The sequence below is a fragment of the Sabethes cyaneus genome, chromosome 2, assembly GCF_943734655.1.
Source record: "Sabethes cyaneus chromosome 2, idSabCyanKW18_F2, whole genome shotgun sequence".
Lineage (NCBI taxonomy): Eukaryota > Metazoa > Arthropoda > Insecta > Diptera > Culicidae > Sabethes > Sabethes cyaneus.
In genome coordinates this window covers 103,080,272-103,149,699 of record NC_071354.1, presented here as the reverse complement: position 1 = coordinate 103,149,699, position 69,428 = coordinate 103,080,272, and the positions used below count along the sequence as shown (strand labels likewise).

General features: G+C 40.8%; 6 protein-coding genes across 6 annotated transcripts; 3 read left to right on the top strand and 3 right to left on the bottom strand.

The window, feature by feature from the left end:
- Nucleotides 1-23,734: 23,734 nt before the first annotated feature.
- LOC128737618 (ribonuclease P protein subunit p29) lies at nucleotides 23,735-24,911 on the bottom strand. Its single transcript, XM_053832294.1, has 4 exons — nucleotides 24,797-24,911; nucleotides 24,418-24,730; nucleotides 24,210-24,355; nucleotides 23,735-24,157 (listed from the first exon to the last, which is right to left on the bottom strand). Exons 1-4 carry the CDS (start codon nucleotides 24,816-24,818, stop codon nucleotides 24,021-24,023), a joined length of 618 nt encoding a protein of 205 aa, XP_053688269.1. The 5' UTR covers nucleotides 24,819-24,911; the 3' UTR covers nucleotides 23,735-24,020.
- Nucleotides 24,912-27,923: 3,012 nt separating this feature from the next.
- LOC128737157 (39S ribosomal protein L18, mitochondrial) lies at nucleotides 27,924-28,935 on the bottom strand. Its single transcript, XM_053831728.1, has 3 exons — nucleotides 28,698-28,935; nucleotides 28,483-28,633; nucleotides 27,924-28,185 (listed from the first exon to the last, which is right to left on the bottom strand). Exons 1-3 carry the CDS (start codon nucleotides 28,862-28,864, stop codon nucleotides 27,988-27,990), a joined length of 516 nt encoding a protein of 171 aa, XP_053687703.1. The 5' UTR covers nucleotides 28,865-28,935; the 3' UTR covers nucleotides 27,924-27,987.
- Nucleotides 28,936-29,288: 353 nt separating this feature from the next.
- LOC128738708 (probable arginine--tRNA ligase, cytoplasmic) lies at nucleotides 29,289-31,884 on the top strand. Its single transcript, XM_053834033.1, has 5 exons — nucleotides 29,289-29,398; nucleotides 29,473-29,610; nucleotides 29,664-31,064; nucleotides 31,119-31,425; nucleotides 31,637-31,884. The coding sequence occupies exons 1-5, from the start codon at nucleotides 29,354-29,356 to the stop codon at nucleotides 31,744-31,746; spliced, it is 2,001 nt and encodes a 666-aa protein (XP_053690008.1). The 5' UTR covers nucleotides 29,289-29,353; the 3' UTR covers nucleotides 31,747-31,884.
- Nucleotides 31,885-31,903: 19 nt separating this feature from the next.
- LOC128738709 (transmembrane emp24 domain-containing protein 2) lies at nucleotides 31,904-33,288 on the bottom strand. The gene is made up of 4 exons (XM_053834034.1): nucleotides 33,093-33,288; nucleotides 32,841-33,022; nucleotides 32,630-32,782; nucleotides 31,904-32,574 (listed from the first exon to the last, which is right to left on the bottom strand). The coding sequence occupies exons 1-4, from the start codon at nucleotides 33,226-33,228 to the stop codon at nucleotides 32,425-32,427; spliced, it is 621 nt and encodes a 206-aa protein (XP_053690009.1). The 5' UTR covers nucleotides 33,229-33,288; the 3' UTR covers nucleotides 31,904-32,424.
- A 7,164-nt stretch (nucleotides 33,289-40,452) lies between these two features.
- LOC128734009 (histone-lysine N-methyltransferase PR-Set7) lies at nucleotides 40,453-52,024 on the top strand. Its single transcript, XM_053827961.1, has 5 exons — nucleotides 40,453-40,834; nucleotides 42,043-42,961; nucleotides 43,026-43,407; nucleotides 43,473-43,663; nucleotides 43,719-52,024. The coding sequence occupies exons 1-5, from the start codon at nucleotides 40,825-40,827 to the stop codon at nucleotides 43,927-43,929; spliced, it is 1,713 nt and encodes a 570-aa protein (XP_053683936.1). The 5' UTR covers nucleotides 40,453-40,824; the 3' UTR covers nucleotides 43,930-52,024.
- A 12,314-nt stretch (nucleotides 52,025-64,338) lies between these two features.
- Nucleotides 64,339-65,533, top strand: LOC128737016 (turripeptide Pal9.2-like). Its single transcript, XM_053831558.1, has 3 exons — nucleotides 64,339-64,472; nucleotides 64,539-64,724; nucleotides 64,790-65,533. Exons 1-3 carry the CDS (start codon nucleotides 64,445-64,447, stop codon nucleotides 64,846-64,848), a joined length of 273 nt encoding a protein of 90 aa, XP_053687533.1. The 5' UTR covers nucleotides 64,339-64,444; the 3' UTR covers nucleotides 64,849-65,533.
- The last annotated feature ends 3,895 nt before the right edge of the window (nucleotides 65,534-69,428 follow it).

The window sequence follows — 69,428 nt, the reverse complement described above, 5'->3', positions numbered from 1 at the left end:
CAGTGTTAGAATGAAAATGATTTACCTTCAACGGTACCTTGCGGCACTCGGATTGTACGAAACAGTTCATTCTTCACGCATAGCTCATCATCTACAAAAATCTCATTCCACGCAAAAAAAAACTATGCTGCTAAGGACAGGTCCACCGCATTGGTCGTGTTTCGCCAAACAGAACAAGGTATGGCACAGAATCCAAACGACACGGACTCGTTGTGAAAAATGTGCTTGGCTTCCAGCAGAAATGTTTGCTAAATAAATATTCACCCCTACAATATATATGCGCTATATTAAGGGTGTTTAAAAGTGGGTGGCTCGAGTAAATATGGCAGCCAACACCAAAGCTCGACACGTAGGGTGCCGCGTTGCTATAGCGACACCATCATCGGTTGGTCCTGAGCCGAAGCAAGAGAGATTGGTCGTTGCGACTGCCGTAGAACGTTCTTTTTCCGTCTTCGTCGTTGTCGTTGTTGTTGTCGTCGTTGTCAGTAGCACTCTTTTCCTCCCTGCTTTCAATTACTACCATACCAACTATGACAACTAATCATCATCATACTTATTCAGCCCTATAGCATAGATTCGCGTTAGTGTCGTATTAGGAAAAAATGTCGCACCAGTATTTGTGGCACCTGGATTTATTTTTTTCAAAAATTAGCTATAAGAGAGATTCTATCGCTAAAATGTTTAAACATTTATTTTTTACCATTATAGCGCTATAGGTGTTTATGAGTTACAACAATATTGCGGCTTTTAGGCCAGGGCCTCGATCAACTAATGATTGCAGTCGATAGAATTTCTATAAGTCAAATATTTAACCATTTATCCTCAAGAATAGCTGATCCCAAAACATCTAAACGACAATGTCATTTGAGAAACTAACAATTGTTATTTAAATGTTTTTCACTGCCTTCTAATTTCATTCCGATCACAAACATATGTTGACTAGTTCTTGTTTAAGGATCACGATTAAAATTATACTCAACTGGTATAAATGGCACATACTTATCTTTTTGTACATGATTATTTTTTTTGTTAGATTATAGTCACTTTAACCAGCTTGGGTCATTCGTGACTTCTGTGGGGTTAGGATTTGAACCCGGGTCCTCGACGTGAGAGGCGTGAATTCTAACCACTACGCCGGGACTGACCCCACATGATTATTTATTGTTTTTACCTGCATGGATAAAAAAGTTTATAAAACTTAGAAGCAATGTCGAAATTTCTTCCGCTACCCCAAACAGCTTCCGCTGCCATCAGGATTTTAATCGACTTATTGGAATAAGTTCGAAGGTTTCATACATTTTACTCAATTTTTTATAAAAGTCATTCTCGTGACTTTAAAAAAGCGATGTAGTCGCGAACTAACTCAAATTTAAATAGTCTGAATGATCAAAAATAAAATATCCGAGCATCGTATTTGCAGTATTAAGCAACCGTGCCAAATCTGGACCGGATCGACGCAATAGTTATTGAGAAGCGATTAGAGCCGGTTTTGACAACGATGGTTTCCTAGAAAAACGTTGTTTAAAGTTTCTTCTATATTCTCCGCTAGATGGACGGAAATTTAATAAACCTGAAGCTTGCTGAAACATTTTTGCTTCGAGAAAATGAAAAGAAAAAAAGTGCAAGTCGCCTGTCCTTTAGCTAGATTTAGCTTATCAATTAGCTTCGATGTCTTTCGATGCTCGAAAATCCGTTTACATTTTCCTAGTTCATAAGAAGAAGGATCCCTGCTTTATGTGCATTATCCAAACTGCACTGATGAGCATTTCATACTTTTTATGGATGTTTCAAATTTCATCCAGTGATGGTACCTCAGATTTGACACGATTGATGCGACGATCTATTGGCGTCATATGCTACTAGTTTTGTTGATCTCTGACATTTAAGACTCAAAAGAGTTGGAACTGTCGAAGGGCAATGGACCGACATCAAGAAAGCATTCATCATGACCTGCGATGAAACCTTTGGCAGTGTGCACAGCGGGTGGAAGGAGTGGATTGCGGATGAAACTTGGAGGAAGATCGACGAGCGGAGAGAGGTGAAAGCCGGCATTAAGCAAGCGCGAATCAGACCGGCTAAGACAGCTGCCCGTCAACGGTATCACTATGCTTTGTATTATTATTACATTCATTATTACTGTAGCGTGGGTAGAGAGTAATGGTACACATCTTAATTAAAAGTTGCTTGAGTTGCTCCCTTACCCAATTTTCCGCTCTTTCCCCTTCACGTCCTATTCCACTCTATTTAGATTTGGATTATTAACCCCTTTCACCGTTGTGGAAATTTTTTAAAAAAATTTTTTTCCAACTGATATTTTTCCTAGATTGCTGAGTATATTTTCTTACATCTTCAAAAAAAAAATTTTTGTTTTGCAATGCTTGGTTCAAGAATTCATACCCAATGACTTAACTAACCAACCTTCATACTAATACTAGCTTCCTTATGATGCTTCGTCGCTTCGACGGCAGTTTTCAGTAGGTACATGAACCTCTTTGCTGCTTTTGACAAGCTGAATCATCAAATTGCCGTCGCCAAACTGGTCAAACTCTGTATTAGTGGTACGCAACTCCAGTGGTTCAAATCGTACCTGCAGAATCATGTCTTCAATGAGTAAATCGACGGGTTATTTTCGCCAACTTTAACTTCAACAAACACAATTGATTAAAAAGTCTATGCATGTATTCATCATGTCGTTTGGTTATGTAGTAGAATAAAATGGAAAATTTCTTCTTTAACTCGTATTCGAGATCCTGTTAAGCTGCTAGACTACTGGCCAGATACCTCTTCACCGGTTGACTGGTCGATTTGATATCCCTGCCCAAAGCGCGAAACGGTCTTCCTCTTTAGCTTCTGTTGCTTTTTACGATCGCGCAGCACCGTCAGGCGGCAGGAACCAGGCTTCCGTTTAACGCTCTCGCCTTTCTTCAGAAGGAAGAAGAGGTTCTAAATACCGAAACGGCCATATGATATCCAACTACTTTACTCTGGAGTGTAGCTGGCACTACGAACGAAGCACCGAGTGCAGTTGTCTGACTGTTTTAACCATGGCTACTGCAATGCAACTGATAACGCTGTCAGTTTTTCTCCAAACATCTAATTTGTCTAATCTGGATAATCTATCTTCATATCGGATGTGTTGACACCTCGAATTAACCACCCTTGGATTGCACAAAACCGCGACATCTTAGTTCGCCCTCGTTACGTTCGGAGCATTTTTGTTCTACATGCTCCGTACCAAATCACTAACTACAGCACCTTCAGCACTATAGCTGGCTCACAATGCAATTTCAACTGTTTCGTGTCCTGCTTTGACACTGACGTAAGCCGCAAGGTGCGTAACCCAGGTTTAAAACATTAACCGATAGTTGAAACTGATCAACCCGACCATGAAATCGGTTGATTTTTCAACAAGTATATAAATTCTGAAAAATGATGGAAAATGTTTGCTCAAAGTATGCACCGCTGATTTCCCTTTTTTCATCTTCTGGGTAACACGTGGATGCCACCCACGAATCATTTAATGATCAATATTACCGCTTTCCTCTCGTTATCCCAAAACTATATCCTCTCTTCCATCTGAAATTACATTGCCCAAGCAGCACTTGCCACATCTTACATGTTGCTATTAAATCTTCTTTAAAGTCACAGTATTGAAATACATAACAAATAAGCAACTTTATGTTATTACTCCATTAGATTCAGGTTATCCAACACTCATCCTGGATGCTACCAATACAAAGCAAAGCCTAGGTGCTACATCTATAGAAACTTGACCTTCTGTTTTTATACGACAGACTTCGCAGCCAGCTGTTAGAGTGCAAGACAATTGCAGGGCCAGTTGCTACGATCCTATTAACTCTAACAGCCTCTCCCAGTCGGGGTTCGAACATACGACGACTGGCTTATTAGGCCACCATCATAGCTCGAAGCCAACTTGAAGACTAACCAATATATTAGTGTAAATCTAGTAACATGGAACTTATTGATAAACAATAATGTCACATAATGTTGCATCATGTTGATTCAGGCATATCTATACCTATAAAAAAGGATTTCTGTCTGTCTGTCTGTCTGTCTGTCTGTCTGTCTGTCTGTCTGTCTGTCTGTCTGTCTGTCTGTCTGTCTGTCTGTCTGTCTGTCTGTCTGTCTGTCTGTCTGTCTGTCTGTCTGTCTGTCTGTCTGTCTGTCTGTCTGTCTGTCTGTCTGTCTGTCTGTCTGTCTGTCTGTCTGTCTGTCTGTCTGTCTGTCTGTCTGTCTGTCTGTCTGTCTGTCTGTCTGTCTGTCTGTCTGTCTGTCTGTCTGTCTGTCTGTCTGTCTGTCTGTCTGTCTGTCTGTCTGTCTGTCTGTCTGTCTGTCTGTCTGTCTGTCTGTCTGTCTGTCTGTCTGTCTGTCTGTCTGTCTGTCTGTCTGTCTGTCTGTCTGTCTGTCTGTCTGTCTGTCTGTCTGTCTGTCTGTCTGTCTGTCTGTCTGTCTGTCTGTCTGTCTGTCTGTCTGTCTGTCTGTCTGTCTGTCTGTCTGTCTGTCTGTCTGTCTGTCTGTCTGTCTGTCTGTCTGTCTGTCTGTCTGTCTGTCTGTCTGTCTGTCTGTCTGTCTGTCTGTCTGTCTGTCTGTCTGTCTGTCTGTCTGTCTGTCTGTCTGTCTGTCTGTCTGTCTGTCTGTCTGTCTGTCTGTCTGTCTGTCTGTCTGTCTGTCTGTCTGTCTGTCTGTCTGTCTGTCTGTCTGTCTGTCTGTCTGTCTGTCTGTCTGTCTGTCTGTCTGTCTGTCTGTCTGTCTGTCTGTCTGTCTGTCTGTCTGTCTGTCTGTCTGTCTGTCTGTCTGTCTGTCTGTCTGTCTGTCTGTCTGTCTGTCTGTCTGTCTGTCTGTCTGTCTGTCTGTCTGTCTGTCTGTCTGTCTGTCTGTCTGTCTGTCTGTCTGTCTGTCTGTCTGTCTGTCTGTCTGTCTGTCTGTCTGTCTGTCTGTCTGTCTGTCTGTCTGTCTGTCTGTCTGTCTGTCTGTCTGTCTGTCTGTCTGTCTGTCTGTCTGTCTGTCTGTCTGTCTGTCTGTCTGTCTGTCTGTCTGTCTGTCTGTCTGTCTGTCTGTCTGTCTGTCTGTCTGTCTGTCTGTCTGTCTGTCTGTCTGTCTGTCTGTCTGTCTGTCTGTCTGTCTGTCTGTCTGTCTGTCTGTCTGTCTGTCTGTCTGTCTGTCTGTCTGTCTGTCTGTCTGTCTGTCTGTCTGTCTGTCTGTCTGTCTGTCTGTCTGTCTGTCTGTCTGTCTGTCTGTCTGTCTGTCTGTCTGTCTGTCTGTCTGTCTGTCTGTCTGTCTGTCTGTCTGTCTGTCTGTCTGTCTGTCTGTCTGTCTGTCTGTCTGTCTGTCTGTCTGTCTGTCTGTCTGTCTGTCTGTCTGTCTGTCTGTCTGTCTGTCTGTCTGTCTGTCTGTCTGTCTGTCTGTCTGTCTGTCTGTCTGTCTGTCTGTCTGTCTGTCTGTCTGTCTGTCTGTCTGTCTGTCTGTCTGTCTGTCTGTCTGTCTGTCTGTCTGTCTGTCTGTCTGTCTGTCTGTCTGTCTGTCTGTCTGTCTGTCTGTCTGTCTGTCTGTCTGTCTGTCTGTCTGTCTGTCTGTCTGTCTGTCTGTCTGTCTGTCTGTCTGTCTGTCTGTCTGTCTGTCTGTCTGTCTGTCTGTCTGTCTGTCTGTCTGTCTGTCTGTCTGTCTGTCTGTCTGTCTGTCTGTCTGTCTGTCTGTCTGTCTGTCTGTCTGTCTGTCTGTCTGTCTGTCTGTCTGTCTGTCTGTCTGTCTGTCTGTCTGTCTGTCTGTCTGTCTGTCTGTCTGTCTGTCTGTCTGTCTGTCTGTCTGTCTGTCTGTCTGTCTGTCTGTCTGTCTGTCTGTCTGTCTGTCTGTCTGTCTGTCTGTCTGTCTGTCTGTCTGTCTGTCTGTCTGTCTGTCTGTCTGTCTGTCTGTCTGTCTGTCTGTCTGTCTGTCTGTCTGTCTGTCTGTCTGTCTGTCTGTCTGTCTGTCTGTCTGTCTGTCTGTCTGTCTGTCTGTCTGTCTGTCTGTCTGTCTGTCTGTCTGTCTGTCTGTCTGTCTGTCTGTCTGTCTGTCTGTCTGTCTGTCTGTCTGTCTGTCTGTCTGTCTGTCTGTCTGTCTGTCTGTCTGTCTGTCTGTCTGTCTGTCTGTCTGTCTGTCTGTCTGTCTGTCTGTCTGTCTGTCTGTCTGTCTGTCTGTCTGTCTGTCTGTCTGTCTGTCTGTCTGTCTGTCTGTCTGTCTGTCTGTCTGTCTGTCTGTCTGTCTGTCTGTCTGTCTGTCTGTCTGTCTGTCTGTCTGTCTGTCTGTCTGTCTGTCTGTCTGTCTGTCTGTCTGTCTGTCTGTCTGTCTGTCTGTCTGTCTGTCTGTCTGTCTGTCTGTCTGTCTGTCTGTCTGTCTGTCTGTCTGTCTGTCTGTCTGTCTGTCTGTCTGTCTGTCTGTCTGTCTGTCTGTCTGTCTGTCTGTCTGTCTGTCTGTCTGTCTGTCTGTCTGTCTGTCTGTCTGTCTGTCTGTCTGTCTGTCTGTCTGTCTGTCTGTCTGTCTGTCTGTCTGTCTGTCTGTCTGTCTGTCTGTCTGTCTGTCTGTCTGTCTGTCTGTCTGTCTGTCTGTCTGTCTGTCTGTCTGTCTGTCTGTCTGTCTGTCTGTCTGTCTGTCTGTCTGTCTGTCTGTCTGTCTGTCTGTCTGTCTGTCTGTCTGTCTGTCTGTCTGTCTGTCTGTCTGTCTGTCTGTCTGTCTGTCTGTCTGTCTGTCTGTCTGTCTGTCTGTCTGTCTGTCTGTCTGTCTGTCTGTCTGTCTGTCTGTCTGTCTGTCTGTCTGTCTGTCTGTCTGTCTGTCTGTCTGTCTGTCTGTCTGTCTGTCTGTCTGTCTGTCTGTCTGTCTGTCTGTCTGTCTGTCTGTCTGTCTGTCTGTCTGTCTGTCTGTCTGTCTGTCTGTCTGTCTGTCTGTCTGTCTGTCTGTCTGTCTGTCTGTCTGTCTGTCTGTCTGTCTGTCTGTCTGTCTGTCTGTCTGTCTGTCTGTCTGTCTGTCTGTCTGTCTGTCTGTCTGTCTGTCTGTCTGTCTGTCTGTCTGTCTGTCTGTCTGTCTGTCTGTCTGTCTGTCTGTCTGTCTGTCTGTCTGTCTGTCTGTCTGTCTGTCTGTCTGTCTGTCTGTCTGTCTGTCTGTCTGTCTGTCTGTCTGTCTGTCTGTCTGTCTGTCTGTCTGTCTGTCTGTCTGTCTGTCTGTCTGTCTGTCTGTCTGTCTGTCTGTCTGTCTGTCTGTCTGTCTGTCTGTCTGTCTGTCTGTCTGTCTGTCTGTCTGTCTGTCTGTCTGTCTGTCTGTCTGTCTGTCTGTCTGTCTGTCTGTCTGTCTGTCTGTCTGTCTGTCTGTCTGTCTGTCTGTCTGTCTGTCTGTCTGTCTGTCTGTCTGTCTGTCTGTCTGTCTGTCTGTCTGTCTGTCTGTCTGTCTGTCTGTCTGTCTGTCTGTCTGTCTGTCTGTCTGTCTGTCTGTCTGTCTGTCTGTCTGTCTGTCTGTCTGTCTGTCTGTCTGTCTGTCTGTCTGTCTGTCTGTCTGTCTGTCTGTCTGTCTGTCTGTCTGTCTGTCTGTCTGTCTGTCTGTCTGTCTGTCTGTCTGTCTGTCTGTCTGTCTGTCTGTCTGTCTGTCTGTCTGTCTGTCTGTCTGTCTGTCTGTCTGTCTGTCTGTCTGTCTGTCTGTCTGTCTGTCTGTCTGTCTGTCTGTCTGTCTGTCTGTCTGTCTGTCTGTCTGTCTGTCTGTCTGTCTGTCTGTCTGTCTGTCTGTCTGTCTGTCTGTCTGTCTGTCTGTCTGTCTGTCTGTCTGTCTGTCTGTCTGTCTGTCTGTCTGTCTGTCTGTCTGTCTGTCTGTCTGTCTGTCTGTCTGTCTGTCTGTCTGTCTGTCTGTCTGTCTGTCTGTCTGTCTGTCTGTCTGTCTGTCTGTCTGTCTGTCTGTCTGTCTGTCTGTCTGTCTGTCTGTCTGTCTGTCTGTCTGTCTGTCTGTCTGTCTGTCTGTCTGTCTGTCTGTCTGTCTGTCTGTCTGTCTGTCTGTCTGTCTGTCTGTCTGTCTGTCTGTCTGTCTGTCTGTCTGTCTGTCTGTCTGTCTGTCTGTCTGTCTGTCTGTCTGTCTGTCTGTCTGTCTGTCTGTCTGTCTGTCTGTCTGTCTGTCTGTCTGTCTGTCTGTCTGTCTGTCTGTCTGTCTGTCTGTCTGTCTGTCTGTCTGTCTGTCTGTCTGTCTGTCTGTCTGTCTGTCTGTCTGTCTGTCTGTCTGTCTGTCTGTCTGTCTGTCTGTCTGTCTGTCTGTCTGTCTGTCTGTCTGTCTGTCTGTCTGTCTGTCTGTCTGTCTGTCTGTCTGTCTGTCTGTCTGTCTGTCTGTCTGTCTGTCTGTCTGTCTGTCTGTCTGTCTGTCTGTCTGTCTGTCTGTCTGTCTGTCTGTCTGTCTGTCTGTCTGTCTGTCTGTCTGTCTGTCTGTCTGTCTGTCTGTCTGTCTGTCTGTCTGTCTGTCTGTCTGTCTGTCTGTCTGTCTGTCTGTCTGTCTGTCTGTCTGTCTGTCTGTCTGTCTGTCTGTCTGTCTGTCTGTCTGTCTGTCTGTCTGTCTGTCTGTCTGTCTGTCTGTCTGTCTGTCTGTCTGTCTGTCTGTCTGTCTGTCTGTCTGTCTGTCTGTCTGTCTGTCTGTCTGTCTGTCTGTCTGTCTGTCTGTCTGTCTGTCTGTCTGTCTGTCTGTCTGTCTGTCTGTCTGTCTGTCTGTCTGTCTGTCTGTCTGTCTGTCTGTCTGTCTGTCTGTCTGTCTGTCTGTCTGTCTGTCTGTCTGTCTGTCTGTCTGTCTGTCTGTCTGTCTGTCTGTCTGTCTGTCTGTCTGTCTGTCTGTCTGTCTGTCTGTCTGTCTGTCTGTCTGTCTGTCTGTCTGTCTGTCTGTCTGTCTGTCTGTCTGTCTGTCTGTCTGTCTGTCTGTCTGTCTGTCTGTCTGTCTGTCTGTCTGTCTGTCTGTCTGTCTGTCTGTCTGTCTGTCTGTCTGTCTGTCTGTCTGTCTGTCTGTCTGTCTGTCTGTCTGTCTGTCTGTCTGTCTGTCTGTCTGTCTGTCTGTCTGTCTGTCTGTCTGTCTGTCTGTCTGTCTGTCTGTCTGTCTGTCTGTCTGTCTGTCTGTCTGTCTGTCTGTCTGTCTGTCTGTCTGTCTGTCTGTCTGTCTGTCTGTCTGTCTGTCTGTCTGTCTGTCTGTCTGTCTGTCTGTCTGTCTGTCTGTCTGTCTGTCTGTCTGTCTGTCTGTCTGTCTGTCTGTCTGTCTGTCTGTCTGTCTGTCTGTCTGTCTGTCTGTCTGTCTGTCTGTCTGTCTGTCTGTCTGTCTGTCTGTCTGTCTGTCTGTCTGTCTGTCTGTCTGTCTGTCTGTCTGTCTGTCTGTCTGTCTGTCTGTCTGTCTGTCTGTCTGTCTGTCTGTCTGTCTGTCTGTCTGTCTGTCTGTCTGTCTGTCTGTCTGTCTGTCTGTCTGTCTGTCTGTCTGTCTGTCTGTCTGTCTGTCTGTCTGTCTGTCTGTCTGTCTGTCTGTCTGTCTGTCTGTCTGTCTGTCTGTCTGTCTGTCTGTCTGTCTGTCTGTCTGTCTGTCTGTCTGTCTGTCTGTCTGTCTGTCTGTCTGTCTGTCTGTCTGTCTGTCTGTCTGTCTGTCTGTCTGTCTGTCTGTCTGTCTGTCTGTCTGTCTGTCTGTCTGTCTGTCTGTCTGTCTGTCTGTCTGTCTGTCTGTCTGTCTGTCTGTCTGTCTGTCTGTCTGTCTGTCTGTCTGTCTGTCTGTCTGTCTGTCTGTCTGTCTGTCTGTCTGTCTGTCTGTCTGTCTGTCTGTCTGTCTGTCTGTCTGTCTGTCTGTCTGTCTGTCTGTCTGTCTGTCTGTCTGTCTGTCTGTCTGTCTGTCTGTCTGTCTGTCTGTCTGTCTGTCTGTCTGTCTGTCTGTCTGTCTGTCTGTCTGTCTGTCTGTCTGTCTGTCTGTCTGTCTGTCTGTCTGTCTGTCTGTCTGTCTGTCTGTCTGTCTGTCTGTCTGTCTGTCTGTCTGTCTGTCTGTCTGTCTGTCTGTCTGTCTGTCTGTCTGTCTGTCTGTCTGTCTGTCTGTCTGTCTGTCTGTCTGTCTGTCTGTCTGTCTGTCTGTCTGTCTGTCTGTCTGTCTGTCTGTCTGTCTGTCTGTCTGTCTGTCTGTCTGTCTGTCTGTCTGTCTGTCTGTCTGTCTGTCTGTCTGTCTGTCTGTCTGTCTGTCTGTCTGTCTGTCTGTCTGTCTGTCTGTCTGTCTGTCTGTCTGTCTGTCTGTCTGTCTGTCTGTCTGTCTGTCTGTCTGTCTGTCTGTCTGTCTGTCTGTCTGTCTGTCTGTCTGTCTGTCTGTCTGTCTGTCTGTCTGTCTGTCTGTCTGTCTGTCTGTCTGTCTGTCTGTCTGTCTGTCTGTCTGTCTGTCTGTCTGTCTGTCTGTCTGTCTGTCTGTCTGTCTGTCTGTCTGTCTGTCTGTCTGTCTGTCTGTCTGTCTGTCTGTCTGTCTGTCTGTCTGTCTGTCTGTCTGTCTGTCTGTCTGTCTGTCTGTCTGTCTGTCTGTCTGTCTGTCTGTCTGTCTGTCTGTCTGTCTGTCTGTCTGTCTGTCTGTCTGTCTGTCTGTCTGTCTGTCTGTCTGTCTGTCTGTCTGTCTGTCTGTCTGTCTGTCTGTCTGTCTGTCTGTCTGTCTGTCTGTCTGTCTGTCTGTCTGTCTGTCTGTCTGTCTGTCTGTCTGTCTGTCTGTCTGTCTGTCTGTCTGTCTGTCTGTCTGTCTGTCTGTCTGTCTGTCTGTCTGTCTGTCTGTCTGTCTGTCTGTCTGTCTGTCTGTCTGTCTGTCTGTCTGTCTGTCTGTCTGTCTGTCTGTCTGTCTGTCTGTCTGTCTGTCTGTCTGTCTGTCTGTCTGTCTGTCTGTCTGTCTGTCTGTCTGTCTGTCTGTCTGTCTGTCTGTCTGTCTGTCTGTCTGTCTGTCTGTCTGTCTGTCTGTCTGTCTGTCTGTCTGTCTGTCTGTCTGTCTGTCTGTCTGTCTGTCTGTCTGTCTGTCTGTCTGTCTGTCTGTCTGTCTGTCTGTCTGTCTGTCTGTCTGTCTGTCTGTCTGTCTGTCTGTCTGTCTGTCTGTCTGTCTGTCTGTCTGTCTGTCTGTCTGTCTGTCTGTCTGTCTGTCTGTCTGTCTGTCTGTCTGTCTGTCTGTCTGTCTGTCTGTCTGTCTGTCTGTCTGTCTGTCTGTCTGTCTGTCTGTCTGTCTGTCTGTCTGTCTGTCTGTCTGTCTGTCTGTCTGTCTGTCTGTCTGTCTGTCTGTCTGTCTGTCTGTCTGTCTGTCTGTCTGTCTGTCTGTCTGTCTGTCTGTCTGTCTGTCTGTCTGTCTGTCTGTCTGTCTGTCTGTCTGTCTGTCTGTCTGTCTGTCTGTCTGTCTGTCTGTCTGTCTGTCTGTCTGTCTGTCTGTCTGTCTGTCTGTCTGTCTGTCTGTCTGTCTGTCTGTCTGTCTGTCTGTCTGTCTGTCTGTCTGTCTGTCTGTCTGTCTGTCTGTCTGTCTGTCTGTCTGTCTGTCTGTCTGTCTGTCTGTCTGTCTGTCTGTCTGTCTGTCTGTCTGTCTGTCTGTCTGTCTGTCTGTCTGTCTGTCTGTCTGTCTGTCTGTCTGTCTGTCTGTCTGTCTGTCTGTCTGTCTGTCTGTCTGTCTGTCTGTCTGTCTGTCTGTCTGTCTGTCTGTCTGTCTGTCTGTCTGTCTGTCTGTCTGTCTGTCTGTCTGTCTGTCTGTCTGTCTGTCTGTCTGTCTGTCTGTCTGTCTGTCTGTCTGTCTGTCTGTCTGTCTGTCTGTCTGTCTGTCTGTCTGTCTGTCTGTCTGTCTGTCTGTCTGTCTGTCTGTCTGTCTGTCTGTCTGTCTGTCTGTCTGTCTGTCTGTCTGTCTGTCTGTCTGTCTGTCTGTCTGTCTGTCTGTCTGTCTGTCTGTCTGTCTGTCTGTCTGTCTGTCTGTCTGTCTGTCTGTCTGTCTGTCTGTCTGTCTGTCTGTCTGTCTGTCTGTCTGTCTGTCTGTCTGTCTGTCTGTCTGTCTGTCTGTCTGTCTGTCTGTCTGTCTGTCTGTCTGTCTGTCTGTCTGTCTGTCTGTCTGTCTGTCTGTCTGTCTGTCTGTCTGTCTGTCTGTCTGTCTGTCTGTCTGTCTGTCTGTCTGTCTGTCTGTCTGTCTGTCTGTCTGTCTGTCTGTCTGTCTGTCTGTCTGTCTGTCTGTCTGTCTGTCTGTCTGTCTGTCTGTCTGTCTGTCTGTCTGTCTGTCTGTCTGTCTGTCTGTCTGTCTGTCTGTCTGTCTGTCTGTCTGTCTGTCTGTCTGTCTGTCTGTCTGTCTGTCTGTCTGTCTGTCTGTCTGTCTGTCTGTCTGTCTGTCTGTCTGTCTGTCTGTCTGTCTGTCTGTCTGTCTGTCTGTCTGTCTGTCTGTCTGTCTGTCTGTCTGTCTGTCTGTCTGTCTGTCTGTCTGTCTGTCTGTCTGTCTGTCTGTCTGTCTGTCTGTCTGTCTGTCTGTCTGTCTGTCTGTCTGTCTGTCTGTCTGTCTGTCTGTCTGTCTGTCTGTCTGTCTGTCTGTCTGTCTGTCTGTCTGTCTGTCTGTCTGTCTGTCTGTCTGTCTGTCTGTCTGTCTGTCTGTCTGTCTGTCTGTCTGTCTGTCTGTCTGTCTGTCTGTCTGTCTGTCTGTCTGTCTGTCTGTCTGTCTGTCTGTCTGTCTGTCTGTCTGTCTGTCTGTCTGTCTGTCTGTCTGTCTGTCTGTCTGTCTGTCTGTCTGTCTGTCTGTCTGTCTGTCTGTCTGTCTGTCTGTCTGTCTGTCTGTCTGTCTGTCTGTCTGTCTGTCTGTCTGTCTGTCTGTCTGTCTGTCTGTCTGTCTGTCTGTCTGTCTGTCTGTCTGTCTGTCTGTCTGTCTGTCTGTCTGTCTGTCTGTCTGTCTGTCTGTCTGTCTGTCTGTCTGTCTGTCTGTCTGTCTGTCTGTCTGTCTGTCTGTCTGTCTGTCTGTCTGTCTGTCTGTCTGTCTGTCTGTCTGTCTGTCTGTCTGTCTGTCTGTCTGTCTGTCTGTCTGTCTGTCTGTCTGTCTGTCTGTCTGTCTGTCTGTCTGTCTGTCTGTCTGTCTGTCTGTCTGTCTGTCTGTCTGTCTGTCTGTCTGTCTGTCTGTCTGTCTGTCTGTCTGTCTGTCTGTCTGTCTGTCTGTCTGTCTGTCTGTCTGTCTGTCTGTCTGTCTGTCTGTCTGTCTGTCTGTCTGTCTGTCTGTCTGTCTGTCTGTCTGTCTGTCTGTCTGTCTGTCTGTCTGTCTGTCTGTCTGTCTGTCTGTCTGTCTGTCTGTCTGTCTGTCTGTCTGTCTGTCTGTCTGTCTGTCTGTCTGTCTGTCTGTCTGTCTGTCTGTCTGTCTGTCTGTCTGTCTGTCTGTCTGTCTGTCTGTCTGTCTGTCTGTCTGTCTGTCTGTCTGTCTGTCTGTCTGTCTGTCTGTCTGTCTGTCTGTCTGTCTGTCTGTCTGTCTGTCTGTCTGTCTGTCTGTCTGTCTGTCTGTCTGTCTGTCTGTCTGTCTGTCTGTCTGTCTGTCTGTCTGTCTGTCTGTCTGTCTGTCTGTCTGTCTGTCTGTCTGTCTGTCTGTCTGTCTGTCTGTCTGTCTGTCTGTCTGTCTGTCTGTCTGTCTGTCTGTCTGTCTGTCTGTCTGTCTGTCTGTCTGTCTGTCTGTCTGTCTGTCTGTCTGTCTGTCTGTCTGTCTGTCTGTCTGTCTGTCTGTCTGTCTGTCTGTCTGTCTGTCTGTCTGTCTGTCTGTCTGTCTGTCTGTCTGTCTGTCTGTCTGTCTGTCTGTCTGTCTGTCTGTCTGTCTGTCTGTCTGTCTGTCTGTCTGTCTGTCTGTCTGTCTGTCTGTCTGTCTGTCTGTCTGTCTGTCTGTCTGTCTGTCTGTCTGTCTGTCTGTCTGTCTGTCTGTCTGTCTGTCTGTCTGTCTGTCTGTCTGTCTGTCTGTCTGTCTGTCTGTCTGTCTGTCTGTCTGTCTGTCTGTCTGTCTGTCTGTCTGTCTGTCTGTCTGTCTGTCTGTCTGTCTGTCTGTCTGTCTGTCTGTCTGTCTGTCTGTCTGTCTGTCTGTCTGTCTGTCTGTCTGTCTGTCTGTCTGTCTGTCTGTCTGTCTGTCTGTCTGTCTGTCTGTCTGTCTGTCTGTCTGTCTGTCTGTCTGTCTGTCTGTCTGTCTGTCTGTCTGTCTGTCTGTCTGTCTGTCTGTCTGTCTGTCTGTCTGTCTGTCTGTCTGTCTGTCTGTCTGTCTGTCTGTCTGTCTGTCTGTCTGTCTGTCTGTCTGTCTGTCTGTCTGTCTGTCTGTCCCTATGTTCCTTATAGAATCGAAAACTACTGAACCGATCGGCCTGGAAATTTGCATGTAGTGGTTTTTGGGGCCAGGGAAGGTTCTCTTGATGGCAAAAGACCCCTCCCCCCACTAAAAGGGGGGGCTCCCATACGAATCTATGCCTATACAAATGAATTTCTGTCTGCTCTATGTTTCTTATAGAATCGAAAACTACTGAACCGATCGGCATGAAAATTTTCATATAGGGGTTTTTGGGGCCAGAGAAGGTTCTTATGATGGTTAGAGACCCCTCCCCCCACTAAGAGGGGGGGCTCCCATACAAATGAAACACAAATTTCTGCATAACTCGAGAACTAATCAAGCAAATGGAACAAAATTTTACATGTGGGTGTTTTTGGAGACAAGAATTTTTTCTATGGTGAATTGAGACCCCTTCCCTCTTTAGGAGGGGAATAATGACCCCTCTCCCTTTTAACAGGGGGGGTTCCATACAAATAAAATACAAATTTCCTCATAACTCGAGAAGTAATCAAGCAAATGGAACCAAATTTGGCATATGGGGGGTTTTGAAGGCAGGATTTTTTTTAATGATGGTTTGAGACATCTCATCCCTGTGGTAGGGTAGGGGGATAAGGACTCTCAGACAAATAAAACATAAATTTTTGCGTAACTCAAAAACTAGGGTAAATTAACCATTAGTGGACCAGTTAGTGCTTGAGTAGTTTTCTTCCACGAATTATTTTAAACTGGTAACGCTAAACACGCAACCGATGGCACTTACAAAACGAGTAACTTTCGATTAAGCCAAAAAAATATCAATTTATGTTGCAAATCTCTATATTTTACACATTTTATAAAACCGATTGGAATGTCCGTTTTCCTTTTATGGACCATATGGTTTACAATAGGATAGCGACCGGGTCCATTACAAGAATTCTAGTGTATTTTGCATGAAGAGGGTCCACTAATGGCGACATTTCGCATTGTTAACCATAACATGGACCCTAGCTTGTTCAAAATGTCGTTTTTAAGGTAATAATCATTAAGTTCAGCTAAAATCTTATAAACTGAATCGTGTGTATTGTTTAGTTCTTTGTGTTTCATGTTATATACACTCGGATATAAGAAGCACAAGCTAATAAACGCCGAAACTGTACCCGAGGTCCATTATAGGTAAAGGGTCCACTATAGGTTAACTTACCCTAATCGAAATCGAGAAATTTTAGACTCTTTCATAAAATATTAATCAATAACAAGACCACCAAAGCTATCAATAGTAACGTTAGATAATTCAGCGCGAGACGGCCACAGACCGCGAGGGTGGCCAGCGGTCTGCCGTCGGAAGCGCCGGCCACTACGGGGGGCAGCCCCCCGTAGAAATCACCTCTATCTAGGTTTATTTATTTTCCTAGATCTACTGACCTCTATTACTTTCCTTCAGTTGGATCACCCCTGCGAAATAGTACTTTCTACGAAAAGATTTTCCGTGAAATGGTACATCCCGCGTAAGGTTTTTCGCGAGATGGTATTCTGCGAAACTCTATATTACGCGTTATGGTCAACCGAGAATTGGTGTTCCGCGAAATGGTTTGTAATGATGGCGAATATTTAAATGCTATCCGCTTTGTTTTATCAGGCTATGGGGGGAGTTGTTTTCTACTTTACTGTGAGGAAAATTTGTATATTAAAACACCCCAGAAACTTGCAAAACTCGAGATTGTGACAAAGTTCATCCGAGATTCACGATTTATGTACAACACAGTTTAATTTGTGGCAATACGAAGTTTGTCGGGTCAGCTAGTGAAAAATAAATTTCCTCAAAACTCGAAAACAAATCAAGCAAATGGAACCAAATTTGGCATGTGGGGGTTTTGGATGAATGAATTTATTTTATGATGGTTTGAGACCCCTCACCTCTGTGGTATAAGGATAAGGGCTCTCAAACAAATAAAACAGAAAATTTATCGTAGTGCCATATTTTCTGCTATGTAACAAGCGGTAAGCTGTGAAAGTAAACTAGTGAAACCTTCTCGGAGCAAGAGACAATGAATCAACATCGCTAACTTTCGTGCCTGTTGCCATTCATGTCAAAAGAGAAGGACGAATGGCACGTCATATTTGCGATGAACGTGCTTTGGCTTCAATGTTATTTTTGTAACCAATGGCCCTTTGAAAGGCCACCAACGAGTTGAAGTAAGATTATTGAAACATGTCAAGCTACGCAAGCATAATCATATTTAATACAATAATCTGTGGGCTGGTCATTCATTGCTATTTTAACCTTTATGATGCACACAAGTTATTTTTAAAAGAAATTTCTTTGTCTCAATGGTTGCAGGCGTTGTACTTATGAACCACCGTCCACATATTTTCAAAGCCACCATTGCATTCAATTAAGAATTGAATCTGAATAATTCGCTTTTCATTTTAAACATTCACTTAAACAATGGCACTCACAGTTTCTTATAAACATACATATGCCAGAAATGCAGTATACATTAGTCTTTGATCTAATGATCTGAGCTAGTCCTACGTCACCCTCTCGTACAACCCTTAAGGCTGTATATCTTGTAGTTTTTTTTTTTGAAGATGCAAGAAAGTTTTCACAGTAATCTAGAAAAAATATCAGTTGGAAAAGGTTTTTTACTAAATCTCCCATAACGTTGAAAACTAAAGAAATTTTTTGTATAACGGTAGTCTTTTACAACCAACAAAAGGGGCCGGTAGCAGAAAGTGATAAAACAAAGATTTGTTTGTTTGTTTGTTTGTTTATTAGAGACACTTTCGGTGCATTCGTGTCTGTTAAAAGGTTTTATCATCTATCGGTTTGTATAGTCCTGTTTCCTTGAGGTAATTCACTATTTTCCTTTTATTTTCGTTATCGTTATCAAGTGCTTGCTGGAGGCTAATAGAATTCACTTCATGTTTGTGTCTCGCATTTTCGTATTTGTCGGACGTCGACCATTGTTCTACAGGTTTCACAGATTGGCAGGTTTTCTTTTTCCAACAGATGGGTATGAGTTAGTCGCGTATGGCCTATTCGCAGTCTGGTTAACATGCGCTGTTCTGCGACGTTATCTCGATCAATCCAACGACTGTCATTACAGCAAAGTCGTTCAAGAATGGTATGCAGAGAAAGGGATCCAGTTTGTTCCCAAATTTTCAGACCTTAACCCAATTGCCCCCAGTTCCACCATATTGAGAAATACTGGGCAATCATGAAGACGAGACTCAAGATAAAGGGAAAAGTTGTCAAATAGCGAATTTGTTTATTCCGGATTGGAACCGGATGAATTTTTGTGTTCATTTGCTCCTATCTGACAGACAAAATTCATCTAGTTCCAACCCGGATTGAATAAACAAATTGGGTATTTTAATTTCTCCAGAAAAGTGGATTTTTTCACATTATCTGATAGCCCGTCGTTTTCTGAATCTAACAGTTCTTTTTTTATTTCAACTAAGTCAATATTTAATGAAAAAATTAATAAAAATCAAAAATAGAATGATTTGCTGTTTGACAGATATCAACCAAGCTGATTGCTTGAAATGATGTCAGAAATTCTCTCCCTCTCTTCTATCTTTCTGATAGAGCTCTTCATTTTGACCGAGCTTTTGACAGCTCCCATATGAAACCTGTATCGTCCGATGACCATAGTTTATCTATTCACTGTGTTGTCTGAGGTGAGCTGAGAAGAAAAGTGGTTTATTTTTCAGCTATCGTCTTTTCCCAAATTTTTTTTTTAAATTGAAAAAATGGTATTTTTATTACTTTCACTCATCAAATTTGAAAAAGTCTTCACGTGACGATACAGTGACATCATATGTTACCATAATATGTAAAAATTTATATACCGCTAAAATACCCAATTCGCTAAAAGAGATGAAGAGATCAATCAGATGAAGACTTGGTGGAATAAGATAGCCAAAACGATGGACGAAGAAAGTGTGCACCGCCTATTGAGCCACATTACAGGAAAAGTTCTAGAATTCCTTCGAAACCGTGACGAATAATTTTATCCGTATTTTTTCTTAAAAGTATGAAGAAAATGCTACATTTATGTAAGAAAAGATCTTGAACTCAATCATAAATAACTGAAATACACGCAATTGTTTTTGTTCCAATACTATCTGAAGCAAGCTTTAATATCGGAACAGAGTGGGTCAAGACCCACGCTTAGTTGGTAACGATGCTGGTCTACCAAGCCAGTCGTCGTATGTTCGAATCTCGAGTAGGCGGTTGCTGCTAGATAGAATCAGCAGGATTATTGCACTAGCTCCATAACTGTCCTGTATTCTAATAGCCGCCCTTTGAAATCTGTCGATCAAGAAGAGTCAAGTATTAGTAAGGACGTTTAAACCCAAGCCTGGGTCAAGACGTGAAGGGAAAAGAACGGAAAATTAGGTAAGGGAGAGTCATTGAAGCAACGCTTAATTAAGTATGTGTGTTGGGAGCACTGCACTGAGCGCATCGCGTACACAGCCGAAGGTCAGCCCGAAGCACGACCCGAACGCTTAAATGATTCTACCTGTAAATTGGTCGGATTTAGTTAAAGTTAGGTTGAAACTACTCAAAATGCCCTTAAAGTGTACAAACTCAGATTTTGAGTAGTTTTTCAACCAAAAAATTGGTAGAAGGAACTTAAAATTGCGTTATTTGTCATAGAGAATAATTCAATTATCGGTAGCAAGTAGCCAAAATTGGTTGAAATTTTTACCCAAAGTTTGAGTTTGTACACTTTAAGGGCATTTTGAGTAGTTTCAACCTAGCTTTAACTAAATCCGACCTATTTACAGGTAGAATCATTTAAGAGTGCGGCAGTCGAAGTTCAGCCGGGGTATGTTCCTTTAGCGACCACGGTCAACTTCAGGTTGTATTTTGACGTGCGGTGTAAAACAACAACAAATATTGACGAGTGAGTGACGGAACGGACGAAAACAACAAAAAATAAGAAGTAAATAGTAGTCAGAATAAAAGGAAATTATTGTGCTATTTGTAATAGGGAGTCAGATTTATTAAACAAATTTAATTAAGCCTAATTTGCACCAAAAACTATCGTGTATTTGATTCGTGTATTTAGGATACGAAACTTAATCACTGTGAGTAAAGTGTGAATTGATTTAAAACTTATTATGCTACCTAAAAACAAGATAAAATTTGTTAACCTAAATAAATAAACACATTAAAACTTACAGTTAGGATCGAGAACAAGGCAGGGAAAAATTGATTAAAGCTAGTGTGAAAAATTATTGAAAACGCTAAAAGGTAAGTGAAAAGCTAAAAGAATTATGTACAATTATTTACAAAGTTCTTAATCCTACATTTGCGCTAGGGTGAATCAATTTCTTATTGATCGAAGACAGTTGCTAGAGAAGAACGTGGCCGATCTGCTGGAGGGAAAAAGAAACTAAAAATGTAAGTTAGAGTAGGGCTAGTCTAAGCAATGCAAATCTTATCAAAACAATATAATTCTAGCTTTGATCTGCCAGAAAATAAAGCTGATTCCAAGGAATTAGTTTCGTTTGTTCAAACTAGTCCGAACAGTGTGTATCGTTTCTCTTTACTCACATTACAGTAAAAATGCACGCATGCATTTTAAAAAAATTGACTTTTGGAAAGGTGATAAAAAAAACTAAGAGCTAATTTAGTTTGATAAATTTCCCATGGAAGGTTACTTGCAAAAAAATTCTACAGCTCTTTTAGTTGAACTCTAACAGTGATGGCGAAAACAATGAAGCTACTCCGTTCAGAAGTGTGTGCGTTCAAAAAAACGGTACCCCGCCGCGACGAAAGCGGACATCATGCGGCACTTTGTGGACGCCGGATACGCCCGTTCCGGCATCTATAAAATTTTGGCACTATTGGACGACAATCAGAGCATCGAAAGAGAGCCCGGTTCTGGACGACCGATGATCCTGAGCGACAAGAAGCTCCAAAGGATGCTGAAGAGGAAGACCGTGGCAAAAGTGGCAACATCGCCGCGTGCGCTTGGCCGGGAAGTCAATGCAACCGGCCAAACAGTGAAAAAGTATCTGGCGAGCATGAACATACATGTGAGGAAGCGGCAGTCCCGTCTATTGATCTCGGAGCTGCAGGCGTCACACCGGCTGAATAAGATGGTCGACGTTTTTCCTGGCGAATCGTGACGTGGCGGTGGTAATGGACGACGAGACCTATCTCACCCTGGATGGCAACGACTGGCACGGCACTTCGTATTTTACTTCCCCCACGAAGGAAGTGAGCTTCGCGGTGAAGTTTACTTCACACACCAGGTTCCCCAAGAAGGTGCTGCAGTGGCTGACAATCGAAGGGGATGTCAAAGCCGCTCTTCTTTTGCTCCAGCTGGTCGTAAACGGGGAAATTTATAGTACGAAGTGCCTGCCGGAAGTTGCGTCGTTCATCAAGAAATACCATAAGGGTGAAGACGCGGTGTTCTGGCCGGATCTGGCGTGGGCCCACTACTCGAAGAGATCGTTGGGGGAGATGGAGCGGCTGAATATCGAAGTCGGCGAACCCGGCCAACGTCCCCCACCTGCGTCCCATCGAGAATTTCTGGGCAAACCTAAAGCGTAAGATCTACTCCAACAATTTGGTCGCTAAAACTAAAGAAGAATTGATAAATAAAAAGAAGAAAGAACTGAAAAACATGCCAGTATAACAGGCGTCCACCATGGCGAATGTTCCGGTAGACTGCCGGAAGTAAGCTAAGGTAATTCCATGGAAAATTTATCAAGCTCAATCAGCTGTCTTAGTTTTTTTATCACCATGCGAAAAAAGTCCATTTTTTAATACATACGTTAATACCGTTGACGGGTAGCTGTCTTTGCCGATCTGGTTCGCACTCGCTCAATACCGGCTTCCCTCTCTCCGCTCGACAATCTTCCCAACTAACATTTCTGTTGAATAACGGCTCATCAAGCGCTTCTTACCCGGTAGTTAGCTATACAACGGTTGAATAAGCCATTCATAAAAAAATGTTTGTTGGGTTCCTCCAAGTTCCATCCGAAAACCACACCCTTCACCCACAGTACACTTTGCCGAGGGTTTCATCACCGGTCGTAAGAAAAGCTTTCTTGATGTCGTTGCATTTCCCTTCGACAGTTCTACCCAAAGGGAATGTAGCTGAGACGCTGAGAACATTGTGCTAGGCACCGTCTAGGAAACCATATTTTACACAGTTCAGCTCGTTAATAATAATTGCGGTACATTCATTGCACAATTTATAGCACTCTGTGGCTCCCAAGTGCCAAATCCAAACTCTATAATATTGGAATCCAGCAGCTCTGCAAAATTTTGACATTGTCAAAATAAACAAATGTACACAAGTTTGACGTGATCGGCGTCTTGCCGACACAATTGGCCACGCAATGAACAAAAATGACACGAATAAGGTGCATAGAGTGTTCTAAGTGACTTACCCTTGGTTTCACCAGACGGCAGCTCCGAGACTCGGGATTTAAGTTATTCGACAAAAGCCCTTCTTTTCACCTCAGCATTCTCCAAACTGTGAACATCGTAAAAACACCTTACTTTCTTCTTCCATCGTTGGACACGTTGGACGCGTATCTCAGCGATAACAAGGTGATTACGATATTTCTTGCCATCTTTGTGGTGCCAAGATGCCGCTGAAGGAAAGAGCTGGTCAGTTACTGGCTGACTATACAGAACAGCTTAACCGATGGACTGAACATTTTGAACAACTCTTTTGAGCCCTATATGTCAGAGATCAACAGGATCAGAAGCGCATAACGCGAGTAGTTCGTCGCATAAATCGCATCAATTCTGAGGTACCATCACTGAATGAAACAGAAGCAGCCATCAAAAGTATGAAATCCAACAGAGCACCAAGGATTGACTACATTTCAGCTGACCTATCTTTGTCAACCCAGATGATGCATCAGCTATTCAACAATATATGGGAACCCGCAACTATTCCGGCGAACTAGATGCATATTGGTCAAAGTCCCTAACAAGGACACCAAACTGAATGCGGTAACTGGCGTGGCATCACGTTGCTCTGTATTACTCTTAAGGTACTCTGTAAGGTAATCCTCTACTGGATTCAGAAGAAGATCGACGCTACTCTCCGGCGGCTGCAATTTGTATTGCGTGCTGACCATTCATATGGAGACCATATCACAACGCTCCGCATTATATCGGAGCAGATCAACGCATTTCAAGAATCTCTTCTGCTGATGTTCTTTGACTTTGGAGAGGCGTTTGATTAATTAACCACGAAAACATCTGGGGCGCTAGCAGGCGTAGAGGATAATTAGACCTCTCATCGAGGCTCAGTAAGAAGCATTCTCGCGCAAGGCGTTGAACAATGGCGTCTTTTCCGACCTTATAAGGGTTGCTGCTGGTATGAGACATGGCTGCAGTTTATAACCGTTTTCGCATAGTTATGGATGAGATATTAGTTGGAGCGATTGACTGAATATCAAATCAAGGATTGCCTATGAATCCTTTAACAATGGAGCAGCTAAATGACCATGACCTAGCCGACAACATTGTCTTGCTCGCACAACACCAAATCGATATGCAGAGCAAGTTAGATAACCTTTTCGAAAGCTCCCAGGCAACAGGTCTTACAGTACAGTCAATGTAGCAAGGACTAGGTCTCTGGTAGTGAACACTGACAGTGGATTGGACAGACCTTAAGGAAAGGAGCGAACGAGATCTGCAGAGAAGCACTCGACTGGAACCCGCAAGGGCAGCGTAGTAGAGGCAGACCCAGAGGCTCATGACGACGCATCTTAGCCAACGCTGTTGACGCTGCTAACCATCCGGGATGTTGAAGAGAACCTGTTCCAGCGACAGGTGAAAGTCATGGCGGATAACCGTGGGCAATGGAGATCTCGGATTTCATCCATTTGTTCTACCGGACCGGCGGACATCGATACATAACAATCAGACGGGCGATTATTTTCTTGGAAGAATTATCTTAGTTGCTGGGATGTATAAGAACAGACCAAAGACAACGACGTAGACGGACGCACTTAGCGTCGTAGAAAAAACTACAACGGACGACAGAAGTATTGTTTTATGTTAGTGATAAGATTATTCTCTTGTAAGTTTTGTCATTTTGTCTGTTAAAATGTGTAAATTGGAAATGGTTTTATTTCTGTTAACAAATAGTATCTGATGCTGGCCGAATAAAAGAGAGTAGGTCGAAACATAATCAACACCACTTTTTAAATTGTTTGGCCAAACAGGATGCTGCGTCAACGCGTCCATCAGCGTTCTGAAAGATTTCTCATAGATTGACTGTCAAATTGACGCTGGAGTCGAAAATCACAGCAAAATTAGCCAATCAAGCTCATTTTTAATTGAACTTGGTACCGTGCAAGCACCATATTCAAAACAGAGCCTAATTCGGAACAGTTGCAATTTTTTTTATAAATAGTGACAAAATTCTAGCTATTTAAAGAATTTAATCACTACATCTGATGATTTCATATTATTAAAATGGTTTAAATAGCCAGAGTTTTGTAATTATCTATGAAAAATTTGCAACTGTTCAAAATTAGGCACCGTTTTGAATATGGTGCTTCCACGGTAGTACCTTTCTTTTTCTTTTATTATTTGACATTAAAGAGTACATATTTGTTTCAATTCATTAATACGACAAAACTTTAATTGTGAATTGAGTCGTGCTAGTTCGCTGTTGGTTTTTGTTAGCCTATAAATCTGGCAATTATTCTAATTTGCTTTTTAGAAACTTTAGCAATAAGAAATTTTAACAGGTTCTTCATTACAGATCACTTTCCAAAAACGTTTTGATTTTCTTAACAGATCTTTCAGCCGGCCTATAGTTTAAATGTTTTCCAAATACAGTAAGGTCTACGTCGTTCCAATGAATTTTGAACACTGAATCGTACTTGGGAATTGCTAAAATATGAATAATTATTATGTAACCTACAAAGATTTACCTTGAACTTACTTCTTAACTTGTTATCTTTGGAGATGAATTTGAACGTGCCTTTTGTTTCTAGTACTACTATGCCTTTTATCCCTACCAGACTAGGATTTTTTGCTCGGACTACTGTCATTTTTGCCCCATGAAAATCGGCTTTCAGTATATCCATTCTAAAGAGAAAATTACAAAATAATATTACCTTAAAGCAGATACCTACTTAACATGAACTTACGTGAACTGATTATACTGTGCGTCGGTCGCATTTGGTAATTTTTCTTTATCTAGAAACCTAGCTATGTAACCCCGCCAAAGCTTGTTCAACGGGACAATCTGATCGTATCGTATCGTATCTTCCGGTAAGGCATAGATGCCCATTTGGGAAATTTCTTTGCGGGATAATTTCTTGCGTTTATTTGGTGCTTGTTTCGGTGATTTTAATTTAGGTTTCTTCGATATTGATAGTTTCTCAGTAGAACGTCCTTTTGTTTCTTGAAAGCGTTGTTGGTCTCTAGGTTGAACTAAACTTTCCATAAAGCTGGAAGTTTCTGAAAAGCATGAAAGAGAATATAATTTGAAAACGATGACCATAGTAATCTTAATCATATAGGTACCTTTTTTTATTTTAGAACCCATGGCGTAGGCAATGTAGGTATATACTTTTCGTAACTAGCAAATTATACTTTAGTTACTTTTGATTGATTCTTTATTAGATTAACTAAAATTGTTGGTAGGCTCGTTCTTCGTTGGTTGATTGTTTACATCCTTCGTCGAGTCTCGGGTGCCTAAATGTAGAGTGAGTATGAAATGAAAACGAGGCAAAATTGAAATAACGATTATCTGTCAATGGAATTCCAATCGAGCAGTCCAGTCGAGGAAAATCCAAGGTAAAATCGAGCAAATGCGTATACGCTCTTAAATGATTCTACCTGGTCGGATTTAGGTAAAGCTAGGTTGAAACTACTCAAAATGCCCTTAAAGTGTACAAACTCAAATATTGGGTAAAAATTTCAACCAATTTTGGGTACTTGCTACCGATAATTGAATTATTCTCTATGACAAATAACGCACTTTTAAGTTCAGACTACCAATTGAAGATAAAATTAACAAAAGGGTGAATGAGTTGAATCAATATATATAGAATGCCAGTGTCGCTGCAGTGCTCGTGGTAAACATCACACATTTGAAAATTACGTATTTACACTGTATGCGCATATGTGTGAGTGATCGATTCGAAACGGGAATCTGATTGTCAAACTAAAAAGGCAACCCAATTAAAAATCCTTCTGCTTTTCCGTAAATCACGTAGGATAAATCACCCGATTTGGTCGTTTTGGGGTATTTCGTCGGGAGGAAAATTTTCTATTGGGCAATTTGACAATGTAGTTCCCGTATCCAAGACACGAACCAGCAACATGTTTGCCACCAAAATATCCATGAAACACCAGCGACACTGGCATTCTATATATGTTGATTATACTGGTGATCGTCGCAAGCGTAAACAAACCGAGTGAGGGTTGTTTTTCCTATGCTGGTCCAGCAAAAAATAACTCTCACTCGTTTTGTTTACATTTGTGACATTCGCCCTTTTGTTAATTCTATCTAGAATTGTTTGGTTGAAAAACTCAGGGGGCTGATATGACGTCACATTTTCGTTGCTCACATGAAAAAGGCGGCAAACGCAAAGCGATTTCACAAAACGAATTTATCTAACCATTTTCACAGTTTCATGTATTTCACATTAATTGTCTGCCTGAAATTGGCTATGTGATGCTAAAACGTTGACTAAAATCGAACTAAAACTAACAAAATTTAACAATTTATACATCCGACTCGGTTGTCAGCTTGAGCCCATCTATGAAGCTGTCAGCTTGGGCCCGCTCTATGTTGGCTACGTTTTTTTGTATAGGTTGGTATTGGAAGTGTCATTCCCGTGGAAAAACTATATACCGTGTACCCCCGTTGGTATGACCTTCTTTAATCTGAACATTTTTAATCTGTACCCCGGTGGTATGAATGCGTTCACATTAAAAACCGATCAAGCGTCACGCACAATTGACGTTAAAGTTGACCGGTAAATTAAAAAGAAGCAAAAAATCTTAATGCGTTTCCTCTTGCTCAGCGGCGTTGGCAATATAGCTCATATGCAACTTACCTCTCTCCAGCACCCAAAATAGACCATTTTAGTCGAAACTGCCGAGCCAATTTCGGTTTCTACAAACCGACCGTTTAGAATTCGCGCATGTTTGAAATGTTTTCAAAACGTTTGTTTTCGTCAAATCAAAACAACAATTTCATAGGGTGCGCGTCTTGCGCGTATGTGAAAATGAATAGAGTTACCAAATATTCAGATTAAAATTGAACTCGCCCAATCTGAACGAGCTGTTTTTCATATTAACGGGGGTTGAGTGTACTCAAAATCTGAGCTTGTACACTTTAAGGGCATTTTGAGTAGTTTCAACATAACTTTAACTAAACCCTATTTACAGGTAGAATCATTTAAGAGTGTAGATCACCTATAGATCATTTCACGGGAGCTCCTAACCACGCTTTTTTGACAGCACTTGGTGGTTTGTTTACATGGTGTTAAATTTTGAATTGAGTTTTCTATCTTTGTCCGGCAGATAATGATAGAAATTTATAGTTTCTATTTAAGAGAAAGTGCCTTACATGCATTTTACAGAAACTGATGCAGTAATCCTTCACGAAATTTCAAATCGAAACTGCTGGATGTGACAAAAAACATGTAAACAAACCACCAAGTGGTGTCATTTGACGGCAAAATGACGTCATCGCAAAATGATCTATTTTAACTCAATTCTAGATAGAATTAACAAATGGGCGAATGTCGCAAACGTAAACAAAACGAGTGAGAGTTATTTTTTGCTGAACCAGCATAGGAAAATCAACCCTCACCCGGTTTTCATACGCTTGCGACATTCGCCCTTTTGTTAATTCTATCTTCAATTGAGCTTGCTGACGTTTACCGTACGCCCACATCGATGCGCGATTTGTTGTTGCTGTTGTTAGATTTTACATTGATTTTACAGGTTTGTTTTTGTTTTCCCCCAGTTATACCCCGGTAAAAAACATACGTTTGAGTGATAAACGATAAGTTTTTGTAGCCTTTTACACAGGGTTTAGCAAGCTCTGTTAGGTAAATCAACTCTCACTCGGTTTGTTTACACTTGCGACATTCGCCCTTTTGTTAATTCTATCTTCATAATATGTTTTTCGAATATTATGGCATCTCTGCATAGATGTGGACTAACATTTGAAAGGGGCGTATAAGTCAAACAGAACGAGTGAGAGTTCATTTTTCTATGCTGCTCCAGCAAAAAATGAACTCTCACTCGTTCTGTTTGACAGTTGGCTTATCCGCCCCTTTCAAATGTTGGTCGACAGATGACAACAACTGTCATCCTGTATTATAGCAAATTCTTTCAACGCTGTTTGAGTGCTTGTGTTCGGCCAGATTACTGCGATTTCGAGAGAAAAAATGAAGGTTCTAAATAACTTGATTTTAAAGCGATCATCCACGTATTTCGCGGGAATCGCTCTCAGCGTATTCTTTTTTGAACGCGCCTTCGACTTGGGCACCGACGTATTTTTCCGATCCTACAATAAAGGAGTAAGTTGCTGGCTTTCGCTATTAAATTACATAATAACTATTTTACTTTTTTCAGAAACTCTGGGACGACATCAAGGACAAGTACGAACAGTAAAGTAATAAACAAAGCGTAAAATTTATTATTTAATAATCTGGATGACTAATAAATTGTAGAGAAAACTCAAGTTAATATTTCTATTCCGCAACCTCCCACGGTTTCTCCGGCCGTTTCATGTCCCATGGCTGAACAGGCTTAATTCGGTCAGGTTCTTCAAGCTTAATTCCGCATTCAATAAGAACTTTGAGAAACTTGTCCACTTTTCCATCCGGTTTAGGTTGCAAGTCGCATCGCATCTCTGTTAACCCAGCTTCCATACAGCGAGACGCAAAAATCTAAGTAATGAAAAATACAATATGATTTTTGGTTTCGGTGTTATTTAACTAGGATATATAATGAGACTTATACTGCAAGGCGAGTAATGTGACATGGCGAATTCTAATTTGCTGCCATTCGCAGCAAAAACTTAAATTCTCGCTCTGTATGGTAGCGCAATGAAATTTGGCCTGTCACATCACTAGCCTTGCAGAATAGGCCCATGCTTTCGGTTTCATTTTCGTGTGACGGCGTTCATGAGCTCAACGGTCAACGAAACCAAAAGTGCACTGACAAAAGGTTCTAAGAAATATTACCCTTGCTAGATTAATGTACGCTGAAGTATCATTTCCCTTGAATAAATGTTGCTTAATAGCCCATTCGGAAGTACTGCTTTCTACCACGGTGCCGTTCTGGAAATGATTTAGCTTCGCAGTCACATACTTGTTGCTTGGAATTATTTCTAGCCTGTAACAATTTAAGTCATGATTATACACTTTGAACATTACATATAAATAATACAAAACATTACTTGTGCCAATAACTTCGTCCCGGTTTTTCAAGATGGTATCCATCAGCCCTGTATGCAATACGTAATCGTTCCAGATTGCGAGGATTCCGATTGATAATGTACCGAGTATCAACGTTACATTTGTTTAATTCCTGTATTTTGTGGAATATACGCTTCGAACTTGACATTTTCTTTCAGAGATCAGTACTGAGTGGCTATGTAATATTTATGTTGCAATTTTCATCAGAGATTACGGAGATTATTTGCATTTACAGTTTCCTTATGGAAAGAGCAGTGGTACCAGATATACTACATTGTGTGCTATTGCAAACTTTCGAACCTTTTGAACGCATGTAAAGTTTTTAATAAAATGCAGATATTTACGTGTTGTTTTTATGATTTTTGTACATTTGGTAAATGCTTCAATTTTCTTGTTATTTCCAATAAATATTTACAGATATTGGCGCAGATAATTTTTAGAAAACGATAACTTTATTAAAATTTCGAGCAGTTTTTGTTCCGGTTTTAAATCAATTTGTATAAAAACCTGGCATTTCTGGTGACCGGTGATTCGTGATTCTCGTGATTCTACTTTCACTTTGTTTACATCAGCACGTTCACGTTTTCGTAATTTTCAATTATATTGAAAAATTCGTTTACAATTTATAAAAAGCACGATGGCTTCAAGTATTCAAACGGAAACTACAAGAATAAAACAAATTGTAAGACTAAATGAGAAACTAGCCTTTAGAACGTTTAGTTAATATTACTATAACCTCATTATTTGTTCCCACAGGAGCATGAAATCCAACGATTGCGTACAGCCATAGAGACAGCTCGTAGTAACACTGGGTTAGCAGACGAGAACCCGGAACTGGGAAAGCTGCAAATGGAAAATATAAAACTTAAACATCGTTTGGAAATTCTCAACCGGGTATGAATGTTGCTTCTATGAAAAAAGCAAATTCTAATTGTTCATGCTTTCAGGCAATCGCAACTGAGCAAAGCAAATCGGCTAATCGGCAATCTGGAGGACCAATATCGATACTGGAAACGTTATCAGAACTTTTTACCGAAGCGATCGCTAACGCATTTCCTCAAGTTTGTGCCGAAGTGCCAACGGTGATTACCGTTTCAAGTTCTCCCAAATTCGGTGACTATCAGTGTAACAATGCAATGCAATTAGTGCAGAAGCTTAAGGCATTAGGTATTACGAAAAATCCGCGTGACATTGCCAATCAGTTAATGGCAGCATTACCAAAATCGCCACTGATTAGTAAAGTGGAAATTGCTGGCGCAGGATATGTTAACGTGTTTTTGGACAAAACTTTTAGCGCATCTGCAATAATGGCAATGTTGAAGGATGGCGTCAAACCTCCATTATGCGAAAAGAAACGTGTCATAGTAGATTTTTCAGCACCAAACATTGCCAAGGAAATGCATGTTGGTCACCTGCGATCTACCATCATCGGTGAATCGATCTGTCGTTTTCTAGAATTTCTCGGTCACAACGTTCTTCGTTTAAATCACGTTGGGGATTGGGGCACTCAGTTTGGAATGTTAATTGCGCACCTACAGGATCGCTTTCCAGACTACGTAAGGGTTTCTCCTCCCATTGGAGATTTGCAAGCTTTTTACAAAGAAAGTAAAGCACGTTTCGATTCAGATGAGGAATTCAAAAAACGTGCTTATAGTTGTGTTGTGAAGCTACAAGGTGGGGATTCCGATTCCCTGAAAGCATGGACATTAATTTGCGATGTTTCTCGCAAAGAATTTCAGCGCGTTTATGATCGCTTGGATGTAACCATCATTGAGCGGGGGGAGTCTTTTTACCAGAAACGGATGGAAGTTATTGTTAAAGAATTGTCCGCTAAAGGCTTCCTAGAGGAGGACGAAGGTAGGAAAATTATGTGGGGCGAAAATCGAGAATCAATCCCACTTACTATTGTGAAATCAGATGGTGGATTTACCTACGACACCTCTGATATGGCGGCAATCAAACAACGATTACAAGAGGAAAAAGGCGAATGGTTAATTTATGTGACGGATGCTGGACAGGCTACACATTTCCAAATAATCTTTTCCTGTGCTCGTCGGGCTCAGATACTCGATCCTAACATCCACCGTGTTGATCATGTCGGTTTTGGCGTTGTGCTGGGAGAGGACGGCAAAAAGTTTAAAACACGTTCCGGAGATTCAATCAAATTAACTGAATTGTTAGATGAAGGTCTGAAACGATCGCTCAATAAATTGTTGGAAAAAGAACGTGACAAAGTGCTTACAGCGGAAGAACTGACAGCGGCACAGGAATCAGTGGCATATGGCTGTATCAAATATGCCGATTTATCTCATAATAGAAATAATGAGTATATTTTTTCTTTCGATAAGGTACGTAAATTACAAACATGCTCAACAATCTTAAGAAAAACAGTCGAATTTCAGATGCTGGAAGACAAAGGCAACACGGCTGTCTATCTACTGTACGCTTACACCCGTATTCGGTCAATTGCTCGTAATTGTGGAGGAGATTTTGCGAACAACATTGACAAAGTGATTGCCAATACGAAGTTAAGCTTAGACCATGAAAAAGAATGGAAGCTGGCTAAGGTACTACTCAAGTTTACCGATGTGATGAAGCTAATTTCAAGGAATTTGTGCTTGCATCATCTTTGTGATTTCGTGTATGAGGTTTGCACTACATTTACGGAGTTTTACGACACCTGCTACTGCATTGAAAAGAATAAACAAGGTATATCAAACATGAGTCGAATAATTCTTGCCTAGGTTTTGACTAGGTCCTGTCGACAAATGTAGATAAACCGCGTGAGAGTTTATTTCCCTATGCTAGTCTAGCAGAGAATAACTCACGCGGTTTGCATACGTTTGTCCTTAAGACCTATTTCAAAATCTGAGCAGAATTGATTTATATTTTAATACTATACAATAACAAACACTTCCAGGCGAAATCGTGAAAATCAATGCTGGCCGAGTGCTGCTGTGTGAAGCAACCTCACGAGTTTTGGGAAAGTGTTTCCATATTCTAGGACTCAAACCACTACATAAAATATGAATAAGTATAATAAAAGTAATAAATGCAAGCCGTTTTGCTTGGTTTTAATGCTACTTTTATAGTAACGAAAAGGCACTAAAAAAATTTTGTAAAACTAAAAAGAGAAACTAAAATCCCATGAATATTCATTCCTCGAAAATATATTTTCTATAGAAAACCAAAGTTTTAGAAAGTAGGTATAGACTGGTTTGCAACATTCTAAAAATGTAAAACCTAATTTGGTTACCCAATCGTTAAGAATTAAATTTTGACGTTAATGTTAGGTATCGATTAAAATTTACACTAATAAAACTAATTTTATGTAGTTTGTCGGTCCATTTTCTAGAAATTACTTTCTCGGATGTGGTCGTAGTTTTCTCCGAGTTTGTACATTCTGATTTACGTTTTTTTGGCCAAGTAGCTTTACTTTCAGTTTTCCAGAAATGGACAATCGGTCTAACAATATGCCGTTAGGTCAAATGACAAGAGATTGCTATAATCATATAATATTGCTGGTCGCCAGAGGAGTGCATTCTTTAACCTCGTCTATTAATCTTGCTCTGCAAATGATTCCACTCGCTTAATATGCTACAGATGGATTGAGAAACGGAACTATTTTCTTCGTGACAGTACCGTTTTATTTTCATTAAGCACAAAAAAGCACAGAACAAATTTATAACACGCTCTTCTAATCAAGATCTACACAACCCGCTTAACTTCGAAAAACCGCTTCAAGTAATACACTTGCCCTATCGTCATTACCACCAAAACCAAGGCTTCGAACACAGACCACAATACGACTCGTGAGTTTGTGCTTTCATTTATCGTGCGATGGATTCGGTCTCTGACCTGAAATAAGTTTCGATGCAATCATGTGTATCATCTCAAATCCAAGTTATCTTACGTGCATATAGTCCTGTTCATGCTTAATACTGGTCAATGTTCCCGACAATTCCTTAATCATATCCTCCAACTTAGTGTGTCCTACTTCACCTTCATTTACTGCTCCAATTGTCCCTTTAGGTGTTTCTCCAATTTCCATGGAAAACATGACAACCTACAGCGAATTCTTATGATTACTGCTTCATAAATATTTATATTATTGATTAACTTACCTTCGGTGTTAATGTTGACATTTTATTACTAAAGCAGTAATGGTAGACACCGGTTTCGTACGCAGAAAAAGTATATTTTCCGGAAGATTCTTTTTCGCCCTGATAAATAACTTTTTGGTCCGGTCCAATGATTCGAACTTCAATATCCAGAAAACCTCCCTCGATAGTTTCAAACATTAGACCTGCATTTTTGTGAGAAATTACAATTTTATTTGCAGATAGACCGTGTAAACATTATATTATGCATTTTACCTAATTTGGTTCCTGCCTCTGCGCGGTCGAAGAAACATTCCTCTGAGTGAGCATCAACAGTAATGAAATAACCCAAACTAAAACGAATATTACTTAGTAGCAGAACGATTACAGATTGCAGAATATGTTTCTTCATTTTGCGGTAATCGATTTTAATTTATTTTCAAAAATACTTTCAGCGCCACGTAATGCCGTTGTCAATCACAGAGATGCCAGATATTTTTAACAGAGATGCCAGATTTTTCTAAAAAAAATGCAACTCGAAAACCGGAAAAAACTGCTCGAAATTGGTAGATAAAAAAAAATTTGCATCACGCATTTTCAAGAAAATTTCTGGAATAGATCATTTTGCGATGACGTCATTTTGCCGTCAAATGACACCACTTGGTGGTTTGTTTACATGTTTTTTGTTACATCCAGCAGTTTCGATTTAAAATTTCGTGAAGGATTACTGCATCAGTTGCTTTAAAATGCATGTAAGGTGCTTTCTCATAAATAAAAACTATAATTCTTGATCATTATCTGCCGGACAAAGATAGAAAATTCAATTCAAACTTTAACACCATGTAAACAAACCACCAAGTGCTGTCGAAAAAGTGTGGTTAGGAGCTCCCGTGTAATGATCTATTTAATCTGTGAATCCACCAGCGGGGTGCTATCCGTATCTTAACGAACGGTGTTTGACAGTCCACTTAACGAAGGGCGCTATTTCAAAAAAATGCAAGAAATAGCGCCCGTCTGACAGGTAGATTTGCTGCCAACCTTTGTCGAGATGTGCTGAGATGTTGGCAACAAAAACATGGCACCCATCGCAAGCCCCTGGAATCCACCTTTTCGCGCGCTTAATGGTGGCTAGTGGGTACAGTTTTCGACAATGTTTATTGGCTTTTGGTTACTCCGCTCACGTACGCTTGATAATTCTACAATAACAATCAAGGGTGAAAATGTTTACTTGACGTGAATCGACCTTTTCGCGTGCCTAATGGCGGCTAGTTAAAGCCCTACACTGAGAACACTTTTCGTATAGTTTATATGTGTCTCACACATAGATTTTTGCAATGTGCCTAGTCAATGAACTTTATATGCCACACAGTTATAATTTATGGGTACGCGAAACTTTTGCTCATACTATTTATATGCGTATATTTTTTATGTATATAGTTGCACATACTATTCATATCCGTATAATTTCTATGTGTATTTCTTGGCGGATTGTATTTATATGCGGCATATGATAATCATCTAGAATTTCATATGGAAATTTACCATTAGTTATGTGCAGAATATTTTGAGTGTATAATGATATACATTTATAGGGCTTCACGGCTAGTGGGCACAACTTTCGGAAAAAATGGCATGCTTTTGGCAACTCTGCTTACGTCAAGTTGATATTTTCCCCCTTGGAAAACTGTCAAGCGTACGTTAGCAAAGTTGCCAAAAGCATTTAAATATTTTCCAAAAGTTGTGCCCACCAGCCGCCATTAAGCACGCGAAAAGGTGGATAAAGTTGCCAAAGGCATGCTAATATTTTCTGAAGGTTGTAGCCACCAGCCGCCATTACGTACGCATAAAGGTGGATAAAGACATCCTCCTTATCGCGTGCGTAATGACGGCTGGTGCGTACAACTTTCGAAAAATATTGAGCTTGCTGACGTTTATCGTACGCACACACCGACGCGCGATTTATTGTTTTTTATTCCCTTTTGGCACAGACCATAGTTGATCCATAAAGCTTTTTACACGTTTGTTTTTGTTTTCCCCCAGTCATACCCCGGTAAAAAAAAACATACGTTTGAGTGATAGGCGAATTCGAGCAAAACTAAGAGCAACCGTTCGCTACCTGGTTGTGATTATTGGAACTACAAAAAAAGTGCAATTCCCAAAATGCTTGCTGGCACCTATATGGAACTCGACTTTAAATGTAATATTTTATTGAATTACCAACAGTGGGAATGGTGAAAATGGATAATAAAGGTAAGAAAAAACATTACCTTTCATTTGATATATATTGTTTCTGCTTCGGGAGATTATTAGAGCTTCGCAAGTGTATTTATGGTTACGAACTGTTAGGTTATATGTTTGGTTCTTGGCGCAGATGATGCTAATCAAGAAAATAAATCCGTTAGCATTTGAAAACACATTGAAAAACGTTGAAGACTGAAAATAATTGGTGATTCTCTATCCAGGATATGTAAACTTTACAGCTGACTCTATGTACTTTTGTTTCATGCGGTACAAAACCAAACATTAACATTTTTCTGCCATAAAGTTAATTAATTCGAATATTTTCACTTACCTTAACGTAGATAAACAAATTTCTTCCAATATTTCGCTATCTAAAATCCTGACAATTGAAAGGGTTAATCAAAAACTGCATTTTATTTCAGTTTTTTTCAAAAATGTATGGAGTTTGACAGTGATTTTACTTTTCATCACTTTTTTTATGCAGCGCCTCTAAGCGGGCGATAGCTTGTCAAAAACGCCTATAAACGATAAGTTTTTGTAGCATTTTGCACTGGGCTTAGCAAGCTCTATCGACCTTTTCGCGTGCGTAATGGCAGTGGGTACAGCTTTTGGAAAACGTTAGCATGGCTTTGGCAACTTTATTCACGTAAAGTTGATATTTCCAGCATTGATTGTTGTTGTAGAACTTTCAAGCGTACGTGAGCGGGGTTCCCAAAAGCAAATAAACGTTGTCGAAAAGTGTACCCACTTTCCGCCATTAGGCACGCAAAAAGGTGAGCAAAAAGCTACAAAAACTTATCGTTTTTCACTCAAACGTATGTTGTTTTAACAGGGTATAACTGGTGGAAAACAAAAATTCTCGCTCATTCTGTTTGACGTTTGGCTTATCCGCCCTTTTCAAATGTTGGTCGACAGTTTTACAACAACAATCAAGGGGGAAAATGTCAATCTCGTCAATCTCGCCCTATCCACCTTTTCGCGTGCTTAATGGCGGATAGTGGGCGCAACTTTTGGAAAATGTTTCAATGCTTTTGGCAACTTTGCTAACGTACGCTTATTGACAGTTTTGCAAGGGGAAAATGTCAACATGACGTGAGCAGAGTTGCCAAAAGCATGTTATTTTTTCCGTTAGTTGTACCCACAAGCCATAAAGTCCTATAAATGTATATCTTTATAGGGCTTTAACTAGCCGCCATTAGGCACGCGAAAAGGTCGATTCTTCTACGGGCATAAAAAACATAAACATTCCCAGGTAACCAATAAGCATTTCCAATGCAATTTAAAAGCAAACTAATAAGCATTTAAGTTGCCTTAAATGCTACTTAAAGGCTATTTTGGCAAAATATGCTGCTACTTTACTGCTAGCCCTCTTATAGTGCTGACAATCCAAGTGACAATCCTTATTTGCAGCTAGTTAAATACATTAAGAATAGAAAACATTTGCCGCCGCAAATCTTTGCTGGTCGTAGCAATCCTTTTATTTGTTGTTGTCTGTACGGTGTATATCTTTTCCCTCGGCGTGTCGTTATCCCTCGTCGTACCGATAAATTTAACAAACTTATCCAAAAACAACCAGCTCTGCTTGACGCTTTGCGAGTTACTCATAATGGATTTCGGATTTGCTCAGCGAGATGAATTTCGTCGGGCTGAAGCCGCCAGAATTGTTATGGTCGGGTGGCATAGTGGCGATATCACCACTGCTGGTAGCGCCGTAATCGTGCGTCGAGCTCCCGCTGCCGGTGCGCGAAAACGCCACTGCTTCTCGTGCCATCCGCTGCTCTTTTTTGTTTTTGGATGAAAAAAAAAACTAAATCCGAGCCGATGACAAATAGATGTGCACAGGCAGCGAGCGACTTAAAGCAGCAATAAGCTCAGGACTATCTGCGTAAACTAATGACGGGGTGACAAAAGTACTCACCTGCCGTACTAGCATGAATCACTCCTGCCACAGAGAACAGACATCCATTCAGGAACAAATTTTTTGGGAATTCTTGGATAAAATTTCAAATTAAAATCACCTAATATGCTAGCGTCACCACCACTATAGTTTCCCAACTAAATGATTCTTTTGATTTGCACACTGACAACCTTTGGCTCCTCTGGCGCTAGTATATATGGACAATAAGCGTTATGCTAGCGCCAGAAGCTAGCTGTTGTGAGTTTAGTGTTGAATTTTATGCGCCTTCAGCGACATCATCACTATAGTTTCCCAACTAATTTGACATAAGTTTTATCCAAGTAGGGACCTTTCGCTTGGATGTCTGTTCTCTGTGATTATACTGTTGGCCATCAGTTTGACATCGTTTAGTCATTCTTAGCGCAAACTAGATTTGGACAAAGTCTAGCACCGTGAATCGATGGATTGGAATACATTGCCCGAATTAAAACTTTTATCCGATAACTAGTACAAATTTGATGTTCCACTTCCTCACGACCAGCAAAACGCAGACAAGCACAAGAGACAACTGCGAAGCTGTAACTGTCAAAACGATCAGCTGCTCTAATGTCAAACCAGAGTTGCCAGTGAGAAAAAGTTATCATTGTTGCCAGAAACGTGTTATTTTCGTTATGTCAAGGAAGATCTCTAATGTCAAGGAAGATCTCTAATGTCAAGGGAGAATAAATTACAATATTTTTGTTTTTTAATTTTTTAGTGCTCTGCATCTTTTTAAAAAAGAAAAAACTATACTCTGGTAGTCATAATGGGAAGATAAAGCTTCCTTCTAAAAAAATCATCTTTTTATCACAAATTTTAGGACCCAATTGAGGTCCCTACCAAATCGGAGGAGGAATCGGATGACGAAATAAGTAAATCAAACTTGATAGGCGGATTAATCGATGCAAAAAATTTTGCAACCTACGGAATTAAACGAAATAGGTTGATTAATCGAGATATAAAATTGATCAACACAGACGAAATAGGCGGATTAATAGGTGCATAATATTGTGCATCCAGCACTAAATTGGACTTCCGAAAAAACGGCAAACGATTTTTCTTTCATACCGTACATTAATCCTAGTGTATTAGGAAGTAGTGCGCTGTATAGCGCGTCTCATTTGCTATACAGCGCACTACTTCCGACATTAGGTTTAATGTGCGGTAAGGAAGAAAAATCGTTTGTCGTTTTTTCGGAAGTCCAATTTAGTGCTAATGGATACACAATATTATGCACCTATTAATCCACCTATTTCGTCTGTGTTGATCAATTTTATATCCCGATTAATCAACCCATTTCGTTCAGAACTAGTCGATCGGAAATCACACTCTCGTTGTTCTTTTATCTTTTATTTAAAAAATTATTACAGAAGTCTCTGCTCTCTCAGTCCCTGCTTTCTAGCCACTGCGATTCCGTTCAAGCCGTATCTCCTCGTGTAATGGCTTTAGCAGGTAGATTTTCCTTTATCCTGAAACTCAGATCTTTATTATTGCTTCACTGTTAAAATTTGTAATTGTAATACCTTATGGCACCTCGGCCGCTTCAGTAGCAACAAAACTTACCAGTTCGGGCGCCATATGAAGAACGCCCATAGGATAATTTTCAATATCCAAATGAAAGCCATCGACTTGATTGGTTTTCACTGAAATCAATGAACTATGTTATATATAATTCTAGAATTTATTGCACATCCGAAACATACTTCCCAAAATTTCCGCTGCATCTCTGCTCACAAGAACCTGGGTAAGAAAGTGCCAGTGATCGTTGTATCGGTAATACTGCCCTACCGGAATCAGAGCAGCTAAACCTGGGTTATACCGAGGGGCAAGACACTGTTGAAAATATATTACTTTTCTCAATGGAAATATTTTTTCAACCTTAATATATTGACCTTTCCCACCCATAATATAACCTAAAACCCTATAAAGTTACATCTATTTATACATTTATAGAGCTTTAACAGGGCCTAATATATTAATATATATGATAATATTATAAAGTGTCTTGCCCCTTGGGTTAGACCCAGGTTCGGCAGCTGCTTCCTTGATAAGTTTGCAATCTGTGTTTTATCCTTTGCTATGCAATGGCCTCCGATGGCACCGTCACTGTCAACTACAAATAAAGCACAATTCAAACCGCTCGTACCTACGAAAACACTTTGTTAAAATTGTTGACTAAATAATTACACTCGAACATTGTAAAATTACCAACTATTGATGCAAACTCCACAAACATCATCCCGTAGCGCCATTTTCTCGATACTCAGATTTGTCAACAGGTATTGAGCTTGCTGACGTTTATCGTACGCACACATCGATGCGCGATTTGTTGTTGCTGTTGTTAGATTTTACATTGATTTTACACGTTTGTTTTTGTTTTCCCCCAGTTATACCCCGGTAAAAAAACATACGTTTGAGTGATAAACGATAAGTTTTTGTAGCTTTTTGCACTGGGCTTAGCAAGCTCTATATACAGGTATTTCTATACAGGCTCAATCGATTTTTCGACCGATTTAATAGAGACCCTACGATAACAGATTAATTCGCCAATAAATCGGGTTACGGGTTGGGTGACGAAAACCGATCCCGTTTGATGATTGATCGGTGCACTTAATTGACAAACTAATCCTTGCAATCTAAACCGACTCTTTCACCGATTTAATCGATACCCTATGAAAACAGATTAAATTCATCAATAAATTGGGTGGCGGGTCGGGCGACGAAAACCGACCCCGTTTGATGATTGATCGATGCCTAGATCGATGCACTTAATTGACAAACTAATCCTTGCAAACTAATCCGACTCTTTGACCGATTTAATTGATACCCTACGAAAACAGATTAAATTCACCAATAAATTGGGTGGCGAGTCGGGCGACGAAAAGCGACCCCGTTTGATGATTGATCGATGCACTTAATTGACAAACTAATCCTTGCAAACTAAACCGACTCTTTGACCGATTTAATTGATACCCTACGAAAACAGATTAAATTCGCCAATAAGTCGGGTGACGAAATGAACCTACCTACGAAACCCGACGATGTAGGTTGATTAGTAGGTTGATGTCTTAGGCACCCTATTTTGTCGGTAGACGCGTAAAATGCCATCTGTCAAACTTTTTATGGGGAAGCGTATGTGAGCGGAGTTGCTAAAAGCAAATAAACATTTTCGAAAAGTGTACCCACTAGCCGCCATTAGGCGCGCGAAAAGATGGATAGCTGCCATTATCGCTTGTGGAAAGCTGGATAGTATTTTTAGGTAAAACTAATGCTGGATTCTAAGTAAATTCAACTCATATTTTATACGCAGTTTAAGAGTGTACACCGAGGAATCGAAAACGATATAATGCAATATTATCGATAACTTTTCCATCCCTGCTGGTGAAACCCTGAAACACATTGTTTGTGTGGCTGTGAGCACAAAATTGGATGTGTATCTCGGCAGAGTTTTGCTGCCAAAATATAATAGACATTGTGTGTATAAAATCAGCAAGTGCATTAATGTGAAAGTTAAGAAAAGTGGAATACACCATATTTATCTTAGGTAGTGTTTTTCATAAAAGTTAACGTAAACTTTTAGAAGTTTGGAGTCTGCACTATTAGAAACGAAGCATATTTTTTCTCATCCGACTCGTTCGCTCATCAGTTACACATATCGCAGTGTGCGTGCTCGTTGCTAATCGCTTTGCAAAGGTGTGCGTATGTGAAAATCTTTGTCCTAAACGCTGCAGTGGAAGAATGTAAATGGTGGCGCTTTGAATGTGAAGAAAAGGGAATCTTCCGAATTCTAAATTCTGGTTTGTTAGATTTACAACGATTTTGCGGTACAACATGGGTAAAGGTAAGCGATCTAGATTTATTTATACATAAGTGGAATTACGTTAATTATTTTCTCGGAATGATGAGCTACTCGTAGCACAAAGCACACATTTTTTGTATTTTCATTCAAAATTTATTTTTGCCTATGCTAATTATGAATTATTGTTCCAATGTATATTTTGAATGTTCTTGCGCGGTAACTGTGTAAAGTTTATGACAGATCGTCTACGATATGTATATCTTCTTAACATTAACATTCTTTTTAAAGTGCCCATTATTATTCATATGACTTTTAAATCTGATCGTAGCCTTATTTGCAAGTTCACGTTTGGCGCTAAGTTCGCTTGGGTCGGGTTGCAGGTTTTTGTATTTGTGTTTTAGACCTTCCCATTCATATTGGATTTTTTTTATGGTTGGTGCTAACCGAGTGAAAATATCCACTCACACATTGTGCAGTCAAGAACATATTGGAATAATAAAAATAACAGGGCAAATAAAAAGCATACTATACCTAGAGATATTAAATGAAACTTCTTTCTAAAGCTGTTTCAGCAGAACCATATTTTAATGTCGAGTAAAATGAAATTCATACTGGATTTGTTGCATTAAATTAGGGCGACAGAATATTTTTAATTGTAAACTTCGATTTAAAGGTATTTAATGTATAGTTTCTACAACTATAATTCTAAAATATGTACAAATAAATCAAATAAGAATGCCAAATAAACTTCGCAGAAAATAGTTTAATATTATACGATTTATAATGTCACAGATGTAAATTTAGAAAATCTGATGAGACTAAAAAATAATGCTTCTCTATGAATTATTATTGAATAATTCATTTTAAACATTGTATTAAAGGAAAGGTGTTGTAATGTATTCATAATTCATAATTCTACACAAAAAAAAATACCTTCAACATATAAAAAGATTTAAACCATCATCTCTTTGACATTCCTCGCATGATTTTTTTTAGATACAGTCTTCAAAAATGTAATATTGCTTGTTATTGGAAAATTCCATGAAACAATAACAAAAATTTTTGTGTTGAAGAAATAAGGAAACTTTGATAAAAAAAATAGAAGTATGTACAGCTAAAAAACAGTATTTCTGTAAGCACAGTATTTAAGACGAATTTATGTGTTTGCAGAACGAAAATCATTTGTGTTTTTACAGTTTATTTGATAAATTTGATGTTATTCATGGTGCAATTTATTTAACTTTTTCCAGGTCGCCGCACACGTCAAACCAACCCTGTCAACCAACTGCTTTCAGCAACAACTGGAGTGGATGATACCGCCAGTCCTAAGCGAAAAGATCTGAAGTTTGACAATAGCGCGCCCAAAGCTTCCCAATCCAATCCTGTAAACACGGCCAGTAAAAACAAATTGCCGCCGGGAACCACGGAAACATCAATGCTTCTCCGAGCTAGTCGCTCGAAAACTAATGGCATAGCCAAATATTTCACAAACTGCGAGAAATCGTTATCTGCAGCTGTATCCGACCCAGTTCCTGTCGCAAAATCAGAAAATTTTATTGACCTTACAGACGAGAACACCTGTGATTCGTTCGAAAATAACACAAATGGTGTTACGACGCCTTCTATCGACGTTTCACCGTTGGCTGCACTTGGTTTCAACGTCGTCAAAAGCAATCCAGCTTGCAACATATTTTTACAGGAACCAGTTTTAACGCTGAACTTTGACAAAACACCGACAGATCAGTCGCGAATGGTTATTAAGAACTCCTTCCTTGCGACGGAGATACAAAATAAATTTTCTCCCCCTAAATGTGATCCTATGTGGAGCAGCGCGATGGCGTCGGTCAAGCGAGAGACAGTCGAAGAGGAACATGCTCTCGATCTCTCGATGCCCACACAAGTAACGTCTATTGATTCGACCACGTTCCTAAATCAAGACAGCAATTCGTGTGATAGTGGTGACAGTGGAGTGGTTATTCTTCCGGAAGCAGAAGCGCTTGAAACTAGCACCAGTTGCGATGGCAAGAAACGCAAACCTGCAACGCCACATCGCATTTTGTGTCCATCGCCGGTGAAAAATCCTATAGTTGCTAGTCCCTCGAAAGCGTTGGCTCATCTCAATATTCAAAGCAAACGTGCCACCAGAAAAAATGCTAAGTCCAAACGAAGGTATGACATTTTTCTATCATTCATTACTGTGCATATACTCAAAAATGTTTTTCTTTTTTTCCAGACTTCACACTAAGGAGTTGGAAAACGCATTGGAGGAATCGGTAGTGCCACAAACTGCTGATATTTTCCCGGCAGTAACTGCGGCAACAATTCCAGCCAAAGAGCCAATCGATAAAAAGAAACCAGTGTTAAATGATTCCGTAAATCCAACCGCACAACAGAACACCAACAATAACCAAAGCAGTAAGGTGAGCGAAGCTCCGATAATCCCGTCAGCCAGAAGTGGTGGCAAAAATGTGATTGCTGCAACTGGAGGAAACAAAAAGCTTACCGACTTTTTCCAAGTTCGGCGCAGTGTTAGAAAAACCAAAAAAGAAGTTCAGTGGGAGCGGGATCGCGATATCGAGAAGGCAATACTCGAAGAACGAGATCATGGTTTAAAAGTAAGTTAAACCAGGTATAGTAAAATATCAAGACGAATTAAATGTGTCTTTTGTCTCGATTTCAGATTGCGTACTTCGATGGGAAAGGTCGAGGAATAGTGACGACAAGGCCTTTTATGAAGGGAGAATTTGTCGTGGAATATATCGGTGATTTGATTTCGGTTGCAGAGGCCAAACAACGCGAGCAAATTTACGCAGAGGACGATAACACAGGCTGTTATATGTACTACTTTAAACACAAGAACGTTCAGTACTGGTAGGATCTATTAGAAATTTGATGGTGAATGTATTTCTGACACATTTTATTACAGTATTGATGCGACTGCTGAAAGTGGCAAACTTGGGCGACTAGTGAACCACTCGCGCAACGGAAATCTTATGACCAAAACAGTGTCCTTGAATAACCGACCTCATCTGGTGCTAATAGCCAAAGAAGATATTACCGAAGGTGTGGAGGTCACGTACGATTATGGTGATCGGTCGAAGGAAGCTCTTCTACACTATCCCTGGCTGGCTTTCTAGAAGACATCAGTTCCCGAAGACTCATGCATCTAGTTCAACAACAAAGGTTTGCATCACGTTGCAATGACGAGAGCGAACAAGTATGTACCACCATGTTTTTGTTAGAACGATCTGTGCATGTTCTTAGGCACCGAAAGTGTTTGATTGGTTTATGTGCGATTTCCATTTTTTACGGAAAATTGTATATTGAAGCAGTAATTTTGGACGCGTTAATAAGTTTTTGATCTATAGTGTTACGGTCATAGAAACTAGAGCAGATTTTTTTTGCATATTACATAACATAAGAGGGCGTTTCCTTTGCAGAACGTTGCAACGACTCTGAACTATTTATCAAGAATAAAACGTAAATATTAATTTATTTTTACTTTTTAAAAGAATTAAATTTTTGTTCTGAAATTATAGTGGCAATTATGTTAAAATAAGTTTGACTTTAGACTACGGTCTTCCTTTTCACAGAGGCAACCCATAAAAAACGTAGAAAGGAAAGGCTTTGGTATTCGTCCCCCAGAATACTTGATCTGCTTTCGACAGAATTCGCAGCCGGCTGTTAGTGTACAGAACAAATGACAATGCAAACACACACATATAGGAATATTTCTCAACTTGCTATTTTCGACCGCAACGTTAGCTTTTATACTGAAGATCACTCTTTCGTTAGTAATCAAGAAAATCCGGATTTTCTTTGCTTCATAGGTTAAATTTTTTCGTAAGATTGTTGTAACTAATTAAAATAAAAGACCCGGTTTTATTCTTCCCATCGACCAGACGAGTTGGTGGTTATAAATTGAAGGCTGCTGTATTTTCTCAATCCAAACAGTTTTGTTCCTTAATTCTAGATGAGGGAAAATCCCTCACCTGCTGCGCCCCTAAAGTGAGTGCAACCTGCGATACTCCTGCTGTCCTATTCTGACACGTGCTAATTTGCACTCCGCATACGTGTACCTTCGTCCGTTCACTCCCGCAAGTGTTCATTTCGCATGGCCCCACAAGCGGTGGTAAATAAATTGATAAGCACAGTTAGGCTGTATGGAGCATATCGCTCGCATTCTCTTAAGTAAAGAGTTGCGCTCTCCCGATAGAGCTACGAGACAACCCTCAAATGCCCAAGCGGCTAGCAATAGCGACGATGTCGGTCACGTTGCCCCGCTCGGTGAGAAGTGTATATTTTCTCTGCTCAAAACAAGGCTTACGGAACAGAAACGGTTTTGGTGGGCCTCTTATTTGGGCTTAACTTCACACAGTTGCCATTCTTAGAAATGTTTACGGTTCTACTTTCGGTTCAATGCGGCTTGATGGCTTGGTTTATATATGTTTAAAATAGCCTAATACTGCGGGATTTCGTCATTCGGATCCACGCAAGATCTCAATTGGGATGAGTAACGGGCAGGGTTGCTACATCCCCCCCATATGAGCTGCTGATCGTCTTTGAAAGGGAGGCTCGGCAACTGGTAAGTGGTAGGCACTTGGTGTGCATATCACCGCGACTGTAGTTTCCATTCGTGTTATCACTGAGATGTCTGGGAATGGTGAAAGCTTTGAGTGTGTCGGACGAGCGAAGATTCTCTTGGTATGCTCAGGCATCGAATTATCTTGACCGGCTTCTCGTTATTGTCTTCATGGCTTGCAGCTTCTCATCGTGGTAACTCATTGTCGTTGTTCCCGCGGCTTATTGGCTGCGCGTCCAGGCATATTTGTTAAGAATAATAGTTCCATTCTGTATAGAAAATATCTTTATAACGGGCCCTTTGACCTACTCGTCCAAATAGTCGGGTGGACGGTTTTAAGAAAAAATAAAATCTTTCTCTTTTGCCTTTGTATGGACTCGACTGGTTTTATATTACGTGACTTGCTTTATATTCATAATTAGGCTGCAGTCGACTGTATTGACGTTTGACGAAAATGCACCGTTTGGCAGCAGTTGACGTTTGACCAAAATGCACCGTCGTCGTTTTGAAGTAGGACTACTTCTTTGATTTCTATATTGGGGTGCACTTTAGAAAAACGAAAAGGGAACATGTAACGAAAAGTGGTTATGGTTTGCACGCTTATAACTCAGTCATCCGTCAACAGTTTCTAGAGATATTGGTATCAATCGATTGGAAATTTTTCAAAAAATCCATTACAACACAGTAGATTACATGTTTCCCTAACAGACGTTTAATAATTGAGAAAATATGAGTCGAATATTTAATATTTCATTATTTGCATTTTTTTACCGTCCCACGTCAGTGCTTCCCTAGCACGGATGACAGAAATATATACGAGATGAGCTATGGGTTAAACTTCCTTTCCTTACCTTCTTCGGTCACCGGCTTTCGTTGGCGAAACATCAGCCAGCAGCAGCTAGCTTGCGACGCACCGGACAGCCAGTTTTCGAGACACATCGGTGGCAAATTGGCAATTTTAAAGGTTGTATTTGAAACTTTGTTTGCCTTTGCCTCGGTGTGCGTCATCCATCAGCCGGTCGCCGACTTTCGTTGGCGAAACATCAGCCAGCAGCAGCTAGCTTGCGACGCATCGGACAGCCAGTTTTCGAGACACATCGGTGGCAATTTTAAAGGTTGTATTTGAAACATTGTTTGCCTTTGCCTCGGTGTGCATGATCAGTCCGTCGCCGGCTTTCGTTGGCGAAACATCAGCCAGCAGCAGCTAGCTTGCGACGCATCGGACAGCTAGTTTTCGAGACACATCGGTGGCAATTTTAAAGGTTGTATTTGAAACATTGTTTGCCTTTGACTCGGTGTGCGTGATCAGTCTGTCACCGGCTTTCGTTGGAGACACATCGGCAGGCAGCTAGCTTGCGACTCATAACATCATAACATAAAAGTCTATCTTGATTACAGATCCTACCAGTAGCGTTTGTCCCATAAACAGTATTCCCACTATTAATCCACACACCAATAACCTATCTGATGGACGAAAAAAGACAATGGACACCACGAGTCAGAAATTTGAGAATTCGAGAATAACAAACGGACCTTTGCAGGTCCACTATTTAAATTAGCTGAAGAGTTGAAATTATGAATTTCTCACATGTAAGAACACAATCCTTTACATGTCGTTACTCGCGTCAACTCCGATTTATAGGCATGCAAAAACGTAACAGAATTCTCTCGAATACTAATGCCACTTGGTGAAAAACTTATGGAACTTTTTCCACCATTTGTCTGCGGATCAACCTTACTGAAAACAGTAATTTTATTTATTGCTAGATTCCCGAGATATACCAAGATAAAGTCAACGGTTCACAGGTGTTGTACAAAATACAACAGCGTAAGTAAACCTTCCGTTACTGCGCAACTGGGGAATCTATTATATGAAATTCGTACAAAAATCACCGGTTTTGGCATTGGGAGACGAATTGCTCTACATTCGTAGTCCTACTTCAAGCCTGCGCCCGTGCCACTAGGCATGGACCCTTATACTTTTGCTTGAATCTTTGATGCCTCTCAGTGCTCCCATATATTGACTTGTGGCATTGCGTCGTCCTTGTATTGGATAGCATACAGTGTTCGCAGGCATTTGCTATAGCGCCTGCTTAGATTTTCGTGTATTGATAATCAATTGAGGTCACTCTTCCTCATTCTATGTTTCTTCTAGTTGTACTGCTTCTTGGTTATGATCGTCTGATCCTCGCCTTCTGCAGATCTCGCCAATCCTTGACACTCGCGGCTCCCCTCTCCCACTACCTCGTTTTGTCATCATGGCTTTTCTAACATTAAGCCCGTTGGTGTCTTGCGCGACACATCGCCTCCCATCGTTGTATCCTCGGGGTCATCTTGGATGTGCAGGTATATCTAACACTTTGAATCCTTAAAATAACACTTCCTAAAATTTTAATCAGCGGTAACTAAACACGTTGTTTTGAAGTCTTAAGGAAGGACAGCTGGCTACCGCGGATTACCTGTCTCCAGACGGGCTGTTCGTTGAAATTAATCCACGTCTTCCACGTTTGATACACCATCGAAATTGCTTTTCTCGCCGCCATGGCTCTATGCCTGGGCGCCATTCAGGTGATCGTCAAAGTTTCTGGTGGAATTTTCGTGTTTCGTAAGAAAAATGGCAGCTACTCGAACTCCGCATGCTCTTCCAGGTAGCGCTTTTTCTTCTTCTGTCTGTGTCTTTCCACGCTCTAATCAGTGGTACTAATTTTCTCTGCAACTCCGCTGTTGATAGCTGTTCTGATGGTATTCCAACAGTCCTCGAGAGGGGCTTCGTCCAGGTCGTCCTCGTGCTGCAGCGCAGTTCCGAGTGAAAGCGCGTAGCTTTCGGGCGACGTCAGGCTGTTTCAGTCTCGCGAGACTGGCGACGGTACCATTTGTTGTTCACAACGGAGAGTTTAGAGTGCATCTTAACCGTTTTTTCCTGTGGAGACTCATCACTGCGACCAGTATAATTGATCTATTGTGATATGGCCCGGGTGTTTTCTGTATGACATGCACTGCATTTCTTTTTGCTATACCGTGACCGCACGTAATTGCGATCAGCTTCTAATTCCGATCACTCAAACTAAATAGTAAATTTTTAGAAAATTGAGCCAAAATCTGTAGTAAATGAGCTTGCTCAGTTATTGTGCTATGTGTTTATGTGTCAGTTCTTGAAAAATGACTGCCTTTGGGGCACCATGCACTTCACAATAAATTAAATTCGATAGGCAGTAGCAAAAAATGGCGCTAAGCGCGCGATCAAATTTGCTAAGATCATAACAGCGTGGAAACATATTACCTTTTTCGGTATTCTATGATAACATGTAGATACAAGCATATATAACCGTTCTATATCAAATTTGGCTGAAAATATGCTAAATTTGCGGAATTTATTCCATTAAAGTGATTGATCGGAATTATGAACATAACTTTTTTTTCTGCTCTTAATTCCGATCACAGTTATAAACTCGCAAAATACATGCTAGCGTAGTTGCTATTTAGATTTTAGAATTATTCGCAACATGATAACATGGTAGTATTATTGAAATCCTTTGACGTAGAGCTACGTCTTACGGCAGGGTGTCAATCCAAAATTTGGAATTAAGCCAGCGTCACAAAAGAATGAAAGTTTTTGAACGCCAATAGCTCTTCCAATTTAAAACGGATTTTGATCATAAATGATGCAGCAATTGTATGGCTTTCTTGAAAAGATTGTTTGCCAATCGCTAAATAGTAAAAATGAACGAAAACCTTCAAGCTAAAATTTTTCCATATATTTTCCGTACGATAGTTTTGCACAGACGACCATTACACACACTAAGCTTGTGGCTTCTGCTGCTTCAGAACAAAGAAGCAAAATAAACTTGCGTGTTTTCTTGCTTACTACAAAGCATAGTAAAGCTTCGGTGCTACATTCCATAATTCAAAATACTTGCTAAAGACACATACCATGTAAGCAAATGTCAAAGTATTATTTTTCAGTGAGGACTCAAAGATGAATCATGCCTCAGGTGATCGGAATTAGGTGCTTTCACGGTAATCGCTATTGAATGAGCGCCATGCTTATTAAATTTTATGCTTGCTTGTGTGTATACGGGTTTACCCTTCCTTCACAGCTTGTTCTGCTTTACTCACGACCACTCGCTTGTTAAAGCAGACTCGGTAACCTTGCGGCCACGGAACCCCCCTTAACCAATACTAGGTAGAGTTCCAATCGGAACCCTCCAAACACCGGTTTGTATTCCTCCTGTTGGCCGATCGGAACTTCCAAGATGAAGCCTGCGCATGTTGATGATGCTTATGTTGAAAAACCGGCTTTCGACTACAGAAAATACTGAGATTTTTCGGCTCGCTTTGTACGATACTTTTGGAAAATGTCCTCGTTGTGACGTTGGTTTTCACCGGAGTTAGTTACTAAATCTCTGCTCTGGTTGCTTGTGATTCCTGGCAGGAATCACAAAGAAGTAAGAAAGGGGTATTGCTGGGTAAGAAGGTGGGAACCACTGCAGGCTCTATTTGCTTGCCTCATGTAGGTGAGGCACCGACGTTACGCTTTTTATAAAGTGAAAGAGTTTTTGGTGCGAACAATGATTAACTGGATGAAACTGTGAAATTTCGATATTAGGCCAAAAATATATTCGGACGTTCAATGGCAGGTGGGACTCTAACCCACACTCTCTCGGGTTGTACCCAAGTGTTTTTGCAATTAAACTACCGCCGCACCCTTATACTAGATAGCCTCAGATCTAATTTTGGCCCTCCAGTCTTTACCATTCTATACACCAACACATACGCTCCCCCGCCAACGGTAATTATTTTTGTATGATTGCCCTTTGCTTCTACCACCGAGAAGATAGATGGTTTTCAACTGTTGTAGTGTGGTAGAAGCGAGCAGCCGACCTTCGAAGCGTGTTTTTTCTGTTTTACTTGTCTCTGTGTCTTAACATTCTGATTGATATTTTATTTTGTATTGCATCGTTTTATTACATTTCGACAAGTTTTTTTGTATGAATAAAACGTTAAAGTGGTATCACTAAAGTATGAACAATCAATCGCAAAACTGAAGCTTTGTTTGGTATTTATACAAATTATTCAAATGAAAAATATCTCCGGGTCAAAGAAAATAGCGCTCATGAGTGTTAATATATTCCAATAACTTTTTGCAATAGTAGTAGGACGTATGTTTATAACGTCCTTCTGCTATAGCAAAAAATAATTAGAAGGTAATTTTCAGGTCGACAGTGACAGCTATTCCATATTGTGTGTTTGCATTTAACAGTGAAGAAGGCAGGCCCCTTACCAGAACACACCGAAAAGCCTAAATAATACGAAACATTAAAATATAAGACTAGAAGATATTCCTAAATTATCGTCAAATTGTTCAATAGGGTAAAAATGCGAGCTCACCAAGCGCTTGCAAATTAATTGCACTATAGGAACGACAGTAGATTAAACTAAAATGAACTGCCATTTTGTTTCCAAATTATTTTTGTCAAACAAAATACTAATCATTTCATCCATATGAAGTGTATGATAGCTTAGAGCAAACTAATTTAGCATTTGTCGTAAGTAGCTTGCAGTGTGTGACTGATTTAGAAAAAAATTGTTTCCACAATAAATTCAAATAGATCAGAAATGGCATCAAAATAGCAATTTTTAGAAATTTTAGTTTTTTGAGCTTGCTTGATATCGTTAGTTGAAATTTTATTAAATCGTATACAGTACAATGAAGAGTGCAGTTAAAATCTGCATGTGCACTATGAAAGTTCTCATATTTTAAATGTGTGTATTATAGACGAAACTAGCTTCAACTATAATAATTACAATAGTTTGTTTTATTTATAAATTTCATAATCAACACGACAGCTGTCCTTCATCGCTTAGTACTACTTTGTCGAAAAAAATATCATAAGGGTCGGATGTTCAAACCAAACTAATTTACTGTTAAGTTATGCGCTATGTTCAGTCCACCGGTCATTTTGTTAACTTGATTATACCTACTGAAAATAATCGGTTGGTAATCCTAAACACTAATTAGAACAAACTACCCAGTAACAAGTTTTGTCAGGCAGACATAAACAATACTTAATTGAGCAAACACCGATAGTACTAAAAGGAAAAACACGTATTAGAAACTAAATTTGATTTAAATCAATGTTTTCTATTACATATTATATATAAAATAATAATAGTTATTTTTGTCGTGCAAAATAGACGGCAATTAGGCTTACTGAATTATAATTCACACCCAACAAACTTCATAATCGAGAGGAACGTCTCGCGATAGAATAAACCGCCTCAGTAGTTATTATTTCCTTATAGAACTATGATTACAAACTACCAAGCGAAAACTAAAAAAAGCAAATGAGTAAAAGCTGCTCCAAAAGCTCATCTAGACATGGCACTAGGATTGAATTGATATACGGAAGGTCAGGGTAAACAAAAAGAGAGGAATAGATATAAAGCTATTTAAAAAGGAAACAAATCTTTCAGTGAACCGGAATGATTGTTACGCCTGCCGTTGGTCTACCATGAACAACACTAAGAAAATGTTAGTCGGTCTTTTGTTAAATTGAAAGACATTTATAACGTTAACGGTTTAAAAACGCAAAATATGCTCAGTATCACGCAAATGGTAATGAGGCGAATATCAATATTAATCAAGAAGAACAATGAAACAATATCGATGTATATATATACACTTTATTGAATAAACATTTTAAATGAAGTAGTGCAGTATTTTTGATATCTCGTGATATATCACTATGTATTTCTAGACCTCAAGTAAAACATTCCATCAAGAACACTTGGAATAATAAGGGCATTGTAAAGTATTTTTAAAGTTTTTGTCAGTCTCCCTTTGAAGTTGGTTTGAAAAATTGGGGGGCAAAAAAATAATTTGTGGGAAATAAGTCAATTTTTTTTATAAAATCGGTTGTCTGAGGGCTCTACAGCCTAAAAACTACAAGGTATACAGCCCTAAGGGTTGTACGAAAGGGTGACGTAGGACTATTATATTAGATCATTATATCAACTAAGTACAACACTGAGACATAGAGATTTCTCTTAAAAATCACTTGTGTGCATCATAAAGGTCGAAATACTAATGAATAAACAGCCCACACATTATAATATTAAATATGATTATACGTAGCTTGACATGTTTCAATAATCTTCCTTTAACTCGCTTGCGACCTTTAAAACGGCTGTTGGTTACAAATAACATTAATCCATTATGTCCTAGCGTATGAAATTTAATACGTAATTTCAATATACCCTGGGTCATAATGGGTTAAAGCCAAAGCACGTTCATCGCAAATATGACGTGCCATTCGACTGTCGTTCTCTTTTGAAATGAATGGCAACAGACACGTAAGTTAGCGGCGTCACTGTCTCTTGCTCTGAGAAGGTTTTACTAGTTTTATTTGTATGAGAGTCCTTATCCTCCTACCACAAGGGCGAGGGTTCTCAAACCATCATTAAATAAATTCATGCCTCCAAAAATCCCCACTTGCCAAATTTGGTTCCATTTGGTTGATTATTTCTAGAGTTATGAGGAAATTTGAATTTCATTTGCATGGGAGCCCCCCCCCCTCTTACAAGGGGGAGGGGTCTCAGTACACCATAGAAAAAATTCCTGCCTTCTAGAACCCCCACATGCCAAATTTGATTCCTTTTGCTTGATTAGTTCTTGAGTTATGAGGAAATTTGCCTTTCATTTGTATGGGAACCCCCCCTCCTAAAGAGGAAAGAGGGTCTCAATTCACCATAGAAAAATTCTTGCCTTCTGAAATCCCCATATGCCAAATTTAATTCCATTTACTTGATTAGTTTTAGAGTTATAAGGAAATTTGTATTTCATTTGTATGGAAGCCCCCCCTCTGAGAACAGAAAGGGGTCTCAGTACACCATAGAAAAAAATCGTGCCTTCTAGAGCCCCCAAATGCCAAATTTGGTTCTATTACTAGATTAGTTTTCAAGTTTAGAGAAAATTTGTGTTTCATTTATATAGGAGCGCTCTCTCTTACGCTCTTCATAAAACTGCTCTCTTGCAATCTATAAAATTGCTGGTCATTTTATCTATCCAACGACATTTAAATTCAGTTTCGTTCAGTAGTTTAGTAGTTATAACCATTTTTTCGAGTTATATATTAAAAAAGAGAAAAAAAAATTAAGTCCTTTCCAAAAGTTAGTCTAGACCAATTTTTGAAAAACTAAGTATGCATTATTGAGTGATAATTTTGTACCTGTCACAGCGGTGATTATTAGAAACATGGATATTTGGAGTTTCTCAAACAAACGGATATTAGCAACCCCAATTAAAAGGGGCTCGTGGAACTAACTAATCCCTTAGCTTTCTAATAATTATCAAGGGCTTTTTTTCAAATTTTTCCTTCAATTGTCCAAATATTAATTAAAAGATCCTCATTCGCTCTTGCAATTTGAATAACAAAGTTGTTCAAAGTTATCATTTATCTCAGCTCATGTACATTAGGCCATTGCAAATCATTTTCAAAGTTTTTGTCACCCCCCCCCCCCCCCCTTGAAAAATCGAGGGGGGGGGGGATGTGGAGGAAAATAATTTGTAGGATATGAGTCAAAAATATTTTTATAAAATCAATTGTCTGTGGGCTCTACAGTCTGAAAAACTCGAAAAATGAGTGTACAAGTTGAGTAAACGCTTCTAGTACGAATCAAAAATGGAAATTCGAACAATGGAATTTCCGGAAATCGTCCAAAAAAATTTTCCTTCGTTTTTGACTTTTTTTCGGAGATTTTTGCATAGAAAATAACGTATACCGTGAACGTACCATATTCTGCGCAGTTAAGACATTTTTATGATTCTTCCGCTATTCTAAGTATTCTAGATTTAAATTAACAACGTGGATAGCAGCAACGTGTAGTGCTACGGTCGGTAATATCTGGTAAAAAATATGGGAATTATAAGTCGACCAACAATTGAGTATATTTTTTGTTTTGTAAACTTATCCACGGTGCCTAACTCTGCGCACTCTCTTTTCCATGTTCCTAATTCTGCGCATGTTTGTTCCTAATTCTGCGCACCCAAAAAGTGGAAATAAATACTCCTGCCATGCTATTTATGACTTTATGCGCTGAAAGCACACCAAAGAATCCGGCATTAGCCATTACCATGATTAAATCCATGATCCGGCCTTCTTATGCGGTTCGGGTGGCAAAGGAATATTGTTATCATCTTGATTGCCCCATTTTAAATATTTTATTCTCGATAACGTGAAGGGCGAATTGATCTGTGTTTTCTGCATACTGAACATTACACTTTAGACTAATACTAAAAATTGTGTTTTCATATAGAAACCACTTCCCTACTCTCTGACAGCCCCATGAGGTAGGACATTAAAAAAATAGAAGACATGGCTTCATGAATTGACGCTCGTAGATTCGGACGAGACACAGCACAGGATTCCAATCAATGCAAGTTAAAGATTCTACTTGAATTTTCATGCATCTATACCTCGGCCATTTGGGTGAGGTTGCGTATTCTTTCGCGATTTCTTCGTAGGATACATTACTGTGCATAATTTGGAACATGACTAAAAAATCTGTGCCTAAATCTGCGCATTATTGCATCGCATTTTTCTAAGGAAAGGAATGCATGTTCATCACTCGTTTTGTCTAAAACATGACTAAAACTAATTATTCTTTCTAATTATGCGGAGTAATTTGATCATTGCAAAGAATATCGATCATAAATTTGTTAATTTTCTAGAAGGACAATCTTAGCGTTGGTACTAACGACGATGTTTTCTGCCATATTGTATACTTTCAGTTTCATGTTAAATTATTCCGCTTGTAAATATTATGGCCCGTTTGTGAATAATGGCGTAATATTCAACAGACATTTATAAAAAAAATAACGTAATGATCATAGTTATGCACAATGTTAAAAAATACTTATATAAAGAAAAATGCGCAGAATTAGGAGCTGTGAAGAATTAGGAGCGGTCACGGTATATTTATTACATACAATGTATTGCTAAACCAATGAAAAATAAATAGAATTGAATTGAAATTGAAAATGTGCAATCCATGGTTTAAGCTGCGCAAAACTAGCAAAGAAAAAAGGCAGCCGGTGAAATAACTACAACAAGAACAAAAACAACAACAACAAGAACAGGCAACAAGGAACACGCAACACGCTATAAGAACAGGCAACAAGCAACCTGCAACAAAACAGGCCATTAAAGGCCCGAATGATAATTATTCGCAGTTGTTGCGTTGTCTCCACTGAGATGCATCACATTTCGCTGGCATACAGCAATACGGATTTAGGGTCCTTAATTAATGGATACAGGGCATCATCCAGTCCGCTGGAAAAGTTGCTGCTTCCCATATTTTGCTCAGAGCCGGCGTTACAGCGCGCGAGGCCCTGTGCAGATTAAGCAGTGAGGCCCTTTTTTGAATGCCAGCAACCTTGCTTGTTTTAATTGCTGTACACAGTTTCCGGACTGATCATACCCATTGATGAAGTTGAGCTAGATAGTTGTAATCTTGTGCCGTGAACGACTATTTGGAATTTGGCTTCTGTATTCGGTAAGCAGTAAGCAGCAAACTTCCGAATAATTTATTCCTAGATAAAGCAAGAGACTTGCAATTGCAGAGCAGATGCGTTGAACATTCAAGTGCAGAGTTACAAAAGCGGAAGCTGTCGGTATCATTAGATATTGTTTAAACGATAATGTGTCCAGTAAGAAGTCCCCTGATTGTGCGTAGCTCACTGTTTAACTGTTTAGTGTGCAACCCTGTATTTGATTTCAAAGAGATTCTTTCTTAATACGTAATCAATCAAGGTTGGCAGCTAAGTTCAGTTTTTTATCCCAAACTTTCCTCTGACGATAAGTACTACGTCCTCGATGTTTAGCAATAGTCTCGTAACCAAGATATGTTGCTTGTGAAGTAATGCGTCGGTCACCAGTGACCAAGGTAAAGGTGAGAGAGTTCTTTGTGGACTTGCTTTCATCGCCGAAAATATTAAGTGATGTATCTCCCAATGAGGATGTGATTTCACTGCTTGAAAGCATTGCTAGAATCTAGCTTATTTTATTCGATTCCGTTTTGAAAGAGAGCTGTAAAAATTGAAGCGAAGGACACGTTATCGAAAGCACCTTCACTATCAAGGAAAACCCAAAGTGCCGCCTCTTGTCTGAAAGCATTTTGCAAGGTTTTCTCTTTTTTATCTTTCTTAGGTATGTCCTTAGGTATCTGCCTACTTTCCGCCAATCCCCCGAGATATGTCCCAGGGTGAAACTGGCTCGAAAAATGTTAATAAGCTCGGACATTATAATGCTGTCTATTTTCTACAAGAAACGAGTAGAATACCATCCGGATCTGAAGATTTCATTGGTTCAAAAAAGCTAAGTACCCACTTAATCGAATCCTCCATGAACAACAAGCAAGCGACACATTCTAAAGCAGTGAGGCCTAATTTCAGGCCGACTTTTTCTTAACACTTTACACAGAACATTTAAATAAAAGAGGAAAGGAAAGAATACAAAGTATACAAATATTTCTGAACAGTTAATTGTGTTCTATACAGCCAGGGATTGTCCACTAGAATTTTTAACATTTTTCTTTAGTCATCACCAAGCGCGAGGCCTCCCTGAAACACGAGGCTCCGTTCCACCGCACGGGTTTGCCGGCCTAAACGCCGGCTCTGCTAGCAATGATTTTTATGAATGAATGGTTTTATTTATTGATAACTAGCTGACCCGACAAACTTCGTATTGCCACAAATTAACCTGTGTTGTACATAAATCATGAATCTCGGATGATCTTTGTCACTATCTCGAGTTTTGCAAGCCCCCCAGTGGGCGGCGCTTCCGACGGCGGGTCACCGGCAACACTCGCGACCGGCTCGTCCTGAATGATCTAGTGTTACTATAGATAGTTTTTGTGGTCTTGTTATTGATTAATGTTTTATGGAAGAGTCTCGAGAGTCAAACACAGTCAAACACAGCTCTGGTCCTCACAAGCTCCCGCCTCACGCCTCCACGAGTCATATGATACCAAATGCGGCATAGCCTGGGCAATGTTGTCAATCTGACAATAGCGAAGTGAGGAGGTGCGACGCGAATACTGGCGCGGTAACCATAGCATGGCGGTAGAGGAAATGCTTCGTCAAACACGAGCGTCTGTTCACCAAGGAGGTGCGGCTCAAACAGCGTCTGTTCTCCATGTTAGGGGCGGCTGATTATTATACTCGTCCTTATGCCAGCAGGGACTCTAAACAGTGCTGTGCACGATGGTCCTCCGGCGAGACAGGGGGTTAGGGGCAGGCCCAACAAGCCGCCCTGGAAAACTAAAAGTTACCAACAACGAAGAAGAAAATAGGGATCGGAACAATCGGCGTCGACCCACGCGACGAAATAAGGACTACGATTGGAAACTCGGGACATGGAATTGCAAATCGCTCGGCTTCCCGGGTTGCGATAGGATAATATATGATGAATTACATCCCCGAAACTTCGAAGTCGTAGCACTGCAGGAACTTTGCTGGACAGGACAGAAGGTATGGAAAAGCGGGCATCGAGCGGCTACTTTCTACCAGAGCTGTGGCTCCACCAACGAGCTGGGAACCGGCTTTATAGTACTGGGAAAGATGCGCCAGCGTGTGATTGGTTGGCAACCGATCAACGCAAGGATGTGCAAGTTGAGGATTAAGGGCCGTTTCTTCAATTACAGTATCATCAATGTGCATTGCCCACACGAAGGGAGACCCGATGACGAGAAGGAGGCGTTCTACGCGCAGCTGGAGCAGGTGTATGATGGCTGTCCGCGACGGGACGTGAAAATCGTCATCGGTGACATGAACGCGCAGGTAGGACGGGAAGCTATATATAGACCGGTAATCGGGCCAAACAGCCTGCATGCCGCAACGAACGACAACGGCCAACGATGCGTAAATTTTGCAGCTTCCCGCGGAATGGTAGTCCGAAGTACCTTCTTCCCCCGCAAAGATATCCACAAGGCCACCTGGAGATCACCAGACCAACGAATAGAAAACCAAATTGACCATATTCTAATCGACGGTAAATTCTTCTCTGATGTTATAAACGTTCGCACCTACCGCAGTGCGAATATAGATTCGGATCATTTCCTAGTTGCAGTTTGCATGCGCTCAAAACTCTCGACGGTGCATAACACGCGTCGAAGTCGTACGCCGCGACCCAACATCGAGCAGCTACGAGTCACCGGAGTTGCCCAGGAATACGCGCGGCAGCTGGAAGCAGCGCTACCAACGGAAGAGCAACTTGGCGCAGCAACTCTTGAAGATGGTTGGAAAGGCATTAAGACCGCCATCGGTAGCACTGCACTAGCGGCACTAGGTACAATGAATCCGAACCGAAGAAACGATTGGTTCGACGGCCAATGCGAGCAATTAGTGCAGGAGAAGAATGCAGCACGTGCGAGGATGCTGCAATACCGTACGAGGGCGAATGTGGATCGATATAAACAAGCACGGAACAGGCAAAACTCAGTCTTCCGGAGGAAAAAGCGCCAACAGGAAGATCGGGATCGCGAGGCGATGGAAGAACTGTACCGTGCTAACGATAAACGGAGGTTCTACGAGAAGTTAAACCGCTCGCGCAAAGGCCATGTGCCGCAGGCCGATATGTGTCGAGACTCAGACGGTAATCTTCTCACGAACGAACGTGAGGTGATCGAGAGGTGGAAGCAGTATTATGACGAGCACCTTAACAGCGATGTAGCTGAACATGGAGGTGACGATATGGCAATAGATCTTGGAGCACGTGCAGAAGACGACAGAATACCAGCCCCTGACCTCCAGGAGGTAGCAGAAGAGATCGGTCGGCTGAAGAACAATAAAGCGGCTGGGGCTGATCAGCTACCCGGCGAGCTGCTGAAATACGGTGGTGACGCACTGGCTAGAGCGCTGCACTGGGTCATTGTCAAGATTTGGGAGGATGAGCTACTACCGGAGGAGTGGACGGAAGGCATCGTGTGTCCGATCTACAAAAAGGGCGACAAGTTGGATTGTTGCAATTACCGCGCAATCACACTGTTGAACGCCGCCTACAAGGTACTCTCCCAACTTTTATGTCGTCGACTATCACCATTTGCAAAGGAGTTCGTGGGGCAATATCAAGCGGGATTCATGGGTGCCCGTGCCACCACGGACCAGATTTTCGCGCTTCGGCAAGTGTTGCAGAAATGTCGCGAATACAACGTGCCCACGCATCATTTATTCATCGACTTCAAATCGGCGTACGACACGATCGATCGAGATCAGCTATGGCAGATTATGCACTACTACGGATTTCCGGATAAACTAACGCGATTGGTCAAGGCGACGATGGATCGAGTAATGTGTGTTGTTCGAGTATCAGGGGCAGTCTCGAGTCCCTTTGGATCTCGAAGAGGGTTACGGCAAGGTGATGGGCTTTCATGTTTGCTGTTTAACATCGCTTTGGAGGGTGTGATAAGAAGAGCGGGTATAGACACGAGTGGCACGATATTCACGAAGTCCGTCCAGCTTCTTGGTTTCGCTGACGACGTTGACATCATTACACGTACCTTTGAGAGGATGGCGGAAACGTACATCGGACTGAAAGCTGAAGCCAAACGGATAGGACTTGTCATTAATGTATCGAAAACAAAATACATGAAAGGAAGAGGTTCTAAAGAAGTGAATGCTGACCTCCCTCCCCGAATTCATTTAGACGGTGATGAAATCGAGGTGGTAGAAGAGTTCGTGTATCTGGGCTCACTGGTTACCGCAGACAACGACACCAGCAGAGAAATACAAAGACGCATTATGGCAGGAAATCGTGCCTACTTTGGACTCCGTAGGACGCTGCGATCGAACAAAATTCGCCACCGCACGAAGTTAACAATCTACAAGACGCTGATTAGACCGGTAGTCCTTTACGGCCATGAGACATGGACTATGCTCGTGGAGGACCAACGCGCCCTTAGTGTTTTCGAACGGAAGGTGTTGCGCACCATCTACGGCGGAGTGCAGATGGAAGACGGAATGTGGAGGAGGCGAATGAACCATGAATTGCATCAGCTGCTTAGGGAACCACCCATCGCTGCCACTGCAAAAATAGGTCGCCTGCGATGGGCTGGGCATGTCGTGAGGATGCCGGACGACTGCCCGGTTAAAAAAGTTCTCAATAACGATCCGACTGGAACGAGACGGCGGGGCGCGCAGCGAGCAAGATGGATCGATCAAGTGGAAGGTGACCTGCGGACCCTACGTAGACTACGTGGCTGGCGAATTGCGGCCATGGACCGAGTAGAATGGAGACGACTTCTTCGTACAGCAGAGGAAACCACGGCCTGGAGCTGATTAAGTAAAGTAAGTAGGAAGAGTCTCGAATTTCTCGAGTTGGATTAGTTTTTGAGTTTCGCAAAAATTTCTGTTTTATTTGTATGAGAGTCCATATCCCCCTACCACAGGGGTGAGAGGTCTCTAACTATCATAAAATAAATTCAAGACTCAAAAATCTCCTACATGCTAAATTTGGCTCCATTTGCTTGATTAGTACTCAAATTATAAGGAAATTTGTATTTCATTTGTATGGGAGCCCACTCTCTTAAAAGGGAAAGGGGTCGTAATACACCACAGAAAAAAAATTCTGCCATCTAAAACTCTCACATGCCACATTTGGTTCCATTTGCTTGATTAGTTCTAAAGTTATGAGCAAATTTGTATTTCGTTTGAATGGGAGCCCCCCCCCCTCCTAAAAAGGTAAGAAGTCCTAATTCATAATGGGAAAAATGGTTGCCTCCAAAAACACCCACATGCCAAATATGGTTCCATTTACTTGATTAGTTCTCGAATTATGAGGAAATTTGTATTTCATTTGTGTAGAAGCCCCCCCTCTTGAAGTGTGGAAGGATCCTAATTCACCGTCGAAAATATTTTTGCCTCCAAAAACCTCCACATGCCGAATTTGGTTCTATTTGCTTGATTAGTTCTCGAGTTATGGGGAAATTTGTATTTCATTTGTATTGGAGCCCCCCCTCCTAATGTGGGAAGAGGTCCTAATTCATCACAGAAAAAATTCTTGCCTCCAAAAACACCTACACGCCAAATTTGGTTCCATTTGCTGGATTAGTTCTCGAGTTATGAGGAAATTTGTATTTCGTTTGTATAGGACCCCCCCTCCTAAAGTGGAGAGGGGTCCCAATTCATCATTGAAAAAAAAATTGTCTCCAAAAACACACATATGCCAAATTTGGTGCAATTCGCTTGATTAGTTCTCGAGTTATGAGGAAATTTGTATTTCATTTGTACAGGAGCCCCTCCTTTTAAAGTGGGGAGGGGTCCTAATTCACCGTAGAAAATTTTCTTGCTCTCGAAAACCTTCACATGCCAAATTTGGTTGCATTTGCTTGATTAGTTCTCGAGTTATGAGGAAATTTGTATGGAAGCCCCCCTCTTAAAGGGGAGAGGAGTTATAATTCCTCTTATAAAGAGGGGAGGGGTCTCAATTCACCATAGAATAAATTCTTGTCACCAAAAAAAACACCCACATGCCAAATGTTGTTCTATTTGCTTGATTAGTTCTCGAGTTAGGAGGAAATTTGTATTTCATTTGTACAGGAGCCCCCCCCTCTTAGAGTGGGGAGGGGTCCTAATTCACCGTAGAAAATTTTCCTGCCCTCGAAAACCTTCACATGCCAAATTTGGTTCCATTTGCTTGATTAGTTCTCGAGTTATGAGGAAATTTGTATGGAAGCCTCCCCTCTTAAAGGGGAGAGGAGTTACAATTCCCCTTATAAAGAGGGAGGGGTCTCAATTTACCATAGAATAAATTCTTGTCACCGAAAACACCCACATGCCAAATTTGGTTCTATTTGCTTGATTAGTTCTCGAGTTATGAGGAAATTTGTATTTCATTTGTATGGGAGCCCCCCCTCCTAAAGTGGGGAGAGGTTCTTATTCATCATAGAAAAAATTCTTGCCTCCAAAAACACCTACATGCCAAATTTGGTTCCATTTGCTGGATTAGCTCTCGAGTTATAAGGAAATTTGTATTTCGTTTGTATAGGAGCCCCCCCCCACTTAAAGTGGGGAGGGGTCCCAATTCATCATAGAAAAAAATTTTGTCTCCAAAAACACACACATGCCAAATTTGGTTCCATTTGCTTGATTAGTTCTCGAGTTATGAGGAAATTGGTATTTCATTTGTACAGGAGCCCCCCCTCTTAAAGTGAGGAGGGGTCCTAATTCAACATAGAAAATTTTCTTGCCCTCGAAAACTTTCACATGCCAAATTTGGTTCCATTTGCTTGATTAGTTCTCGAGTTATGAGGAAATTTGTATGGAAACCCCTCCTCTTAAAGGGGAGAGGAGTTATAATTCCCCTTATAAAGAGAGGAGGGGTCTCAAATTACCCTAGAATAAATTCTTGTCACCGAAAACACCCACATGCCAAATTTGGTTCTATTTGCTTGATTAGTTCTCGAGTTATGCAGAAATTTGTGTTTCATTTGTATGGGAGCCCCCCCTCTTAGTGGGGGGAGGGGTCTCTAACCATCACTAAAACCTTTCCTGGCCCCAAAAACCTCTACATGCAAATTTTCACGCCGATTGGTTCAGTAGTTTTTGATTCTATAAGGAACACAGGACAGACAGACAGACAGACAGACAGACAGACAGACAGAAATCCTTCTTTATAGGTATAGATTATCCACCGGTCACCAGACCATAAATAATGAACTGCTTGTTTTCTTTTAATAAAAGCAGTTGGAATGATTATTTCTAGGTTTAGTTCAAAGCTTGCTAATTTACAGTCGTGAAATTTTCTGTTAATTATGCTTAAGACTGCATTAAAGCAAATTCAATTTTGAAACTGGCTTGAAGAAAAATATCCGGTATAAACTATGTCTCATTTTGAATATTACCTTTCTAAGTGCTAAATTTGTATTCAAATGACAACTCGTTTCAATGAATGAATATCTAAATAATGAAACCACTAAAAACCAGCTTTCATTCAATAGCCATGAAGCGGTACTTTAATAAGCATATTTATTTGTCCAGAAACAAACTTTTTCTCTGGCATTCAGCCATTTACAGAATATACATCACTTTATTTCAATGGGCAGAAGCCGCAACGTGATAATCAAACATTACTAGCGACCGCAAGGTGAAATTGGTATAAATACATTGTCGAGCCTTAAGAGTATGACGCAGTATTTATCGACAATGGTGCAACCATTGTGTAGGAGAACAATATTTTATTTCACGTATAAATATCACGTATTGTGGTAAACTCAAGAAAAGAATAATTTTTTTTGGATATGGTTTGTTTTGTGAAATATTTTACCTCAAATCCCACATTCGAAGTACACGACACGTCGTTTGAAATTATAATTTCAAGGTCAAAAACTATAAGGTTAATCCCCACTATAGCAATTGTCTCCAATAATCTGAAATTTGATCTAATTCAGCAAGAATGTTAAAATGTCAGAGTCCATTTTTTACCGAGTTAGGTAACTGTAAATCTAATTGTTAATATTTAAATTGTCACTCACAATCTGTTTTTTTCTGTCAATTAGGTTATGTTAGAAGTTCGACAGCTTTAAGCTGGAATTTAATCTTGCCGCTGTAACATAAAAACTATGTGCATAATGCGTGTGAAAGTTTTTATATCGAATACTTGTTGGTATAAAATGTTTAATTTTAACAGAAATCTCATTTATTTCCACCCTAGATGGCAATACAAGCCAATTGAGTCACAGTTGATGGAATATACCTATTTTGTAAGTCTTTCCTAAATGTGTTGAATGAAAAATAAAAACAAACAAAAACATCTACAAATATTAGTATAAGTGTGGTATGATTGACCGTCAATCGTCACTTTACCACTTTACAGAAATGTGTAGAAAACCGTCCCCTTTATTATTTCAATGTGTTTCAATCACGCGCGTTTCAAAATTATACACTATACGGTTAATTGTTGGCAGCAGCCAGCAGTAGTGTTCTTTAAATATGCAAGCAAAAGTTAGAGATCACAGTTCTACGCGGATCTTCTTCGGAGACGGATGTGTTAGCTGTTTCACAAATTCTAGGCACAATGCGTTTATTAGCTATTATTGTAGCGGGTTTGTTTTATCAAGCACCTTTTAAAGTAACAATACCAAATTTGCTTAATTTTATATCTTTATTAGCATGTTTGACTCTGGCCATTGTTCAAGGTCTGCCGGCTAAGGAAAAACCATCTAAAAGTACTTGTCAAAAGGCATGCACTTTCGACTATACACCAATTTGTGCCGGTTTGAAGAATAGCAAAGATAAACCGCTGTCATTCGGTAACACTTGCGTGCTCGAAAATTATAATTGTGAAAATCAAAAGAGTAAGTCTAACAAGTACCAAGTAGTTAAGCTGTTTTTTCATTATCGCAATTAATTCTTTCTTTAGGTTTGGTCGTACTATCTCAAGGAGAATGCCCTGGAGGCAGCGGTGTGAGATTGCAGTAACAAGTGTTAACACTAGCAAACTGATCATGCTTTTATCAACAACTTTTCTGATGGATGTGTAAAGTACCTACTAAAATAAAAGTCTCAAAGAAAAAGCAAAAAACGATTTTAGGAGCATGAATTGAGTTTCTTCCGTTAGTTAGTGTAAGAGCTTAGAGGCATTCGTGATTTGACCTTATTTTTTGCGGTATCAACCACTGAACTATTGTGACCTTTTGTCAGTAATTTTCATGCGATATTACTTTATATCAACATCATAGCAGTTCCTGTGTATTATGTTATGTTCATCACAATTTCAGCAAATATTGCAATTTTTATTAATTAAGCATTTATTTCCTCTATTTTAATACTCCCATTATTTTTGCTTTTTATTACGTTTTATAGTGTACTATAAACCAATTTACAGTCAACTTTCGTGCGAATTTGTATTTCGCAGAAGTGGTGTAGTTTATGGCCGAATTTTTTTCATAATTTTCTTTCGCAAAATTGTTTCAGGATGGGTTATAAGTTTTCAATTTACTTTGTTGTCTAATAAATATATCGAGCGGAAGAGAACCATCGCGATGCATCGGTTCTCAACATATGATTGAAACAGTAATCGCTACATGGACTATTATTTATATACCTATGACCTTAATAATTTAACTTCAACCCGTAGTTCATTGTGAAAATGGTATAAAACTAAGAATTTATTTCCCAGCTATATCCAAACAAATTTTAAATTGTTGGAGTTATTTCATTTATCTAATTTTGATCAAGAAACGCAGCACGTTCTGCTAAAATAATTGAGAAAAATATATGCTTTCATCTGGAAATTGTGAATCGTCAACTAAGCCAAATTTGTAACTGCGCTTGATGTCATTCCCCATCAGTATACATTTAAATCTACGAGGGGGATTCCATCTGGACCGGTTATTCTCACCTATTAAGTTGCGGATTGGAAGTTTTTGCGTTGCCTCCCTGTAAATCCCCTATTACGCAGAAGGTTCAAAAACTCTACAATGAAATGAGTTTCTCCTTATCAGAACCGGGCGTCATTGAACTGCTGTTTTTTTATTATTGATGAACCATATTCGTTGTCCAGTTTTGTTAATTTGTGAATCATATGAGTCACACGCGACGCGACTTTGTCGAGTAACTCGACCGAGTCGACTGATAAAAAGTATAGTTTGTCATGTAATAGTGCTGCTGATAATGGCTTTATTCGTATCCAAACGTGCAAAAAAACTCTCAAAATGTACGGAAATCGAAGCATGGACGGTTCGTTTGGATACAAATAAGGCATTTTCGCAGCATTATTATATGAGAATATGACATACTATACTAAAAAGCCAGTGCTGCTAGTGAACTGTCAGCAAATGATGAGTAAATTTATTTCACTTTGTTTGTATATTCAGCCATCATGCTATCCGTCCTCCCGCTGTTCGACATTTTACAGCAGCGGTGTCCAGGTATAGGCATGCTGCGGGCCAAATCAGATCAGACTAAACCTCATGTTTTTAGTCTTGACCTTGAAATGCGATCAAACATATATTAATATTTTTTGAAACGGTGGTTCAACAATTGATGAAGGGACGGTAGGGGAAAGTAATGACGAGTTTTTGAAATGGAGGGGAAAGACTTTAAAGGTGAGGGGGGGGGGGGCTCACAGTCACCGGAAAAGACCTACGGATTAAAATTAATCTTGTTCAATTTCCTTTTTTCTTTATTAGTTTTTACCTTTGTTATAGTATATAACAAAGGTTTAGAAATTGGTCGAAAAACACAAAACTGATCCGAGGCCCGGAGGGCCGAATCACATATACCAATCGATAGAGCTCGACGAACTGAGCAATGTCTGTGTGTGTGTATGTGTGTGTGTGTGCAGCTCATTTTCTATCGCCTGTTTCTCGGATATGGCTGAACCGATTTATGCGTTATTAGTCTCATTTGAAAGGTATTATTGCCTAGTATATCACTATTGAATTGCTTCGTAGTCCGATGTTTCGTTTTAAAGTTATAAGCAAAAATGTGAAAACTACGTGACACGGTTTTCTCAGGAACCACACAACCGATTTCAATGATCTTAGTACCAAATGAAAGCTCTTCCTAAATTATAAAATTTTTCGTGAAGTTTTATTGAAAACAAATAAGTAGTTTAAAAGTTATGCTTAAAAACGTGTTTTGACAAGGTAATAATTATCGCCTGTTTCTCAGAGATGGCCAAGCCGATTTATGCGCTATTAGTCTCATTTGAAAGGTAATATAGCCGGATAGATCACTATTGAATGGTTTTTTGATTGGACTTTTAGCTTAAAAGTTATGAGTAATTGAAGTTACACGTTAAAATTTACAATACTTTATAGCGATTTTAACCAAGATAATTTATCTAGTTTCAATTGTTTTAGTATTAAACGAGAGGTCTTAACACTGCAAATGTATTTACCAAATTTCATAAGTATTGGTTCTACTGGTCAAAAGATATTTAAAAATGATTGATGAAATTTATTCAAGAAAACCTTAATGACCAAACCTTTAATTGGACTAAACCTTTAAAACAGAATAATATAGTAAAAATGTGTAACTTTTCAACGGATGTTTCTTTGCAGCAGTTAATTAATAAAATATAACACATTTTCTTACATTTTCTTCTTCTTTTAGGGTGACCGTGAATCCACCTAATAGGGTGACACAAATTTTGGTTTTTTACATGCGTCCAAAAAAATAGCGTCTTCACAAAAATTCTAGAACACTAAAATAAGCAACTTTGCTGCATATAGTAACTATCTATCTCTTACTGGTTGCGAAATTTAATGATTTGTTTGAAGAAACCACTTTAAAATCAAGCAAAGCAAAGCCATGGGTGTAAACGTCCTGCAGAACTTTAACCGGAAAGCATTCAGATTCACAACATGCTCGAAGCATTACGACTAAACTGAGGGATTCCTATGTCATCAAAAACTTTTCTCATAGGTCCACCATCTTTCAAATCATCATTTCAAATCAATCTCGAAAAGCCACTCTTCTTTATCGACAGACTTCGCAGCCGGTTATTAGAGTACAGGAAAATTACGAGGCTAGGGCAAAGATCCTATTAACTCTGTAGCGACACCGATCAGTCGAGATTCGAACATACAATGACTGGCTTGTTAGGCTAGCATTGTACCCTGAAGCTAACAGCCACTTTAAAATCAGTTCTGCTCAAAAATTCTGTGCACGATGTTTTCATTGCTTTCCTATATTCTATAAAGTAATTTAGTAGGTTAAAATACACTCTGAAAATTGTTTATCGCTAGGATGCATATGGATGATAACTAGCACAGCGTTAACAAACAGTTGAATTAAATTCCGAAGACGTGTCGATTTCTTTATGATCATTTCCAGCTCAAAACACTAAAAAAGCCAGTTTTTACTCGACTATTTTCGATTGGAATTGGAATTTGAATGTGAAAATAGTTTCTTTCTTAACCTAATATTTGACGAGCAGCATTCCAAAAGGTCCAATGTGCAAATGAGAGATTCTCTTTGCGACTCGTCTCTTACGGTTATTACGGCGGCATAAATGCACTTGAATGCATCTATTTTGCATGAAACGGTTACTGGTGTTATTGGAAAGCTTATCCTTTAGAATAATTGGGTTGAAATGTATTTATGCCGCCGTAATAAGCATAAGAGAAGAAACGCAAAGAGAATCTCTCATTTGCACATTGGACCTTTTGAGATGTTGGTCGAGATTTCCAGGTTTATCTGTAAGTAAAAAATAAAAAGGTTTGACAAAACGGGTCTTTTTTTAAAAAGGAGGTACTACCACTAATCGTACCACTAATGGAGGTATCAATCGGCACCAAATTTAAGATTTTTGCTTTCTGACCTAAAATGAACAATCTGACAAAATTTGGTTCAAATCCGTGAAAGTCGATTACACGGTTATCGGATACTTTGCATGTGTTGACTCCAATAGATAATTTTGAGATTTCACATCTGAATAACTTGAGAACGGCTGGGCCTAAGTAACAGTTTATATAAGAATTTAGTTCAAAGTGATGCGTATATAATTTGACTCTGTCAGTTTTATGAAAATTACAAATTCAAATACAAATTAAAAATAATATTTTAACTGAAAATGCCTATGTCAAATGACATATAAGATGGTATAACAAAGGTTCCTTTCACCACTAGGTGGATTAAATCGGGTTTTTTTCTTTAGAGGGGATTTCTCCTATTTCAATCTACCTCTCTACCGTGTGAGTGGGAGAAAGCACTTTACTTGGCACTTTTACTCCCTACTAACTGTTGCGATCGAGATAGATGTGATGCTAACAGAAAGTTTCCAGAAGTACTCAGTCTCAGCGAATAGACGACCACGACGACGTTAGCAGCAATGGCAAGCAAACCATGCGGCGCGCCGCCAACAAATCAACGTAAGCGGCGATGGCAGCCGCGTGGTGTGAAAGCAGCAATTTTCTCTTCCCGCTGGTCTAGAATCGAGACTGCAACCTGATTGAGCCGAACGGATCGCATTGCCATTTTAGTTCTTTCTCTACGGAGACCAACTCGTAAATCAGACAACCACCTTCACCGAGGTGAAGGTTCACTGAGGT

Bases quoted from the DNA above. Each gene is read 5' to 3' on its own strand.
- LOC128738708 (XM_053834033.1), top strand. From the start codon at position 29,354: ATGGCTTCAAGTATTCAAACGGAAACTACAAGAATAAAACAAATT. The intron at 29,399-29,472 runs GTAAGACTAAAT...TTGTTCCCACAG, and splicing joins CTACAAGAATAAAACAAATT to GAGCATGAAATCCAACGATT. The intron at 29,611-29,663 runs GTATGAATGTTG...TCATGCTTTCAG, and splicing joins GTTTGGAAATTCTCAACCGG to GCAATCGCAACTGAGCAAAG.
- LOC128738709 (XM_053834034.1), bottom strand. From the start codon at position 33,228: ATGAAGAAACATATTCTGCAATCTGTAATCGTTCTGCTACTAAGTAAT. The intron at 33,023-33,092 runs GTAAAATGCATA...ACAAAAATGCAG, and splicing joins AGAGGCAGGAACCAAATTAG to GTCTAATGTTTGAAACTATC. The intron at 32,783-32,840 runs GTAAGTTAATCA...AATTCGCTGTAG, and splicing joins TGTCAACATTAACACCGAAG to GTTGTCATGTTTTCCATGGA.
- LOC128737618 (XM_053832294.1), bottom strand. From the start codon at position 24,818: ATGGGTTCTAAAATAAAAAAAG. The intron at 24,356-24,417 runs GTAAGTTCATGT...TTTTCTCTTTAG, and splicing joins GCACAGTATAATCAGTTCAC to AATGGATATACTGAAAGCCG. The intron at 24,158-24,209 runs GTAAGTTCAAGG...TTCATATTTTAG, and splicing joins CAAAGATAACAAGTTAAGAA to CAATTCCCAAGTACGATTCA.
- LOC128737016 (XM_053831558.1), top strand. From the start codon at position 64,445: ATGCGTTTATTAGCTATTATTGTAGCGG. The intron at 64,473-64,538 runs GTTTGTTTTATC...TATCTTTATTAG, and splicing joins ATTAGCTATTATTGTAGCGG to CATGTTTGACTCTGGCCATT. The intron at 64,725-64,789 runs GTAAGTCTAACA...TTCTTTCTTTAG, and splicing joins TAATTGTGAAAATCAAAAGA to GTTTGGTCGTACTATCTCAA.
- LOC128734009 (XM_053827961.1), top strand. The intron at 42,962-43,025 runs GTATGACATTTT...CTTTTTTTCCAG, and splicing joins AATGCTAAGTCCAAACGAAG to ACTTCACACTAAGGAGTTGG. The intron at 43,664-43,718 runs GTAGGATCTATT...ATTTTATTACAG, and splicing joins CACAAGAACGTTCAGTACTG to TATTGATGCGACTGCTGAAA.
- LOC128737157 (XM_053831728.1), bottom strand. From the start codon at position 28,864: ATGTCAAGTTCGAAGCGTATATTCCACAAAATACAGGAATTAAACAAA. The intron at 28,634-28,697 runs GTAATGTTTTGT...AAATTGTTACAG, and splicing joins GGACGAAGTTATTGGCACAA to GCTAGAAATAATTCCAAGCA. The intron at 28,186-28,482 runs GTAATATTTCTT...TTCATTACTTAG, and splicing joins CGTACATTAATCTAGCAAGG to ATTTTTGCGTCTCGCTGTAT.